The 72089-nt window shown below is 37.5% G+C and overlaps 1 protein-coding gene and 1 long non-coding RNA gene across 2 annotated transcripts; one reads left to right on the top strand and one right to left on the bottom strand.

Moving 5' to 3' along the window:
* The first annotated feature begins 9089 nt into the window (after nt 1–9089).
* On the top strand, nt 9090–9926 carry LOC121973215. The gene is made up of 2 exons (XR_006109423.1): nt 9090–9490; nt 9559–9926. It is a non-coding gene; the product is annotated as an uncharacterized LOC121973215 (long non-coding RNA).
* Nucleotides 9927–30037: 20111 nt separating this feature from the next.
* On the bottom strand, nt 30038–58099 carry LOC121969727 (la-related protein 1B-like). Its single transcript, XM_042519950.1, has 6 exons — nt 57460–58099; nt 56785–57349; nt 56540–56690; nt 56361–56451; nt 30930–31001; nt 30038–30828 (listed from the first exon to the last, which is right to left on the bottom strand). The coding sequence occupies exons 1-6, from the start codon at nt 57871–57873 to the stop codon at nt 30502–30504; spliced, it is 1620 nt and encodes a 539-aa protein (XP_042375884.1). The 5' UTR covers nt 57874–58099; the 3' UTR covers nt 30038–30501.
* Nucleotides 58100–72089: the final 13990 nt, after the last annotated feature.

Genomic DNA, 72089 nt, shown 5'->3' with positions numbered 1-72089 from the left:
ATTCTACTAGTATATTTTGTTGGGGGATTCTAGGACATGAAAATTCATGTTGGTATCCATTTATTTTACAAAATTGGGTGAACCTATGATTTTCAAATTCTCCCCCGTGATCACTTCTTATCCTTTTAATTTTAGTATCTTTTTCATTTTCCGTTAATTTGCAAAAGTTACTAAATATTTCATAGGTTTCATCTTTTGTTTTTAGGAATTTTACCCATGTGTACCTAGAGTAGTCATCAATTATTACTAAGCAATATTGATTCTTGCTTAGTGACTTGGCTCCATGTGAGTCAAATAGGTCAATATGAAGGAGCTCGAGTATGGTGTTGGTTCTTTCTAGATTGGTTGATTTGTGGATTGACTTGGTTTGTTTTCCTTTTTGACACGCATCACAGATTGAGTTTTCAATGAATTTTAATTTGGGCAAACCTCTAACTAGACCATTGTGACTCATTTTTGAAATGAGTCTGGTGTGAGTGTGACCCAGCCTTCTGTGCCACAGTTGAGCTTCCTCTTGTTGTGTCAATAGACACTTTATTGAGGATAATGATAAGTCAATTGTGTAGATGTTATTCTTCCTAAGTCCCTTAAGTCTAATTTCAGGGTTTTCGATGTTTTTAACCAGACATCCAGATTTGTCAAAATTGACTAGATATCCGCTGTCACATAATTGACTTATACTTAGTAAATTAAAGTTAAAATTTTCAACCAATAAGACATTTTGAATAATGAAATCGGAACTAAGTTCAATATTACCTTTTCTGATTACTTTAAGTTTACCGTCGTTGCCGAATGCAACTGATCCTAACTTCTTGTACTTGAGTTTAGTAAACTTCAACTTATCTCCAGTCATATGTCTAGACCATCGACTATCCAACATCCATTGTTCCAATTCCTACACATGAAGTAGTTTGAATTGGTTCTTAATGGATTTAAAGATAGCTTAATTGAAGTAGACTCCTTAGATTTTCTAAGTAATTCAGCAAATATTTAAGCCTATGATATAATTAAATTTTGATCAGAATTAATTTTGGAATAAGATAATTTTAAGGTTGAATAATTTTATAGTAATTTTTTTTTAATTTTTAAATAATTTTGAAATTTAAGTTTTTGAAATAATTTTGAAATTTAAGTTTTTAAAATAATTTTGAAATTTAAGTTTTCGAAATAATTTTGAAATTTAAGTTTTTGAAATAATTTTGAAATTTAAGTTTTTAAAATAATTTTGAAATTTAAGTTTTTGAAATAATTTTGAAATTTAAGTTTTTGAAATTTAAGTTTTTAAAATAATTTTGAAATTTAAGTTGTTGAAATAATTTTGAAATTTAAGTTTTTAAAACAATTTTGAAATTTAAGTTTTTAAAATAATTTTGACATTTAAGTTTTTGAAATAATTTTGAAATTTAAGTTTTTGAAATAATTTTGAAATTTAAGTTTTTAAAACAATTTTAAAATTTAAGTTTTTGAAATAATTTTGAAATTTAAGTTTTTGAAATAATTTTGAAATTTAAGTTTTTAAAATAATTTTGAAATTTAAGTTTTTAAAATAATTTTGAAATTTAAGTTTTTAAAATAATTTTGAAATTTAAGTTTTTAAAATAATTTTGAAATTTAAGTTTTTAAAATAATTTTGAAATTTAAGTTTTTAAAATAATTTTGAAATTTAAGTTTTTAAAATAATTTTGAAATTTAAGTTTTTGAAATAATTTTGAAATTTAAGTTTTTGAAATTTGAGTTTTTAAAACAATTTTGAAATTTAAGTTTTTAAAATAATTTTGAAATTTAAGTTTTTAAAACAATTTTGAAATTTAAGTTTTTAAAATAATTTTGAAATTTAAGTTTTTGAAATAATTATCAGTTTGATTATAATTACTTAGTCATCTCACCCGATCTAAATTTTCAATCAGGGAATCCTATAATTTTTGTGAGATGAATTATGATTGAATTTTAGGGTGAGATTTAACTTTGTGTTAGATTCAGGTTTAGCTTTGGGTTCAACAAGTAGGCATTTTTTGGATAAACTTCTGGGTTATGGTGAGTCACAAGGAACTCATTAAAGTAATCATGCCTTCGAGGTTTTCCAAATAGTCCTACCCATTGAACTTAATACTAATCCTTGGTCTAACTAGTTAGGATCCATTTAAGGGTAGCTTCGGTCAGTTCCACTTGGCCAAATGCACCAGGTCGAAGCCATATCTTCCTAGACATGCGATGTCCAAACTTCCCTAACGTACTATCATCCAAAAACTTCACCAGTACTGTGGTTCAAGTTAAACTTATTCCGTTTTAATCTAACCTTAATTATCCTGCCGGGTAATCTATTCTTGTTTTACCCATTTCGGGTAAATTAGGTTCAGTTACCTTGTCGGGTAGTTCAGTTGGAGGTGCCAGCTAGTTTGGATCCTCCATCTATTTTTCAATTTTGAATTTAATTTTGAATTTTTAATTTAATTTTGAATTTTGAATTTAATTTTGAATTTTTAATTTAATTTTGAATTTTGAATTTAGAGTTTATAATTTAATTTCGAATTTTTAATTTAATTTTGAATTTTGAATTTTGAATTTATAATTTAATTTCAAATTTTTAATTTAATTTTGAATTTAGAATTTATAATTTATAATTTAATTTCAAATTTCAAATTTTTAAGATCGTTTTTCTTTTAGCTTTCCCTGGATCACAACCTCGATATGGTCTATCGAGGTAGTATATTTGATCCTTCGGAACCCAGTATTTGCCAAGTCCAACTTGATTGATCAATTTGGACTTGGGGACCCATGCTTGGACTGATTTACTACTTTGTTTATTTATTAGGGATAAATAAGATTTATATTTCTTTTTACTTTTATATCCTAGCCCAGTTCTATTGTAGACGGCTCTTTGTGTCCCAAGAATTAGGTCCAGATTCTTGGAGCCCAAAGAAAACCGTTCTAAGGTATTTTTTAAGTCTTTTACCTGATTTTTTAAACTTGAATTTTCTTCCTCAAGTTGTTGAACTTGAGTTGAATCTTCAGTTTGAACTTGATCAGGTAAGTATTTTGAGTTAGTTACTCCTTCAAGGATAGCTACTTCCTTTAGAAGTGACTTTATTTTAAGATTTGACTTGGCTAATTTGCGAAGTAAATAATTGACTAAATTATTAAGCCTCGGAATACTTACAGCGGAGTCTGGCCCTTCGGAAACGGATGCGGATCCGTGGCTTTGTTCGGAGTCGGCCTCTGACTCGCTCTCGGATTCGATGATCTGGTCCCGGGCCATCAATGCGAGTAAACTCGTTTGGTCGAATTCGTCGTCTTCGTCCTCCGAAGAAGATTCGTCCCAAGTTGCCTTCAGGGCCTTCTTTCTTTTTTGCTTCTTGGCTTCCTTTTGGTTGGGGCAGTTGGCTTTTATATGCCCCTTCTGGTTGCACCCGTAGCAAGTGACTTCGAACTTTACCTTTGAGTTCTGTTGGGCCTCCTTGGATTGAACTGCCTTCTTTAGATCTTTCTTGTTGAAGCCCTTCTTCTTCTTGTAGAGCTTCTTCACGAGATTCACTAGTTCGCTGGTCAGTTCATCTTCTGACTCTTCTGAGTCGGGTTCGTCTTCTGATTCCGATTCAATTTTTCGCCGTACTCTTGATTCCCGTGTTCGACTCGTACCTGCAACCAAAGCAATGCCCTTCTCGGATGGCTGTGCATTAGTTTGTTCATAGAGTTCAAATTCACTAAATAATTCGTCTATTTTTAAGGAAGACAAATCCTTAGAGACTTTGTAGGCATCTACCATTGATGCCCACAATGTACTCCTAGGAAATGAGTTAAGAGCATACCTTATTATGTCTCTGTTTTCTACCTTCTGCCCGATTCCATGAAGGGAATTCAGAATATCTTGAATTCGAGCGTGTAACGAACTTGCCGTTTCGCCTTCCTGCATTTTTAAATTGTATAGTTTATTAAGTAACAAATCACGCTTACTTACCTTGGTTTCCGAGGTGCCCTCGTGAAGTTCGATCAGTTTCTCCCATAGCTCCTTTGCGGAGGAGAATGGACCGACTCTGTTGAGCTCTTCTTTGGTAAGACCGCACTGGATGGTGCAGGTGGCTTTGGTGTCGGCTTCCACTTTTTTGATAAACGCTGGCTCCCAGTTCTCACAGGATGTAGGTTTACCGTCTGTACCAGTTGGTAGTTGCAGTCCTGTTTTGACTATCATCCAGGTGTCGAACTGGATCTTCAGATATATTTCCATTCGCCCCTTCCAATATCCGAAGTCTTCTCCGGAAAATAGTGGGGGACGAACGGTGCTAAATCCTTCTTGTTGGGCCATTTAGATCTAAAAGAAACAGAAACAACAAGATATATTCCAAGACTGAGTCTTGGATTAGTAGTGCCGGAAGTGAGAGAAAAAAAAACGAGCCCAAGTGGTATGACCAACTTTGAGCAACACCGATTTGAAAAGAATTAGAATTTTTAGCTAATTAGCTCATTTCTAATTGTCTTAAAAAAAAATACCACAAAAAAAAACTGTTTTGAATGGTGGTTGCACCAATTCAAAACAACCCCGCTCTGATACCAATTGTTGGATCGAGATCGCGCTAGAGGGGGGGTGAATAGCGCTCGTGGCTAAATTTTACGTTTAAATTATCGAAATCGTTCGATTTAAAACGTACGAGTAAATGCAGCGGAAATAGAAAAGACAATCACACAAACACGGAGGATTTACTTCGTTCGGAGCCTGTGATGACTCCTACTCGAAGGCCCGCGATCCTTGATCGCTTTCCGTGGGCAACAACTATAAGCACGTAATTGTTACAAGAATGTTATAATTAGAACTATAAAGAAAAACAATACCGACAGTAAGTATATATCAAAGTCTGGAGCTCCGGGTCGTCGGTATGTCGTAGCAGCACTTCGGGATGATCTCGTTAGCAGCACGTTGAAGAAAGGAAGTGTGGAAGTCGTTGTCTTGAAGTGCTGGTCGAAACCCCCTTATAAAGGGTGTTCAAGGCGCCTCCATGCTGCCGAGTCCTCCGCGTGGATCAAGCTTGAACTGGTCAAAGTTCATCTGCTTAAGGCGCCTTAAACCTCACTCAAGGCGCCTTCTGCCTTCTTCAAGGCACCTCCAATGGTGCTTCGCAGCCAACTCAGCTTTTGCACCCGAGGCGCCTCCAAGCTCCATGGAGGCGCCTCGGACACTGTTCATCCGAGGCTTTAGGTTGCTCCTTTGCACCTGCAAGATACGTTAGTCCCAAACACTATCCTGCAACACAAAGTTAACACAATAAATATGATAAATGAAGTATAGACAGTCTCCGGACTGACTTCGGGTTTCCAACCGGAAACCCTAGGTCGACCCGACGCCTACTGTTCCCTCTACGGGGAACGCGTCCTCACCTACTCCACTCAGGAGATTTACCTGTTGCCAGTGCGATCCTCCAGATCGACTGGACTTTTGCTCAGCACTCGATACTTCCGGACTTTCTGCTGGACATCCGCTTCCCGGCTAGTCCAGACTTTCACCTGGTTCGCGACACCAGGACTTTCCACCTAGGGTTACCACCCCCTAGGACTTTTTGCCTGAAGTCATCGACCTGCCAAGACTTTCCGCATAGGATTACCACCCCCTATGACCTAGGGTTACCACCCCTAGGGTTTTATCCCTTTGCCTAACCGCAGCTAGGACTTTCCTGGAATCCTCAAGTAGACTTGTTAGACTACAATACATCTTAACTTTGAATTCTTTGTCATTATCAAAACACGAGTTTGATCGCCGGATGCTTCCCGCACCAACAGTTGGGAGGTTCTAGGTGATCGGAGTAAGGAACGAGACAATCTAGTCTGGGCGATCGAAGAAGGCTTCCAAGCAATCAGAGTTGACAAGATCCAACGATCCAAAGGAGTCAGTCAAGATCGAAATTTGACCAAGCTCCAAACGTTCGGAAGGAGTCCAGGAGACCGGAGACCGTGAAAATTGTCACAATGAGATAGAGTTTGTAGCCAAGTCAAAGAGGTTCAGGTGATCGAAGTGGTTCTGGTCGACTGAAATAGTGACATGTCAGCATCAACATGGGCTCTATAAAAGGAGGCTCGAGGCTCTTATTTCAAAGGACAATACACGCATTCCAATTCTCTGTGATCTTTGGAAAGCTCTTCTTGTGTTGTTGCTACACTCACAAACTTCAACTTCAATCAACAATAAGGGCTAGTATATTTTGTTGGTGCGATCATCGTCCGGTAAAGGTTGACCAGTTTAACTAGGCTCGAGTTGGATCAAGCTTGAGTTTCAATGTTTGACAATATATGAGAGAGAAGTCAAGCAGATAAAGGGAGGACCAGATACTTGTCCAGAAAAGTTTTAACTAGAGGTTAGGCAACGGGAAGTCCTAGCGGGGTTAGACAATCGAGACCTAGTTGGAAACTAGGTAATAGAAGCCCTAGAAGGGCTAGACAATGAAGACCTAGTTGGAAACTAAGCAATCGAAGTCCTAGCGGGGTTAGGAAGTGAAGACATAGTTGGGAACTAGACCATGAAAGTCCTAGCGGGGCTATGCAGTGAAGACCTAGTTGGGAACTAGATAGTGAAAGTCTTAATGGGACTAGGACGTGAATATCTAGTTAGGAACTAGATAATAGAAGTTCTAACGAGATGTCGAGACTAGACAATGGAAAATCTAGTAGGGAATTATGCAACGAAAGTCTAAGCGAGGCAAGGCAAGGGAAAAATCCAAGTGGATCAAAGATTGGTTGAACACTTGGTGATCGGAAGTCCTAGTGGGGCTAGACAATAAGAAAGTCCAAGGAGGTCCAAGGTTGACCGAACACTTTGTGAAGAAGCTCTAGTAGGTTAAGGTTGATCTGATGCTAGGTAATAGAAAGTCTCAATGAGTCACGGTTAACATTGGGATTGGACAAAGGAACCCTAAACTTGAGTTTAGAGTTTAGGATTAGGCAATTGATTAGGCAGAGTGCTTAATCGATTGGGAGCGACTCTAATTGATTAGGTAGAGTACCTAATCGATTGGGTAGTATCTTGTAAAAGCACAACAAGGATCGGAATCAATTGGTCAATTGATTTGTCTCAGTCCAATCAATTGGGTCAATCGATTGGATAAGGTTTTCCGTGAACAGAAGATTGGACAATCAATTGAGTCAATCGATTAACCTAAGATTCATGAGAGAACATAAGCTTGGTGAATCGATTGAGGCAATCGATTCAAGCTTCCCCAATCGATTGAGCTAATCAATTAGGATCTTTTTCATGAGAGAACAGAAAGGTTGAAAGTCGATTGAGCAATCGATTAGGCAACTTTCTCTCATGAACAAAAAGCTTATGAATTGATTGGGGCAATTGATTAGAAGCTACCAAATTAATTGATATGACTTATCAATCGATTAAATGGGCAAAAAGAGTCATTCTGTAGGTTTTTGAATAGTCGTTTGATATGACATTTGATTAGGGTAAGCATAATCGATTAGCAAGCGAAAAGCAATTCGAACGGAGTCCATATAAAGGGGAGTTCATCTAGGGTTTTCATCTCCAGTTCTTGGAGATTCTCAAGCGAAGTACTACTTCATTTCTAAGTCAATAAGAAGTATTTCCGAGCAACAAAATATCAAGCAAGTAAGGTTCTCATTGTATTGTGTATTTATTTCTTTATTCTTATTGTATTCTTATTTTGAGCTTGTATGAGGTTTCTCTATCTCCGGATTATTTCCGATAATGAGAGTGTTCATATTGGAGTTGTGTACCATGCAGATCCTTGGATTAGTCACCTCAAAACTTATATCGGTCCTAACATATTTTCTCTACCTTTAGTTGTTGTACATTTGTATTTATTTGTGCTTAACCTTGTTAGATTGTTTTTAAGGGTTTCTCCGCTTGCAGAGGTTTTCTAGAAATGAGAGATTTGAAATAAAAATCAACTTTTAGTTTAATGGTGTGTTTCAGTCTCTACTTAGTATTGTCTTGAGTTCTTGCATGCTTATTGTGCTAAGTATTCTAGAAATCTTGCTTGTTAAATTACTTATTGAATCTCGCATGTTAATTCTTTAAGTTGTATATCTCATTTAATTAATATTGGTTTTAGTTGATTAAGTTAATTATATTTATTTAGCTACGTACTTTATATTTGTTGTTTAGAATTGGCATCTATCACTTGTAAAATTTGAAAATCCTATTCATCCCTCTAGCATTCAGTTAGATATTACAGCTTTTGCCTAAGATCCAACGGCTTCCCCCTCGAGTTGAAGTGCATTCAATCAGTACCATTCACTGCCTCCAACCATCTTCAACTTGTAAGTCTCTTTTCTTGTATCTTCTTCATTTAACCCACGATGGAAACTAGCCCCTCTACTCAATTTTGGTTTGAGACCACCTGATTGAGTTAACCGAATTAGAAAACTCGACACTTAGGGCCACGTTTGGTATACTGATGACCACAAGATCCAAATTCCCTAAACTTTCCAACGTCCCTATCTTCCACCTACCGCCTACAGTAGTTTCTTCTGTAGCCACATAGTTGCCTCCGGGATTAGAGTGTAATTGTAAGAGTGTTTAATTGTCTTTCAAATATTTACGGTTGAATTTCTAACTATAATATATTTATAAAAATTTTTCTTCTAAATAAAACTTATAATTAACAAATACTGAACTTCTGGACGCCTACCACATGTGTTTCCTGATTTACCTTGATAGCTAGTGGAAAAATTTTCATGAGACAAAATCAATCACCCAAGCTCGATGTTACCAGTCTGGTTAATCATTTCATTTGTCCCTGGGGTTATAGTATCACGGTAGGACATCCAGGTTGTCACTCATACACCCGTAGTTCGATTCCCAACTATGACGTATTTATAAAAATTTTTGCTCCAAATAGAACATGCAACTAAAGAATACTAAGCTTCTGGATTACCCATCATGCACATTTTATAATTTACCTTGATGGTCAATAGAAATCTTCTATAAAATCAAATCGATAAATTTAAGAATAATCAATAAAATTAATTAGATTTATCATTTTTATTTCTATGGCCCAAATAGTTAGCGGACTTCACTTCCTCTCCCTCCTTTCTTTAAAAAGGATTCCTCTTATTTTTGCATCCCCTTAGTCAATTAACTCACAATTCTTTCTATATGGAATCGTTATCGTCTTCCGCTTCTAACATCCCCATTTCTCCTATAGTCTTCCATTCTTCTATCTAAAAAAGAGTGAGGCTGGATTTTTCTACTTCACAGCTTGACCTTCCTTATAATTTCTACAATAGTACCCAACTTCTCACAAGTACTGGAAACAATACTACTTCTTTATAAAGTTTACCTCCCCTTTCATCTAGCCAATCTCTTTACAGATTGAGATTCCGCCCCAACCAGAGTTAGGAGCATTAAGGATAACCTGACCAATCAAGAAATCATCGAGACCTTGCAAGACCTCCACTTCAACATCAACCTTCTGGTTGAGGATGATTTGCTCTTCTACTTGGGGCTAAGCCCTATGGGATCGAACTCGCCCTTTTCCATGTACTAAGTTCAAAACTTGTGTTCTTCTCTGATAACTAATTACTCATTTTTTTCTCTTCTTTCTGTAGTTGACAAGATGTGACGAGCTTCAATCAACAGGCATATGAAGTGGCCTCAGCTTCGCCCTCTGCTCTCGAGGATCTTGACCCTATCGAACCGACCTCCTGAAAATCCCCAACTCCCAAAGCAATCTCCTCTATTGAGTCTGAGGAGCCTATGTGTCCCCGCAAGAGGACTTAATGTCAAGGGCAGAGCCACGTTGATGGTTACCCGAGCTGTAGCTCGAGGCTCAACGATGATTGATTTATGATTTTCTTGAGGAGAAAGGAAAAAAAATAAGAGGTTAGTTTAGGTAATGTCGACGTCGACACCGACCGACGTCTGCACTTGTGGCCCACAGCTCAGGTAAATGACCCGAGCTGGCTCCACTAGTGCTTAATGTTTGAGATGCCCTGCTAAGTCTAGCTCCTCCCAACTCTCGCTGAACTCGATTTGGAAGTATCAGTTAATCGAACCTAGTTTTAATAATGACAAAGGATTCAAAGTTAAGCTGTGTTATTTTTTAATGAGCTTATCTGAGTGTGTTGGAATGTATACTATAAGTCTAACTTTTGTATAAATATCTGTTTTAAAATATTTTGAAATGAGAATCATTTTGGTCAAATATTTACATTTTATATTTATATATATGTTAATGCAGTTGTCCATTTAATTTATATTGTAGATAACATGGTGTGTAGTGCCACATAGAAGATCATGTTATCGGTTCTTTATAAATTATAAATAGTAGCTCACAACCAAGATGGATTGGGACAAACCATTGGAACGGTTGTAGTGTAATTTGGTATTAATCTGTCTTGACTATAAAATTACACTAGTACACTATGTGTGTATTGAGCAGGACCGTTTGAGGTTGTTTGATTTGTACTGACTACATAAAAGAACAGAACCTCTGTTATTATGGATGTGCGTCCTCTTAATCCCTATATAACAACAAGCACGTATACTTAGTATTTATTTCTTTAACTTATCAATGGGTTAGATTTATTCATTAAATCAATAGACCCAATGAATTGGGAAATAGTACTGTTTATATAGTGTGTTGTTGATTATAGAAGAAATCTGTATCCTAATTATTTAGGTTGATGATGTCCCCTTGAGGAGCTCATAAGGATTATCATGTAAACTCTGCAGGTGGACTTAGTCTGGCATGATAATAAAGTTGAGTAGTACTACTCTTGGAATCAGATGTTGATTAATTGAGTTGTCAGTAACTCATTTAAATTAACGGGCATACGATATCTTAAATACGGGGAGATTAATACACTCATGATAAGAAGGAGTCCATATTGTAATATGGGATTGGTGCGGTAGTTCAATAATAACCCTTTAGTGGTATGAGTTATTATTGATGGACTTGAGTTGGGTGTTTGGGCCGAACATAGGAAGCCCAAGCCCATCAGGAGACCAAAACCAATTCATTCTCTAGGTCTCTATTGTAGCCTCTATATAAAGTCTCGCATCCACCCCAACAGAATTCGGTTATAAAATGGAGGTTTTTTCTAAACAAAATTCAATTATAAAAGGGAGATTTTTTCTAAACAGAATTCGGTTATTTTGTTCTTTCTTTGTAACCGATGGCAAGGGTTATAAAAAGGAGAGGTGGCGCCCCCTAAACATAAGTTTTCCAGAACTCTCTTGCTTAGGGTCGGCAACACAAGGTTCTCCTTCTCTCTTGCTTAGGGCCAGGGACACAAGGTTCTCCTTCTCCACCTTAGGGTCGGCGGCACAAATAGCTTCCAACTCCACCTTAGGGCTGGCGGCATGCACAAGATTCTCCTTCTCCACCTTAGGGCCGACGACACAAATCTCTTCCAACTCCACCTTAGGGTCGGCGACTTGGAGGAGAGGAAGAAGAGGAGAGGGCGTCCATCCTAGAGCCTCCTTTTGGTGGTCGGCAGCTTGGAAACAAAAAAGAGAAGAAGGGTGGTTTTTGTCTTGGTAGATCGTCGCTCATACGACGTCCAAGAAGAGGAGAGGAATACAGCAGAAGATCAAGAGGTCTTTAGCTACAAAGGAAAGGTACAACTAGTTCTTTGATTCTACTGCGTAATTAGTTTATTTTTCTTTGTATCCATCTTGAATACCAACACAAGAGGCCAGCAATCTTGTACTTCGATCAAGGTGTGCTTTGATCCATCAAGAACTTGCTTGATTGATCAAACACATGTCTGATCGAAAATGCGGATTGCTAGGAAAGTTCTGTACTTGTACAATTTTTGTACAGGGAAATTTAAAAAAAAAACAGAATTCCAGCGCCTTCAAGTGGTATCAGAGTGAGTTTTCTAACTCTGTGTGATTGGTTTTCGGTTAAATTATGCACTGCTTATTAGAAGGAAAAATGACCAAGAGACATTTTAAGCCTAAGGGGTATAGAGCCAAAGATGTGATGGAATTGGTTCATTATGATTTGTGTGGACCTATGACTATCTAGGCAAGAGGTAGTTTCGAATATTTCGTCTCTTTTATAGACGACTATTCGAGATACAGGTACATTTATTTGATGCGCCGCAAGTCTAAGTGTTTTGATAAGTTCAAAGAGTACAAAACTAATGTGGAGAAACATCATGGTTAAAGTATCAAGACACTACGGTGTGATCGTAGTGGCGAGTACCTCTTAGGAGAGTTTGAGAGTTACTTATCAAAAGTCGGGATTCAATCCCAATTGTCTCCACGTGGTACACCCCAACAGAATGGTGTAGTAGAACGAAGGTATAGGACTCTTATGGAAATGGTTAAATCGATGATGAGTTATTCAGAATTACCAAATTTGTTTTGGAGATATACTTTGGAAACGGCAATGAACATAGTATCTTCTAAAGTCAGAACTCTCTACTCCCATAGAATTGTAGAATGAGCGTAAGCCTAGTCTGAAGCATATTCAGATTTAGGGTAGTCCAACACATGTGCTAAAGGGAGACACTGATAAGTTGGACAGGAGTTCACTTGTTTGTAGGTTATCCTAGAGAAACGAAAGGAGATTTATAGTCCTAAAAATCAGAAGGTCATTGTTAGCACCAATGCCCGATTTTTAGAAGAGGACTATATAATGAACCACAAGCCCATAAAAAAATTGTTCTTAAGAAAATTAGAGAAGACACGTCTAAACTAGTACCAACTATACAAGATGAGATACCACAAGAAACTACAACACGTGTCACAAAAGATACACAATTACAAGCAGTGTCATGTCGTAGTGGGAGGGTTGTTCGGCAACCTGGTAGATTCATATTTTTGGGAGAGTCTTGGACTTGATCCCTGGTGAACATGAACCTAATTCCTACACATATGATGAAGCACTCTAAGATAAAGATGCAGCATCTTGGCAAAGTGCAATGAACTCTGAAATAGAATCTATGTATTCTAATAAGGTCTGGGAGCTTGTAGAACCGCCAAATGGTGTAACAGCCATTGGGTACAAATAAATCTATGAAAGAAAAAGAGGGACAGATGGGAAGGTGGAAACTGTCAAAGCAAGGCTTGTTGCAAAAGGATATACTCAGAAAGAGAGAATTGATTATGAGGAACCCTTTTCACCGGTAGTTATGCTTAAGTTTGTCCGGATATTTTTATCTATTGCTGCTCATATGGATTATGAGATTTGGTAAATGGATGTCAAGACAGCTTTCCTTAATGGAAGTCTTGAAGAAACATCCATATGAAGCAACCAGAGGAGTTTATTGCAAAGGGCAAAGAGCATCTTGTATGAAAGCTCAATCGGTCTATTTATGGACTGAAGTAAGCTTTGAGATCTTGGAACATCCAGTTTAATGGAGTGATCCAGTGTTATAGATTCATTCAGTATCCGGATGAGAAAATTTTTTTAGCTAAAGCGTTCCTTTACCAAATTTTCAAAATATTAACTTTGTTAAAATTTTAAACTTTGCACTCAAATGTTCAAAATTATTTTCTTAGAATAACTATAACCTTGCTATATTTTAAGAAAATTTATATTCTTCAAATCTTTCATACTTTTACTTTATGATTATTTCAAACATTTGGTTTCATTTTCAATACCTTAAACTTATTCTCTTTCAAACTTTTACTTTCTACATATTTTTCAATTCCTTACCTTAAAATTCTAAAAGGTAAAAAATATCTTGTTTTCACAATCTATAACTTTACAAAATTTTAAAGAGTTTTTCACTCTAATATTTTTATTAAACTATTACTTTAATTCTCTTTGTTAGCTTCCCCTATTTTTGATGTGTGTCAAAGGGAGAGAGATAGTGAATTCAGGGGGAGTTATTCAACTCAGGGGGAGAGTGTAAATTAAAAATGTTTGTTTATTTCTGTACTTTTTAACTTAACTTTGAACCTTGGTTGCCAAACATCAAAATGGGGGACATTGTTGGTACAAGTTACACCAGAATCAAACCTGAGTTTTGATGTTGTCAAAGATTCAAGTTAAGTTTTATTGTGATCTAACAAGTTAACTAAGTGTGCAGGTTGTTTTCTCAACCGGGAAAGACCTAGCTAGAGACAAGGCAGGAAAAGTCTTAGCAGATCGTGAAACTTAGGTGAAAGTCTAAGTGGGTCGAGAGGACTTGATGCTTGGCAGTGTGATCGAGAGGTCTGGAGGACCGAAGGTCGAAAGAAAAGTCCTGGCGAGCCGATCAAGGCTAAGTGAAAAGTCCAAACAAGATCTGGAGGATCAATGTTTAGTAGGTAGGTTGAGGTAAACAACTGGAGAAGCGACAGAGAGATCGAGTTCCTGAAGGGAACAACCTAAGATCACTGATCCAACTAAAGAAACCGGGAAGATTTTCAAGTTGAGATCAAGACAGGTTCTACTCTCTAATATTACTCATGTATTATATATTACTGTGCTAACCTTTGTGTTGTAGGAATACTTTGTCTAACACTGTTTTGCAGGTTATGACCTGATCGGTCGACCGAACATAGGGATCGATCGACCGAACCAGGGTGACTCAGCACAGTTCAATTCAATCAGCAACGATCATAAACAGAAGGAAACTACACTGATCGGTCGACCGAACCAGGGGATCGGTCGATCGAACGATCAATCATTAATGGCACAGTAATTGCGAATCTCGGCAAATCTCGACGAACAGGGAAGGAGCCTATTCGGTTGATCGAACAAAGGGATCAGTCGACCGAACCCTTAATGGTCATTAATTACCGAAGATCGAATCAGTATCAGATCTCAGCCAGGAAGAAAGGGAGCTGGTTCGATCGACCGAACCCAGGCATCGGTCGATCGAACATTGACGATTCTTATAAAAGAGAGCTCAAGGTCCGAGGCTAAAGTTAACGCTGTTCTACTTCAAAAATCATCTCTCTGCAAGCTTCTGTTGCTGGTATATGACTCGCAAGTTGCTCCATCTAGAAGGGCCGACCAAGCTTCATCGTAAATCTTTGTCGGTATATTTTATTTTATAAAAACTTGCATTGTACTTAAAATCTTACAAGATAGTAGGGTGTTACTATCTTGCATGTTGTACGCACTGCTTCTTTCCGAGGTTTTCAGAAAGAAGAGTATTAGTGGATTGCCCATCGGTGCTGTCAAAGATCGCGGGCCTTGGAGTAGGAGTCGACCTAGGCTCCGAACCAAGTAACTGAATTGTTCTTTATTTTTCCGCTGCACAACTTTATTTTTGAGTAAAAGAAAAGTTTTAAAAACATGATATTCATCCCCCCCCCCCTCTATCACACCCATTCGATCCAACAGACTACCCAGTCGACTGATGAAACCACCAGTCGACTAGTACTTGAGTACAATCTCTCAACACTCAGACCCTCACCCTTACGATTCATTTGATTCTTCGTTGCAGCCTTAATCTCTTGCCTTTAAGCATATTCCTTTAGCTCTCGTCCCTCGGATGCATTCAAGCCCGCAGCTTGTCCCTAATGTTATCTTTCGTGTATGCTTCGAAGTCGCTTCCCTCGGCCCTTGTCCTTACTGCCTTGTCCATGGTCCCTCGGATGCTCAATCATTCATCGGACCCGAAGCCATCAGCCTGAGTCATATGTGCATCATGTAAGCCTGCACAACTCAAATACACATATCAAATACAAGAGTGAACCTAACTTAAACCCTTTTCCCAAACACCAAAACACATGGTCGCACGGACCATTAGGATTGCTCCAACATATTTTTCACATTATGTGCAATAATGTGAAGAAAAGATATTACAAGTTCACTAATTGATATATTTCTATTTCCTTTCAATTTTCCATGAGTCGTTAGCAAATAACAAAGTTTGTCTAAAGACCTTCTATCCATCCTACAGTTATCAACACATTGTCGATCACTATGAAAACCCATTTCATTTAAGTTTATAGACCTAATATTATATATAAACAATGCCTGATAAGAATATGATATGATAAGCGTATGATATGTTGCTCCTCAATCTAGCACTCTACTTGATAGCTAAGACAATTGTCAACACTAAAAGCATAAATAACTTACTTTCCATCATCTTCATTCACATAATGAGTATAGAAATCACCCTCGGGACTATAGTGCAACAGCAGGATATTCAGGTTATCATCTAGGCACCCGCGGTTCAATCCCCAACTATGGTAAATTTGTAAGAATTTTTCCTCCAAATGGGAAGCGCAACCAAAGGATGATGAGCATCTTGACCACTCACCGCAAGCGCTTCCCGATTTACCTTGGTGGCTGACGGAAAAATTTTATGGGACCGGACTGGTCACCCCAGAGCTAGTCACTGAGGCTAACTGGATTTATTATAATGAGTACAGAAATCATCTTCATCTCCTACCTTACTACTAACCGAGCCATATCAACCTATCATGTAAATTGGGCAACAAAAGCAATGTGGAAAATCTCAAATTCTAATAAAACTAAAAAAACTAATAATGCTGAATACAAACCTACAAATTCTATTTCAAACAAGAATTTTGTTTGCAAGTTGGACTTACAATGGGATATTAATCACTTTTACAGGTTGAACCAAACAGTAAATTTGCAAGGTTTCTTAAGTGATTTGATAAGGGATCATTTCTCTTATATGATTTCTAGAAGTGTGAGAAGATGAGTTAGAAAAAAATAACATTTGCAAACAAGAGAATTGGTTTATAAATCTCTAAATTGAAAAAAAATCAGAGTGAGTTGTGTTAGTTAGAGCCCTAGACCCAATCATTTGATGATTGTTATATGAACTCATTGTATCATATTCTTATATATAAAGGCATTTGGTTTTTTGGTTATTATGCTTACTTGTATTGGTATCAAATAAACTAAGTATAATAGCGTCCTTGAGTAGAGGTTCTTACCTATATCAATCGGTTAGTTGAACCGATAGTGAGATGATATAGGGAACACTACTTTTAATCATTCATAGTCGAGTATTAACATTCAGGGACAATGTTAATGCGACGAGACTAGCATGTAGGTCAACTCGATGACTTGATCTCACAAGTCATGGATATAGAGATATCAAGTTGACACATGGGTATGCATTGGAGAATGTATACTGAATGACCCGCCATGAGAAAGTATCATGGATCGTTATATGAGTGTCATATACTTTCTCATGTGGCTATTAGTATGACTACTAGTCCTTAGACCTGAAGTCACCATGGATCCCTACATAAGGAGTTACGTACTTTAGCTTCGTCAAACGTCACCCGTAAATGGGTGGACTATAAAGGCGATTACTGGGTATATAACGAATTATGCAAAGGGATGTGAGTGATGTAGATGGGATCTATCCCTCCTATATGACGGGAGCGATATCGATATTCTTGATAGAGTGAGACCACGAAGTGCATGACCATGCCCAAATGAGTCAATATGAGATATTGAGATCATTTGATTGAGTGAGTCTACTTGAAGTTCAAGATTTAGATTGATTAGAGGATGACACGGTCTATGCCTCACATTGATCAATCTAGATGTCTAGGATAGAAGGACAATGTCATATATTGTGAGGAGTCACAATTAGTGGTCACAAGGTGATGTTGGATCTCAACATTCTTATAACTTGGGTAGTAATGATGTGTTACTAGATACCGCTCATTACTTATGCTTCTAAATGGGTTTAGGAGCATTGCCAACGTTATAAGAACCTATAGGGTCACACACAAAGGACAATTAGATGGAGATTAGGTTCATATGATGAACCAAGAGGATTAGATTCATGTGATGAATCAAATTGGATTAAGAGTAATCCTAATTGAACTAATTGAGTTGGACTCAAGTTGATTCATGTGTTCAATGAGTCTAATTTAGATTATGACTCATTAAATGAATTAGATTCATTATATTAAGTTGGTTTGAATCAAATGGTTAGATTAGATCAACCATAAGAGAGATTTGGTCAAGTTTGACTTAACTTGAGAGGAAGATGAAAAATCAAGTTTGACTTGACTATTTGCCACCTCATTTGTGAGTTGGCATTAGGAGGACTAATGATGATGTGCCACATCATCATGTTTAGCACATGTGTATGCCACCTCATGGAGGTTACAAATCTCCTCTTTAATGGCTACATTAAAGAGAATGGAGGTTACAACTCCAAGATGTGGCCGGCCACTTATTGTGTGGAATGAAAATTTGATTTTTCATTCAAGGCATTCATTCCATCTTCTTCCTCTTGCTCTCAATTTTCTTCTCCCTCTCCTCCCATGGCCGAACACATCTAAGGTGCTAGCACACCTTTGTTTGGTCTTCTCCACGTAGTTTGTTCGTGTGGATACTTCTAGAGGATCGTACACTTGATGATCTCGAGATCCGGCAAGCCGTTGGACGAGCGGGATTACGAAGGGCATCACATCGAGGGTAAATTCCTTCTCCTAGTGTAGATCTAGACTTTAGTAAACTCGTACATGAAATTTTGTTTTATAAACTTCGCACGGATCCGGTGGCATGGGAGAATCGGGGTTTCCGCAACGCGAAAAAGTGGTTTTTGCGGCCCGAAAATCCCAACAGTGGTATCAGAGCCACGTGCAAAGCGTGTACGAATTTAGTTTACATTTTTATGAAAAATGTAGGTTCTGTAAATTTAGGTTTTTTATGGTTTTTATGAGTATTTTTCTCGTAGAAGCGAAGCACAAGTGTTTAGACACTTGTAGGCTTCGACTACCGAGAAGATTTTTCCAAAACGGCAAGGTTTCGCCCCAAATCTTTTTGGGACAGCGGACTAAGGTGTTGTAGGATCGCTTAGGGACACTCGTGATGGTTATATCGCGGGTAGGGGCGCTTCCCCTAACCCCGCAAGGGGATTCGTTCCGCGATTGCACCCGAAAACTGCTAATCGGGACCGCCGGGAATTTTTACTCATAAAAATTGTAAAAAATAGTATTAAAATTACATAAAATTATGGAAATTGCATAATTTAGAATTATGTATAATTTGTGATGATCATGGCCAAAAAGACCCAAATTGGATTTGAAAAATTGTGTTGTAATTCATATTACGGCCTGCGCGCCGTCATTTGTGTTGTGTGCTATATACTTGATACACGATCTGCCCGTCGTGCCTCTCTTTTATTCTTGTTGTAAATTAGTTTAGACTCGAATGTAACTCGAGTTTCAAAATTGTAATGTACAAAATTGGAGCGGTGGAAGGTCCACTCGAGACGGAGTTACGAGGAGGGCACGAGCAACACAAAGTGGTCAAAGGGAGGAGCTTGAGAAGCTGTTGACCCTAGGTTGACCATCCGATCTTCTCATTGGCTTGAGAAGATCGTAGTAGGGCCATGACTAATCACAAATAGTATAATTAATTACTTGTGTGTGTGTATTTGATGCATGCTAATAAAGTAGTTAATTAGCGCCTTAACGATTAGATTAGATCTAAATCGTGTACAAGATGCACCCTACGATTAGATTAGATCTCAATCGCTTCAACTCTAAAATGTCTACCATGTCGTGATACCTATCACTACCTCGATCACATGTGTTGTTGAATCTGCCAAAGCAGAGCAACACATATTATCTTGGTAGGGTACGGAGGGACAATCTTGGTCCCGCCTATCAACGCATGGGTGAGTAGAGACTCAATTTGATTGAGTACAACTAGTTAAATCGAGTTTAATTGTAGGCAATCTTCCAACGGTTGGAAAGATAGGACATAAATCACATTTATATAAATTCTTGGGCGTATTAACCAAAGCTAACTCAAGTTTTAATATAACTGCGGATAATGATCCTATAAACAAGAGTTGCATAGAGATGTAATTGGTAAATCATTACCTACCGATCATACTAAATCTTAGGCGTATTAGCCAAAGCTAACTCAAGGGTTAGTATGATGTGGATCTTGTCCCGCATGAGTTATAGAATTCAATGGGAGCATCATTTAATTAAAGGCATAATTAAATGATAAATAGAATATGATGTTTATTTATTTTCTGCATTTTTCTATTGTAGATAACCATGATGTCAAACACGAACACCTTCTCTCTGCGTTCTGTCCTTGACAAGGACAAGCTCAACGGAGCAAATTTCCTAGACTGGTACAGGAATCTGAGAATAGTTTTCACCCAAGAACGTAAACTATATGTTCTAGAGCAGTCCATTCCAGAGGCTCCTCCTGCCAATGCCACACGAGCAGACAAAGATGTTTACAAGAAGCATCAAGATGATGCATTAGATGTATCATGTCTAATGCTCGCGACCATGAACTCTGAGCTTCAGAAGCAACATGAGTTAATGGGTGCTTATGATATGGTTGAACATCTTCGTCAACTATATCAAGGACAAGCACGACACGAGAGATTTGAGATCTCAAGGGCACTATTTTAGTGCAAGATGTCAGATGGGGCTCCCGTAGGCCCATATGTACTCAAAATGATTGGGTAAATAGAAAACCTACAGAGGTTAGGATTCTCGCTTGGCCAAGAGCTGGCCATTGACCTAATCTTGCAATCGTTGCCGGATAGCTATAGTCAATTCGTTCTAAACTACAACATGAACGAAATTGACAAGTCACTGCCCGATCTGCTTAGCATGTTAAGAACTACTGAGCTGAACCTTAAGAAGGTTAAGCCCCACTCTGTTCTGATGGTTCAGAAACATAAGGGCAAGGGCAAGCTTAAAGGCAAGGGAAAGTCCCAAGCCAAGGGCAAAGGCAAGGCACTGAAGCCTAAAGGAGGGGTCGCCAAGGATGCTACCTGCTTCCACTGCGGTCAGACCGGGTATTGGAAGAGGAACTGCAAGGTGTACCTAGAAGATCTTAAGAAGAAGCGAAGTGAGACTTCCACTTCAGGTATATATGTTATAGAAGTCAATCTATCTATTTCTTCATCATGGGTATTAGATACCGGATGTGCTTCTCACATTTGTACTAATGTGCAGGCGCTGAAAAATAGCAGGGCATTGGCAAAGGGCAAGGTGGACCTACGCGTAGGCAATGGAGCAGGGGTTGCTGCTGTTGCTGTAGGGACTTATTTTCTATCTCTGCCCTCTGGGCTTGTACTAGAGTTGGATGATTGTTGTTATGTGCCTGCTTTAACTAAGAACATAATTTCAGTTTCTTGTTTGGACAATAAAGGTTTCTCTTTTATAATAAAGGACAAATGTTGTTCTGTTTATTTAAAAGATATGTTCTATTGTAGTGCACCTCTGATGAATGGACTCTACATTCTAGACCTTGAAAGCTCTATCTATAACATAAATACCAAGAGGTTCAAGTCAAATGACATGAACCAAACCTATCTCTGGCACTGTCGCTTAGGTCATATAAATGACAAGCGCTTACCCCAGCTCCATAAGGATGGTTTGCTGGACTCATTTGATTTTGAATCTTATGAGACGTGCGAGTCATGCCTACTATAGGCAAGATGACCAAGACTCCCTTTAGTGGGCACAACGAAAGAGCGACTGATTTGTTAGGACTTATACATAGTGATGTATGTGACCCTTTCAATATCATTGCTATAGGCGGTTATAGGTATTTCATCACATTTACTTATGACTTCAGTAGATATGGTTATATGTACTTGATGACACATAAGTTAGAATCCTTTGAAAAGTTCAAAGAATTCAAGAATGAAGTACAGAACCAACTTGGCAAGAGTATTAAGATACTTCGATCAGATCGAGGTAGAGAATACCTTAGCCATGAGTTTCGTGACTATCTAGTTGAGTGTGAGATTCTATCTCAACTCACTCCTCCTAGAACACCACAGTGGAATGGTGTATCCGAAAGGAGGAATCATACCCTATTAGATATGGTATGGTCTATGATGAGTCACACAGATCTTCCTACATTTCTTTGGGGTTATGCTCTAGACATGGCAGCTTTTATACTCAACCGAGTTCCATCCATGGTCGTGATAAAGACACCATATAGGATATGGACTGGGAGAGATGCCCAGGTGTCTTTTATGAGGATTTGGGGTTGTGAGGCTTACGTTCGACGTCAAGTCTCAGACAAATTAGGACCCAAATCTGACAAGTGCTACTTTATTGGATATCCCAAGGAAACTAAGGGATATTACTTCTACATTCCCAGTCAGCACAAGGTAGTTATGGCATTCTAGAAAGGGACTTTGTTTCTAGAAAGACTAGTGGGAGTGTGTTCGATCTTGAAGAAGTTCAAGATGCGAACAATAGCACTGAAGCCTTGATGGAAGTTGAACTGGAACCACAAAGTGTTATGGATGATGTTGTTCCACAAGGAGTTGAGGAACAACAACCAGTTCAAGTAGACATACCTCTTCGCAGGTCTGATAGGGTACGTCGTCAGCCTAAGAGATACTCATTTCTCTTGTCTGACCATGATGACGTTGTGCTCATAGAGGATGAGCCTACCACCTATCAAGAAGCTGTGATGAGACCAGATTCCGAGAAATGGCTAGAGGCCATGAGATCTGAAATGGAATCCATGTACACCAATCAAGTATGGACTTTGGTTGATGCACCTAAATGGGTAAAACCCATTGGGTGTAAGTGGGTCTTTAAGAGAAAGACTGATATGGATGGACTTATCTATAAGGGTCGCTTGGTAGATAAAGGTTTCAAGCAGATTCATGGTATTGACTATGATGAAACATTTTCTCCAGTAGCAATGTTTAAGTCCATTCGGATCATGCTTGCTATTGCAGCATACCATGACTATGAGATATAGCAGATGGATGTCAAAACCGTGTTTCTGAATGGAAACCTGCTTAGGATGTGTACATGACACAACCTGAGGGTTTTGTAGATCCACAGCATACTAGCAGAGTATGCAAGTTGCATAGGTCCATTTATTGACTATAGCAAGCTTCTCGGAGCTGGAATCTTCGATTCGATGGTGCAATCAAACAGTTTGGTTTCATCAAGAATGAAGATGAACCTTGTGTCTACAAGAAGGTTGTAGGGGACATAGTTGTCTTCCTCATATTGTATGTGGATGACATACTACTCATTGGGAAAGATATCCCTTTGCTGCAGTCTGTCAAGACTTGGCTAGGGACATATTTCTCAATGAAGGACTTAGGTGAAGCATCCCGCATTCTAGGGATACAGATCTATAGAGATAGATCTAAAAGGATGCTTGGCCTAAGTCAGAGTACATATATTGACAAGGTACTCCTTCGGTTTGCCATGCAGAACTCCAAGAAGGGATTTCTGCCGATGTCACATGGTGTGAGTCTTTCGAAGACTCAAGGTCCCTCTTCTAGAGAGGAGAGAAACCGCATGGATCAGATCTCTTATGCCTCAGCCATAGGATCTATCATGTATGTCATGCTATGTACTCGTCCTGATGTCTCGTATGCTTTGAGCATGACGAGCAGATACCAGTCAGATCCAGGTGAAAGACACTGGATAGCGATCAAGAATATTCTTAAGTACTTAAGAAAGACTAAAGAATATTTCTTGATATATAGAGGCAATGATGAGCTAGCTGTAAAGGGTTATAGTGATGCCAGCTTCCAGACCGATCAGGATGATTATCGATCGCAGTCAGGGTTCGTATTTTGCATTAATGGTGGTGCTGTGAGCTGGAAGAGTTCGATGCAGGACACAGTCGCTGATTCTACGACAGAGGCCGAGTACATTGCTGCATCAGAGGCAACAAATGAGGCAGCTTGGATCCGCAAGTTTATCACTGAACTTGAGGTGGTTCCTAATATTGCTGACCCTATTGAGCTCTATTGTGAAAACAATGGAGCTATAGCATAGGCTAAGGAACCTCGCTCACACCAGCGGACCAAACACATACTACAGCGCTTCCATCTCATTCAAGAGATTATCGAGAGAGGAGATGTGAAGATTTTCAGAGTACCCACAGAGGCTAACATCGCAAATCCCTTGACCAAGGCTTTGGCACAGAGGAAGCATGATGGTCAGACTAGGTCATTGGGGCTTAGAGCCTACACTGATTGGCACTAGTGCTAGTGGGAGATTGTTAGTTAGAGCCCTAGAGCCAATCATTTGATGATTGTTGTATGGACTCATTGTATCATATTCTTATATATAAAGGCATTTGGTTTTTTGGTTATTATGCTTACTTGTATTGGTATCAAATAAACTAAGTATAATAGCGTCCTTGAGTAGAGGGTTCTTACCTATATCAATCGGTTAGTTGAACCGATAGTGAGATGATATAGGGAACACTACTTTTAATCATTCATAGTCGAGTATTAACATTCAGGGACAATGTTAATGCGACGAGACTAGCATGTAGGTCAACTCGATGACTTGATCTCACAAGTCATGGATATAGAGATATCAAGTTGACACATGGGTATGCATTGGAGAATGTATACTGAATGACCCGCCATGAGAAAGTATCATGGATCGTTATATGAGTGTCATATACTTTCTCATGTGGCTATTAGTATGACTACTAGTCCTTAGACCTGAAGTCACCATGGATCCCTACATAAGGAGTTACGTACTTTAGCTTCGTCAAACGTCACCCGTAAATGGGTGGACTATAAAGGCGATTACTGGGTATATAACGAATTATGCAAAGGGATGTGAGTGATGTAGATGGGATCTATCCCTCCTATATGACGGGAGCGATATCGATATTCTTGATAGAGTGAGACCACGAAGTGCATGACCATGCCCAAATGAGTCAATATGAGATATTGAGATCATTTGATTGAGTGAGTCTACTTGAAGTTCAAGATTTAGATTGATTAGAGGATGACACGGTCTATGCCTCACATTGATCAATCTAGATGTCTAGGATAGAAGGACAATGTCATATATTGTGAGGAGTCACAATTAGTAGTCACAAGGTGATGTTGGATCTCAACATTCTTATAACTTGGGTAGTAATGATGTGTTACTAGATACCGCTCATTACTTATGCTTCTAAATGGGTTTAGGAGCATTGCCAACATTATAAGAACCTATAGGGTCACACACAAAGGACAATTAGATGGAGATTAGGTTCATATGATGAACCAAGAGGATTAGATTCATGTGATGAATCAAATTGGATTAAGAGTAATCCTAATTGAACTAATTGAGTTGGACTCAAGTTGATTCATGTGTTCAATGAGTCTAATTTAGATTATGACTCATTAAATGAATTAGATTCATTATATTAAGTTGGTTTGAATCAAATGGTTAGATTAGATCAACCATAAGAGAGATTTGGTCAAGTTTGACTTAACTTGAGAGGAAGATGAAAAATCAAGTTTGACTTGACTATTTGCCACCTCATTTGTGAGTTGGCATTAGGACTAATGATGATGTGGCATGTATATGCCACCTCATGGAGGTTACAAATCTCCTCTTTAATGGCCACATTAAAGAGAATGGAGGTTACAACTCCAAGAGGTGGTCGGCCACTTATTGTGTGGAATGAAAATTTGATTTTCATTCAAAGCATTCATTCCATCTTCTTCCTCTTGCTCTCAATTTTCTTCTCCCTCTCCTCCCTTGGCCGGACACATCTAAGGTGCTAGCACACCTTTGTTTGGTCTTCTCCACCTAGTTTGTTCGTGTGGATACTTCTAGAGGATCATACACTTGACGATCTCGAGATCCGGCGAACCGTTGGACGAGTGGGATTGCGAAGGGCATTGCATCGAGGGTAAATTCCTTCTCCTAGTGTAGATCTAGGCTTTAGTAAACTCATATATGAAATTTTGTTTTATAAACTTCGCACGGATCCGGTGGCATGGGAGAATCGGGGTTTTCGCAACGCGAAAAAGCGGTTTTTGCTGTCCGAAAATCCCAACAAGTTGACAATAAAAAAACTGAGAGAAGCTTAAAGGAAGGATTTGCTAGGCTTCTGTAGGATTCAATTTGATCTTTGATCTATTGAATTCTTGATGTAGATCTCTTAACATTGAAGGATTAGGAAAGAAGGATTACAATTGAGGTATCAACTATTACATGTGTGTGCCAAGTCCTATTGTAGTTCCCTGAATACATATCAGTTTCATGTGAAGCTCTTATCTATTCATTATCATTTGGTGTTCCCTCTTCCCCATGAAGCTCACCCTTTCATGACTCAAAGACCTACATATTGAGCCTGAGGTATTCAAAGATAGCTACGAGGAATACTAGAATTGCAGAAATACAAATTACTGCTAAGGAGATGGCTATAAAACTAGGGGTTGCTGAAATAAGGAAATATAGGAATGGAATTAGAAATTTCTGAACTTGAAACTGAATTGCCTAAGGATTAGTTCAAACAGAATTTGTAGGTTCAACTTACAAGTTGCAAGATTTAGCATTATCCCTAAACCAAGAGATAGTTGGTAGGAAAATATCAAATTAGCAAGAACTAAACAGAACTAAAAGCAAGAACTAAACAGAACTTAAATAAATCAAAGTTATTTTAGAGTATGAAGCAAACTAGCAAGAACTAAATATAACTTAACTAAATCAAAACCACATGATCACCGAGTCACGGAAATTACATAAAATGTATTCATTGTCATAGTTAATAGCTTTGTTGCAAGTACAAAAGGGCAAAAGGGCAACAAGACAATGTTAAAACAAACAAACCAAGACAGAAATTCATTGGAGATATCCAAGGAAGAAAATAAGTAGAAATGCACGGCTTAAAAACACGGTCTTTCATGGAAAAAAGCAACAATTCAAGGTCTAGTTTCCACGATGACTAACAAGATAAAAAAAATCTCGAAATATTACTGTTAAACAAATATATACCTGTGAAGAATGCCTCTAGGGTTCTTCGTGAGTTGGGAAAGCCACACCTTCGCGAGTGGGATGCCTTCATGAGTGGAACGCCACTAGGGTTCTTCGTGGAGTAGGAACCGGGTATTCTGAACCACATAAAATCTTGTGTCTCCTATGCGTGTGTTTATTATTCTTGTATCTATTTCCAATACATACTAATCTTTTATAAACGAGCACACAAACAAGTACAATCCAAGTAAATCACTATTGACCCCACTTAGCAACGTCAACAATCCCAACAAAGACATGTACAACTTATTAAACTTAAAAAGGGATAACTCAAGGAGCTTAGCATAGATAGCTGAAAGAGCTAAGAGTACTCAGAGCATCCACAGTGGGAGCTCCTTCGAAGCTCCCACTGTCTATGTGGCCAATGGGAAGGAATTCCCTCCCATAGTGGGAGGGAGTTCCTTGGATTAAACAAAGAAGTGACTCCATAACCATGGAGCTGCTTCTTCAAATTTTTTATTTTTTTAATATTAAAATAAACTCTTTTTTTAATATTTGTAAAAAAAAATAGCATCAAGAACAATAACTAATTTTTAGTTGTTGAACAATGACTAATTTTTAGCCATTGTTCAATGGTCAATTTTTTTAAAATTTTAAAAATCTATAAATACATCTTCAATCTTATTTTTTTATTCATCTTATTATTCTCTTCACTCTCTGCTTCTTATTTTTCTTTTTATTCTCTATTTGTATTCGAGATAGATGAAAATTTCAATATTTCTTTTACAAATTTGAATTCTTCAAATATAGAAGAAAATACATCTTCTTAAAATACTCGTATTCCTCCAAATGTCCAATATCCTCATTTTTTTTCTCTCAAACACAATACCCTCTAAATTTTTAAAACATTTCATATGTTTCACAATATCCTCTAAATTTTTCAAATTCCCAAAGTTCTCAAAATTTTTAAGAATCCAAGTAACGCCGCTCTAGCTCCATTTGGTATGTATCCACCACAAGATTAGTTAGCCATTGGTAGAAATTTTGGGATGTCTTCTCCTTATGTATTTTCTCCTACTCAACTATTAGTCATGCTTTCAAATGAATCAAGAACTACTATTGACCCATCTATCAGCGACAAAGAATCTCTAACGTCATCATCTGCTCCAACAACTCAATGGCCGCCACACTCATCACAAGAAGAGCATAAGTTGAACCTGAGAAAGATAATTCGAAATGAAGATTTTAGTCTCTCAATGAAAATGTGGTCCTTGTGAAGTTATGGACAACTATCAGCACTGATACAGTCATTGTTAATGACCAAAAGGATCAAGCTTTTTGAAAATATATAGTTGGTTACTAAAACAAGCATCATCCCACTAGATCTATGACGAGAAGCTATCAGCGACTAAAATCGCATTACTATAGTTTTGCACGGATGGTAAATGAATTTTCTACAACGTATAATAATTTTTATACTCATCGTCAAAGAGGTTGGAGTGATGAGAATGTGTTGGAGAACGTACTAAATATGTGGAAGCCAATAATAATAACAAGGACTTTAAGTATATACATATGTGGAGGGTTCTCAGAGAGTGAGAAATATGTTCCACAATCTCATTACTTTAGCAAAAAGGCAAGGACATTTGAATGAGGGGGGACACTTTAACATCAAATCCAGATACGAGTGTTAGTGTGGATGATTCTAAAGTCTGCATTTATCCAATAAAGCAAAAGGCAGCAAAGAGGAGGAGTAAATCCAAAGTCAAAAAGGACGATACAATGGAACACAACATCAACAATGAATGATAAGATATTAAAGAATATCAAATGCAAAAAAAAATGACTTTACGGGAAACCGAGATCTTTCATAAGGATTATGAAATTCTTATGAAGGATACTAGTGAGAAGACATCAAGACAATTTTATATACATAAGAAAATGGTTGAAAAAATTAAATGAAAACGTAGTCTAATGTAGATATATTTAAGTTTATTTTTATATATTATTATAATTTATATCTTTTTATTTGATGTACTATAATATTTATTATTTTTTAATTATTAATGTTATTTCATGTTAGCAATTTATGGATTTTAATTTTATAAAAATTTAATTATATATAATGTAAAATATGAAGAAGAGATGAGAAATATATATATAATAAAAAGTATGAGACCCATGAATAAGTTGTTGAAAGATTTTTTTATAATAGATAAATATATGAGATTTTTTTACTTTTGACGTGACACGGATATGGTAACGAATAAACTCTCTAAGAGCTCCAATCATTATGGATGCTCTCAGAGATGAGCTCGGGGAGCTCAAAGTAGAAAGCTTAGGGAGCTCAGAGTAGACAACTCGGCATACCTAATAGCATTTATCCATCGACCTCCCAAAGTGATGATGTGCCAACCTAGCCCAGGGTCTTAGAACACATGAAATTCTAGTGTGGAGTGAGGCCACGTAGGGATGACTTGCTAAACTAGGGTGAGACCATTACTAAGCCCCCCTTCAGGTTGAGTCAAGATGTACAAAACGGACTCGAGTGTTAAGGTTAGCAGGATATACAAAGCCTTGCTGAAGTTAGCCTTGAGCAACTGAGCTAAGCTGGGAAGTGCCTCTGAAAAAAGTCCAAATAGAATGCCTCTCTGATGGAGTTGGAAGTGAACAAGGTTGAGCTGCTCACGTTCCCAAGAGCTTTGATGAGTCTTCATCCTTAGGCTTTTGTGCTCAAGAAGATTTGTAATATGTTTGATTAAGCAACTTGTAACGAAACAATGTAATGAACTTGTTATGAATGAATAAAATGGTATGGGAAAAGCCCACTTATACTAATTGCAAGTGAACTTGACGTCAAGAGGCTGCCCCTAGAGTTGCATGGGGCTGAGGAGGTCGATCTTGAGATCGTGGAGATCTGGGAGAGATGTCCACAGGCTGACCACAGATCCATAGGGAAACGAAGGAGCTCGATCCCGAGCTCGTGAAGATTTGGGAGAGATGTCCGTAAATCAACCCTAAAGTTGTGGGGACTAAGGTATGGATATACTCCATAATGGAGTATCCATATACTAAAAGTGTGTGGATCTGGCCATATTTTAGATTAGCTCTGGGGAAATGTTTTATCCTAATAGTGTTTCTTATTCCAAATTATATACTACGTACTACTGCAGCACTTTGATGGCTTTGGGAAAGTGTTTTTATCTTTGATGCTGTTTCTTATAACCACATACCCGCTCAATAAATTGTATTAACATTTCAACTTCTCTAAATTCTCTTTCAAACAAAGAATGAGGCTAGAGTATAAGATAAAGAAGACATTTTTTTATTATTTCACACAGAATATCAAACTTTTACTGCAGAACAATCAGAAACTAGTGATGCTATAATGAAGCATAGATAATGTGCATGAATGCAAAAGCTCAGAACAACCCATCTACGATATAGTTCAAGTAAATATTTATTGAATCTCAGTCAGCAGTGATAAACGAAATCCTAGCAAAATAGTCTGACATTCCAGCGTAGCCCTTAATTTATGCAGCAAAATTCCTCAAAAGATGAGAAAGAAAACTAATCTCCTAAGGGATGTTTTGATTGCTTACAAGAGGAACTCAAAATGAGCCTAGTCCAGGCCCTTGATTAGAAAAGAAATGGTTTGATCTGAATATTAAGAGGAACAGCTACTAATGATCAAAAGATAGGCAGCAGTAACACCATCTGTCCAGAAATAGAACCTCCTCATAATTGTAGCTTGTATTTCTGTTTCCCTTTTTCTGTTCAAATTTCCTCTTTCTTAGAATTTTGGAAGATTTTATTTTTATTTTAAATTTTTCAATCTCAGAAAAGCTTCCCAGTTTTGGCATAGCAAATGTTTTACCTATGCCTTAGACATCAAAAGTGAATGCACTTCAAAATGTGTCGCTCCTGTGTAAACTTCGTCCAGACTTGATCCGATCTGAATCTGCAATAGTGACTTGACTATTCGCATCCCAATTATGATTTACAGGCACCTGAAACTGGTTACTCAAATTACCGGATGCTGATCTGCTGAGTAAAACCTCATTGGGATCTGGAAATCTCATGCTGTTCTGGTACGCAGGTCCAATTCCAAGAGACTGCAAACGAGCTGCTAGATTATTGAAGTTTAGATATGCTACAGAAGCATTAGCAGACTGACTATCAGTTGGTGGCAAAACCCAATTCATCCAATCATGACGCTTCCTTATTTTATCGCCCTGCAATATGAATAACAATAAAGGCAATCTAGCAAAAAAAAATCATGCATAACAGGACTTAGAAACTGTTTCATAAACTGAAACCAACAACATGAAGGTACCTGAACTTCCACTACAGTTGACAGCCGCAAGGTTTCTAATATGAATTCTACACTGTTTGTTAATTGCTTGACCTGGAAAACATAGATAAATTTTAAGAATGGCATGAGAACTCTCTTGTTGGCAAAATAAATGAAGATTTAAGAGGCAAAAGGAAAATATCAAGGAACCATAATTTGGTGACTACCCCCGAAGTTAAATATCATAATTTTTGTACCTAGGGGTAGAAAGTAGAAATACATGTAGTTTCAGACTTCAAAGGGTTTAGATGTCAACAAATAGGCAGTGGCAAATAGCAAAGACATTTCAAGCAAATGGCCTATTTATAGTCTCTGATTGCAAACGCATATGGTTTACAAGTCTATTTGTAGTTGTCTTGAAGCTTCCAAATAACACTTAAGAAATACTACGAAGACCTTCGTCCTGAATATCATTGTTATCAAACAGTCAGTATCGGGCCCAACTATCTATGGTCAACTACATAAAGCATATCCTTCCACTGAGCACTTTGCAAAAAAAATAATAGTAGCAATATTCAAACTAATTAAAGTCATTTTTCATTATATTAACTAATCTTTTTTTATCTACATCAAGCTTCTTGTTCTGTCAAGCAAACTCCATCAATTGCAGAGCCGTTCATGTCCAGATCCAGCAGTAAGGTTTGTTGCTTGTCCTTGTTTACTGCCTGCATCTTCCAAAACATCACAAGCTACATCCCCAGGATAATTTTCCTTGGTGTGGATTTCAAACTGGTTCTGTTTCTTAATGAGGATTCCAGAAATGATTTTTTTTTTTCTCTTTTTCATCATCAATTGAGTTCCTTGCCTCCAGTAGCCAAAGCAAGCATGCTAGAATCTCAAACAGTATATGCACCTTCCTGGTTGTGTTGCAGCGACACTGAGTATTGTAATTCTGTTAGCCAAACTGAGTATTCCTCTCTCCTATCACAACTGCATCACATAACCTAGCAGCATGTCACAGCTCAAGCAACAATGGTCTTCTTAGTAATAAACCCTCCAATGTTAGATCTACAATCGGCATATCAGTTGAGGAATACCTACACTTTCTTCAGTGGCGTACTATTAGGAATTAGCCATTTTGATCCATGACATCCTTAGTTGATGAAGGCAATTTTGTGCTCATATTCAAAAATTTAGATTCCGAACTCAAAGTGCTTCAGAGTATATATTTGATAACACATTAATACTTTAAACCAACATCTAATTCTACTAGGGTTTGCTTAGCCGCCCACTCTCTCTGAACTCAAAAATAGCCTCAGAGCATATATTTGATAACACATTAATACCTTAAACCGGCATCTAATTCTACTAATGTTACTCTAGAAAATGGTTCTCTCTCATCAACTACAGGAAAGAGCACGTGAGATATCTCCTACTTCATCTTTAACATTTTCTTTTTGTTGATATTCCTAAATTTTCTTTGATTTTATATCTATAAGAAAACTAGGTGACTAAATTGCTCAATAACTTTTCTTGTTGACTTTGTTTATATTTAGGATTTGTAGACTAAAAAGGTAATTGGTAGATGCTTGAATCACATGGATTGTATCAAGGAATAATCAAGGAATAACAGTTACATGTGCATCTACTCTAATAACTCCTCTTGAAATGAACCTGAAGCATGCGGGACTACATAATCTACGAAAAACTTTTCTCAGCCTTGTTGACTCTACAAAATATTTAGCGTGAATCTAGTTAACTAGGTAACACTTTCGGTCCTCATTCTCTAATCAAGCCAGAAAATTTTCTTTCGGCCCTATGAATTTCTGTTCCAAAATCGCCTAGTAGTTTACTAAATAATCTCTCCTAATTTGGGATTACAATAATTTCCCGAGACCGATGTAAGGGAAAGAAAGTCATTATAAAATGGCTTAATCTAATTTCAGCTAAATAGTTGAAGTTACTCTAAGTCTCTCATGGGTTCTCCTTGTTGTAAATATAATCCTGTAATTGCATCTTTGGCTGTAAATAATCTACGAATGGTATAATAGAAATTTAGGATGTTGTTTCCTTGGGAGGCTATACAAGCTATTTCTTCTGGGAAATTTGTTTTATAGGCTTCCCAAGCTATTCTAGCAACATCACCTAAGTAGTTTTCTCCTATCCTCATCATAGTTTCACCATATTCTATATCAAGCTCATGTTTTGCTTGGTAATATCTTTTGGCAGAGACTATCCATTGTGTCGTACATTTGGGGATCATCACATTCAGCTATATTTAAAAGTACTAAGTTTTTCCCAAAGTAGGTAATTTCAGGTGGCCTGCTTTTGCCCATGGTTCTAAGTAAAGGATTATTGCTAGTATATGGAGTTATTCTTGTTCTTGAGGGGTGTTCTTCTTCATAGTCCATTGTTCTCATTGTACTTTCGGGATATCGTACTTGCAATGGTTGTGGTCGAGATGTACTCATGGCACTGGATTCTGTAGGGTTCATGAGATTGACTTTTGTATATTGTTTTTTAGCAATTATATTTTGTTCTTCATCAAAATATAATTCTCAATCCTTATCTAACTTCTATATTTTGCTCTTCTGTAGTCTTCATTTTCCTCTCTTTGTGATGTGGAGGGCTTATAATTGTTAAATCTCACTATAGAACCACCATGCCTATCTTTATAGATTATTGATTCCGTCGGTTCCAGAGTTTATGGTTGAGTGTTTAAATCTAGATTAAGATTCCAGTCTAGTCCTGCTAGAGTTTCAGAAGATAAGTCTTTGGGTTTTAGGAAATAAATGGCTCTTGTAGTTAGGGCTTCAATGAGGTTATGTATTTATACCCGAAAACTATTATTAATGTGAGTCATTGTTTTTCCTAAGAAAATTATATCAATCTGTATGTTATGTTTTTGAAAATCTCTATCCTTTTGCTTGAATAGAGATTTTAATGAATGCTCGGATTAGATTAGTGTTCATATCTACCTCGATAAGTCCTATAATTGTCTTTTCATTGTCAGATAATCTAGTCATAGAGAAGTAAAAGTTCTTTAGGTCCTATACCCTTTCGTGTTAGACCTTGAAGGTCAAATGCAATTAGTCCTAGATGTATATAATTATGTCTCCTTTCCAAGTGTTCTTTCTTCGATCATAAGATTTAATTGTTTTTCTCCTCCATCAGGTGAAGGGGTTGTGTCCTGTTGAGAAGGATAAGATTCCTTTTTTGTATAGGCATCTTAGATTAAGTGAATTTAATTATTCATTTGAAAAAGCACTAAGTTTCTTTCTACATCTATCAGTTCTGCTAATTGATATGTGGATGTACTATTTCATCTCCTTGTTATAGTGTTAAACCAGGAGTTGGTTGTATTTGTTTCTGTTTGTACTCTTACTGTTTGTGAAGGGTTCAGTCTAAGTTCTTGTGAGACTCATCTGACTGTCCTCTTTATACGTAAGAAACTTATAGGTACTAGCAGTTGTCTAGGGATTATTTTTCCTAGTGAGAGTTTACTTAGGTCTTTGTTTATGTTTCCTAATGCTTCTTTTAGATCTGTAGCTTTATTAGTCTTCTATATATGGTTTTCTATTGTCAAAAGTTTGTTTTCCAATAATGTTATTATGTAGTGTAAAGAAGTAAGATGAGTATAGTATTATTTTGTTGAACTAATACTTGGTCTCCTAGTCCTGTTAGCTCAAGGCTACAATATCTGTTATCTTTTGTCTTAGAGAATTGTTTGGAGAAATCAAGGACTTCTTCGTAATGGGTATTTTTGTATGGCAGTCTGTTCATTTAAATTTGACTTCTTCTAGTGTTGTATGTAGAAGTTTTACTTCTTTTTCTGTTTGGTTCTTGGATGTTTGAATTAAGTCTCTAATTTGAAGTAATATTGTTTTGTAGTGAGTTTCAAAATCTAGTAGAATAAGGTCCTTTTTAATATGAAGACTAAGTTGGCTAACCTTCCTGTCTAAAGAATCTTGTGATTCTTTCAGAAAATCTAAGTTTTGTCTTAGGTTGCTTAGGATCTGATTTTGGTGTACTTGTGTTAAGGATATTTGTTCCAATATTTGGTTATTCTGTCTTTGTTGTAGTTCTAGGGTCGTTCCAATACTAACAAGTAGGTCTGTGATATTATTTAATTGAGGATTATTATTATGTAATTTGTGAACTAAGACATAATGATTATTTTTCCTAAAACAATCATTATAAACCACGCCATGATTACAATTCCTTATAATTTTCATGATTCCTCTTGAGAATTTAATAATAACTCTCTTGATTTTTTGCGATTCCTCCTCTCCCACTGCACCGAGATCGCATTCAATTGGTGACCACCTCTCACTTGCACTCCCTCCTTCAACCACAGCTCCTAGCTTCGATAATAGACCCATTACGTGTGCATGCACGTCACTACTCCAAAGACAAAGAGATTTTGAAACCTTCTGCCAACATTGTTTGTAGCTTCTCGACAATCAACACTTACTATCACTTGCTGATAAGATCCCAAGTCTTTTATAGTACCTCTCACGTAATCAATAGAACATTGAGTGATTTCTTCTGTCTTGTTCTATGCCAACCATGAGCATGCGAAAAAACCCATGGCTAACCGCAAGAATTGCATGCAATATGGTTGGCATGCACGTGATAACAGGTCTCAGTTAATAAACCGGGTCGACACTAATAAAGCTTATGTATAATTTAGAGGTTATATCAAATATTTCATAACAACAACAACCAAGTATTATTCCACTAAGTGAAGTCGGCTATATGGATATTTTTACACCATTGGACTCTATTCCCTACTATATCATCGTCTATACTTAAATAAATTTTATCTTATTTTATTGTCGCTAACCAAGACTCTTTAGATCTTCCTCTTTCTCATTTAATGTGCATATTTGTCATAGTTTCACATTGTCTAACTGGAGCAGTCATCTAAGTATATATTCATACCATCTAAAACGTGTCTTTCGAAGTTTTTCCTCAATAGATGCAACTCCAACTTTCTCTCTAATACTCTCATTTCTTATTCTATTCATCCTCATATGTTCACATATCCACCTTAACATCCTCATCTCTACAACTCTCATCTTCTCTCATGTGCTCAGTCATAGCCAACATTCAGCATCATATAATATAGTAGGTCTAACTACCGTTTTATAGAACTTCCTTTTAAATTTAAAGGTACTTTATAATCACATAAAACACCTGACACTCTCCTCCATTTTAATCATCCTGCTTGTATTATATATAAGATATCTCTCTCAATCTCTCCATTATTTTGTAAAAATGATCATAAATACTTAAAGTACGCTCTCAGTTCCAGATAACTCATCTCCTATCTTAACAATTGTCTCATTACGTCTAATATTACTAAACTTAAATTCAATATATTCTATTTTTACTCTACTAAGTGTAAAATTTTTCACTTCTAATGTTTCCCGAGAAAATTCTAATTTAGTATTTACTCCTTTACATCTCCCATCTACTAAAACAACATGCAGATAGGGACTTAGAGTTATCCTTGATATAATCCTATTTTTATTGGAAACGCTTCAGTTAATCCACCTGAAGTCTTCTCTAGTCATTATATCCTCATAAATATACTTAATTAGTTTAATATATGTTACACTAACACCTCTCTTTTTTTATAATTCTCCATATAATTTATTTTGGACTCTATCATAAGATTTTTCTAAGTCAATGTATACCATGTGCAAATCTTATTTTTGCTCCAGATACTTTTCAATTAGTTGTCTAAGAAGATGTATAACTTTTATTGTCGACCTTCCAAGCATGAACCCAAATTAATTTTACGTCATTGGGGTCTCTTTTCTTTTTTTCTATTACTATTTCTCAAAGTTTCATGCTATGACTTGTTAGTTTAATACTCCCATAGTTTGCACAATTATGTACGTCTCCCTTGTTCTTATATAAGAGAACTAGAGTACTTATTCGCCATTGATCGGACATTTGTTTCATTTTCAATATCATGTTAAATAATTTTGTAAGTCAATTAATACCTTATTTCTCTAAGCACTTTCATACCTTTATCGGAATATCATCTAGTCCAACGACTTTTCCATTATGCATCCTATTTAAAGTTTGTTTTACTTCTGAAGTTTGAATTCTATGATAAAAATTTAAATTTAAATTTTTATACTCATTTAACCTACTTAAATTACCTATGTTAAGATGGGTGACGCATTATGCCAACACTCGACGCCCCTTGATAATTGAGATAATATTGTTATTTTTAAAATTTGTGTTCATACAAGATAATGTCAAATTTGTACCCTTTCAGATGGAACACAAAATCCAAATTTAAGTATTTTTAAATTTGTGCCCATACAAGATAATGTCAAATTTTTTCTTCATCTCTTTCCTCCACCTCCAATTCTATAGTGGCACCATACATCGAAATGCCAACATAATAATAAAATATTATCATCCCAATTAAAGAACAAAAAATCTACATGGCTCAAACCTTGATTGATTTATTAGATATGTGAGATTAGCTATTCCCTAGAGCAAAACCAAAATTAGTATATAACTAAATTCATACACGCGAAACCAATATTGAGCTATAAATAAAACATGATATATATTTGTAAGGTTAATTAAATCAAAATATGATATTACATGGTAAAGACTGAAGTTGAATAATAAATCAAATAGAACTTTCAATCTCTGGTTGATATCTACCCCTCCCACTTGCTGCTACAAAAACAGTACTTTCGTGTATTGGAATATATATGATATAATTCCAACCTAATCATTACAATAGAAAGTTTTCTATAAGAAAAAAAAAAACTAAAGTCCAGTAACGAACGATGAAAAACATTAAGTAAAACATAGTCTGTATTTCACCTTCACTATTCTTAATGTGGTGTATTTAATGGAAGAATACATTATTCAGTGCTCATGTTGGCCATATTAAAAACGAAAAAACAATGGTATTTTAAAATAGTCATCTGGGAAGTATCTACATATTAACTGGAAGAGTATGATACCAAATTTCTCAGAAATCATTCATCAACTCATATAAGGATGATTAAATACTGACTCAAAGACTATTCTTATTTTTTTCATTATATAGGTGAGTCTGCTGAGGCCCTATAAGTTCATTGAAACAAACTACCAGCCCACTTAGTTGAGAGCAATAGCCCATAAATTTGTAAGATCCACATTAACTTGTCAGATCCAAGTACTGACCAAAATGCTTAAGCTCAAATTCATAGCAGCTTACTCATCTAAAACCCATTATTAGCTCCAAGGTTTAAAATTTCGACCCGTGCCGAGGTTTCGGTCTCAGACCAGAACGATACGGTTTCGGTATCGTATCATGCCGTGCCGATACAGTTTCGATATTTTTTTATTAATATATAGTAATTATTAGATAGATATATTTATTGTATATAATTTTAAAATAAATTGTATATTGATTTTATATAAGTTGCTTGAACAACTTAATATGGTTAAAAAAAAATAATTAAATATAATTTTCTTTAAAGATGTATTAATTACTCGAATTAAAATTGATACATCATAATTATATAGATTAATTGTTTATTCATTTAATTAATTATTAATTTAAATCTTATATATTTAAAATGGTAAAAAAAATTAAAATATAAATTAAACAGCAAAAAAATAATAATAATAATAAATTATTAGAATATAAATATGATTTATTAGATTTTTTTATTTTTTTAAAAACAATTTAAAAAAATTTAAAACAGTAAAAAAAAATTTAATATCAATTAAGTTTTTTTTAATTTTTTTTTAAATTTTAAATATATTTTATAGGGATAATTTAATTAGGGTTTATAAAAATCTATTCAAAATATCCCACTTAGGAATTGTTTAATTAATTAAAAAAATTTCTTTTGTAACAGTCCGCCCGAGCGCCCGATCCCGCGATCCACGATTGCGATCGCGATCGCCCGCTGCGGAGCGCGACGCCTCCGCCGGCGGTGGAGGCATCGCGCGACGCTTCCGCCGCCGGCGGAGGCGTCGAGCGACGCTTCCGGTGGCAGCGAAATTTGTTCTCCTCATGTGCCGGTTTCGGTTCGTCACCGGAACGGTAAATTTTGACTGTTTCGGGCGGCACGGCTCGGCACTTCAAACCTTGATTAGCTCACAACTCACAGTGTATAACTAAATTGAGACATCACATTAAAGTTTGATATCCCAAAGAGCCAAACTCATCGAGCTGAAGCATGCCTAACTGGCAGCATGTGAGACTTAATGGTGTCTATAACGTCATACATACATCGTTTTCAAATACATAAAATGGTTTACTATGACACCAATTGTCATAAGCCACGTAGATAAGAGATTTGACCAATTAACTTGAGGCTCAACAACTAGCCCAAAATGTTGAAGTCCAAATTCATAGTAACTAGCTCATCTAAACTTATAAAACTACTTTATTATTAATGCACAAATTCAAATGTGAAACTAAATTTGAGTGTCACTGAAGAAAAAAATGATTTTGTTAAATTTGTCCATTACAAAAGAAAAAACAAATACCTAGATAGGCATATTATGTGCATCATCCATTCGTTTTTTTAATAAATACCACTATATATAAGAGTAGAGGGGAGTACTTAAAAGATGAAATCAAAATATTTATCCAAAATTTTAATATCCACAAAAGCAAGAAAAGGAAGCATCAAATGCCAATGTGTCTCTCTATTTATGAATACCAAATTGTAGATTATAAGCTGAATTTGCTTTAAGCTAGCATTCTTTTGCTCATTAAATCTCTGTTCCATCTTACTAAAGTGCAACTGCATCATCGATTTTTCATTCCTATACCATCAACGATGGTAGTAAAGTTGCAACAAAGGTAAATCACAATTGCAAAACTAAGAATCTATGAGATTTCATTTGCAGCTATTCATTATCTACACTTGGAGTCAATGAAATTTAATCTAGTTATGGATCTATTATTTGAAAGTTGGATTATGTAAAGATTAGCTAATGCCTATAACATAACAGCATTCAGTGTCACTAAATTCCTACTCGCCCCTTATTTTCATTGTCATCAAAAGGCACCCTATGTTGAAAATGTTGGAAAGTTAACAACAATTTTAGGAAAGTTGATTATGGAAAATCTCTTGATACGGGGAATCCTTTATCAAGGTTTAAAATCTCGACCCGTGCCGAGGTTTCAGTCCTAAATCAGAACGATATAGTTTTGGTATCGTATTGTGTTGTGCCGATACAGTTTCGATACAATATATATATATAGCTCCCGCCATGCGAGGTCCTAGGGAAGGATCCATTGTACGTAGCCTTACCCTGCTTTTTGCAAGAGACTGTTTCCAGGATTCGAACCCGTGACCTTTTGGTCACATGGCAATAACTTTACCATTGCGCCAAGGCTCCCCTTCATATATATATAATTTAAAAATAAGTTGTTATATTAACTTTATGTAATTTGATAGCACACATTTATCAAAACTTTCAAAATAAAGGATAGGTAATTTAAAGTATTCTCTTTAATATTTATAATTCTAAATCTCTTTATTCTAAGATAAAAAAATATACATTATCTATAATAATTATATAAATTAATAGAAAAAGCCTAATTTATATATAATAATTTATAATTATATAAAATTTTAATTTACATAATTATTGATTTATATAATATATATTTATATAATTATAGTTTATAGATATTCTAAATAATCTATATTAAATATTTTATATATAAAGAGAGAATTATTAACTTGGCTGCATTCTAAAATCAAATTTATTTTAAAAAATTATATTTTTTTAACTTTTTAAAAATTTAAATTTTAGAATTATTTATAAACTTTTAAACTTATTTATCAATTTTTAAAATTATTTTAAATATTTTTATAACATTTTAATCTATTTTTAATTTATAAAAATAATTTAAAGTTTGGTTTTAAAATTATTTTAAATTATATAACTGTATATTATATAAATTATCTAATTTTTTTCCTTTAATTTTTTTATATTTTTAATAAAAAACAAAATAAAATAAAATTATATATTATAATTATATTAATTAATTAACCATTTATTTAATTAATTAATAATTTATATAATATATATAATAATTAATTTGAAATTATATATATAATAATGACTTTAAATTTTAATTATAAGTTTTTTAAAACCCTACTTTTTCTTCTCATCGCGATGTGTGATTCGCCGCCTCCTTTCGCATGGCAGTCGCCGCCGCCGTCGCCTCACCACCGCCGACGCTACTACTCTCTCATTGGTGGCCTCGCCGAGGCAGATGTTCCAGGTAAGTGATTCGTAAACTATCCCAAAGATTCATTCTTCCTTCTTCCTCCTCCTTCCTTCTGTCGCGCGAGCACGCACGATTCCTTCTGTCGCGCGACGACGAGCGCACACGATTCCTTCTATTGCTTGACGCATGCCGAATCATTGCTCTTCCGATCCTGATTTTGGTGCATGGGTAGAATGGTAAATTTCCCCCATTCCACCCGGCACAGAATGAAACCCTAAACTCTGTCCTTTATCCAGTGGCGGGGCCGAGGTGACCGTCAAAGCAGGAGGCAGACATCAACCGCATTGCCTTGCCTTAGACGGTGTTTTAGGCGGTTAAAGATAAGGCGAGGCTGGTGAGGCGGACAAGGCGGCGTACAAGGCAAACGAGGCAGTGGGTGAGGCGGTCAAGAGAGCAGGTGAGGCGGTCAAAGTCAATAAAATTTAGAAAAACCTTAGATATATGAATACTCTTTATCTCCCTTTCAAAATATAAATAACTCCACCAACCCACTAAGTCACCAACAACCCACCTCCATCCGTCTAGAACCGCCCCCACCACTACTGCCTGTTGTCGCCACCAGCACACTAGGTTAACTTTTATATATTTCTAGTAAGATTTTGTTCTAGCTTTTGATCTTTTATTTAGTTATTGAAGATTAATGATGGAAAATGAGAAACAACCGGAGGCGAAATTGAAGCAAAAGTCCAATGATATTATTTGAGATTATAGGGTGTTGTATTGTAAAGAAAAAAAGAGATCGGATCACATGCAAATTGTGTGAAAAGCTTATTAAAGGAGGAGTTTATTGAATGAAACATTATATTGCGGATATTTTAGGACAAATTGTAACATGTCCAAAAGCATCCGATAAAGACAAAAAAAGAGTAAGAGTTTATCTTGAAAATAGCAAGAATAAGAAGCGAGAAGAGAGGGCAGAAGTAACTATAGAGGATGATGATTATCAAGTGGAGGGAGATTCTTCTAAAAAGAAGTCAAAGCACCTCGAGCCTATTGATAAGTGGAGATCCACAATCGATCTAACAAAGCAAGACAACAAAACACAAATGATGTATTGAAGTTAAAGTGTAAGATCCAGCAATTTAATAATAAGTGTTATTGGAGAAATAACCTTATTAGATTATTTAGAAATTTTTCGGGATTTAAACGGAATCTATGTGACACGTTTAAGGGGATGAATTTGTAGGTTCAAAGAAGGCCTGTTTGGAATATCATTTAAGCTGGGAATTGAATGAGGAATTAACTTAGGTTTTGGTTGATTAAACCCTAAGGATAAACTAAGTATAAAGGTGGCATTAGTGACCAAAATCTAAATGCACCGATTTCTCTCCATCTCTCTCGATCTCATCTTCACCGCCCCTCTTCCTCGCGCATCCCTGCCCGACACCATCATAGCTGCCTCTTTCACCGGCGGAGCATAGAGGAACAGCCACGGTAGCGAGTACTATCGTCCATTTCCCCTCTCGTCACCTCTTTCCCGATCTCGTTGTCACCTTGCAATCATTCGTCGGAGCACCTCAACCGACCTTTCTTAGCTCGACGTCAGCAGCAGCAGCTAGCGTTGCATCTACCCAAGGTCGGCAGCTACCACTCTTCTCCCTGATTCATTGTTGCCACCGCTTGATTGCCATCGCCGATCGTCGCCCATAGCTTGCCTAATCCTTGCTTCGGCCACGAGCAAGAGGTTGGTCTTCGTCAAAGAGAAATCTATCGATACATAACTGAGGTAAGGATGCTTAGTGTCAGATTGGTAGCAATCTGTATTTGTAGTGATCTAATTTCCATTTTTTGTATTGGGAGATTGTGATTTGTAGTTTGGCCAACCACTGTAACTCCGGCCATTGATTTTTCGACAACGACTTCATCTAGTTTCGGCCACTATTTCCGACAATAAGCCTCTCCGGCTACGAGTCAACAGCGATGCATTTGGATTAGGTATAATTAGTTCGCTCATTTTTCCTATCATGTTTGGTACTTGATACAATGGATTAAAGAATGGGTTAATTGACTATAGGAGTGATTCCATTTCTGAAAAGAATAGGAATTGTTGTTAAGAGATGATGTTGTTAATTAACCTTTGATTAGTAGCAATGAGTTGTTGAGTTGTGATCGGTTGTGGTTTGATGAATTAGTTGGTGATGGGATTAATACAGAATTAATTTCATTTTCTGTATTGGAATTGTTAATTAAATTGATGTTGTGACTAATGGAATTATTAAATTGATGTTGTGAATTAATTAGTGATTAGTGGATTTAGAAGGATTTATGATGGGTTTTGATTAGTGATTGATTGGTGATAATTAAGGAATTGATTGGTAGATTAAGGATGGACTTATCATCTAATTGGATTTAGATCATTAGGTGGAATTAAACATGGTTACCTAATCGAATTAGGATTGGGTTTTGAGTTTAGTTAGTTGTTGTATATGTGATTAGCTAAATTGTACATTACGTGATTGCAAAACTTTGATACGAGACGAGCGTCTTGACGTGGGATTGTTTAGCACGATTGACAGATAAAGGCGGGTAGCCGGGTAGTTCTTACCTTGATGCTTTAGTTCTTTGACCTTAGTGCATAAGCTGTATTTGGATGGTAACTGTATTGACCTTGACTCCACTCGTATTTTTTCCTGAGTTTAATACTTATTCACTCGATCTTTGAGATAATCGATTTGATGTCAATATACAGTCTCTCGTTGACATCTATGATACTTAGCAGATACTAGATACTATGTTTATTTGGTTTGATTGCTGTTTATTCACATATCTTATTGAGTATGTTGGCTTACTATAGCATACTTGATTTCTGTTTATATATCTATAACGACTGCTGCATCTTGCACATCATATCATTATATGTATGTCGGCGACCATGTCTTCCTTGTGGTTGAGTCGTTGGCCAGAGTCGCGCACTTGGCCACTCATAGGTAGTGTTAGCTAGAGTATGTGCCGCTTGTCCTATCGTGCCCCACTTGGCTACTCATGGGTAGTGGTAACTAGAGTTGCGAACAGCAGGGACCCCATTGTTACGTAGCTAGTTAGCTACTCAGCACCTGTCCACTCGACCACTTGAGAGTAGTGGTAGCTAGAATGTGTACAGTTGTCATTATCTCGACCTCTCAACCATACAGGGGGCGTGGTGTAGAGGGGTCGACGAGAGTGACCATCCGTTCATAAGCTTTTATTATTATATTTGCTTATGTTGTTGTTTGCTTACTTATGTTGTTGCTTTATTGTATTCATATGATATGCTTACATATGTTGAGTTATATACCTATTGCATGTCTTTTAGGGTAGTATGTATATACCTCACATGTTACCCTTGTAATATGAGTAGTACTATTGCAGATCCTCACTACCCCTGACTTTCTATTACTAGTTTAGTATATGGGTTCAGGTATGGATATTTATTATGATTTGACTGTAGTTCATGTTATGTTTCCCTATGAGCCTGTATACCTTTGAATTCTAAATATATATATTATGCTCGTGCACTATCTGTCTATTACCCGCTGGGTCCTAGCACTCACCACCCCATGAATTGGTTTTCTTTCGCCAAGTAGCAGGTAAAGGATTTATGGAGTCGCCTGGAGATCCTGTCCGCCAGTCTCATGTCACATCGAGCGATTTCTTCTGTTATTGCTTCCGTTCGCATTATTGACTTTGGACTTGTTCGTGTATATGTATCTTTTGTATAGAGTTTAGCTTTGTGGATTTTTTGTATTTGGTTTAATGTTGTGGTGTCAAGCCGAGCCGGCTCGCAATCGGTTGTTTTATGGTTTTGTGATCGTTATTTTGTGACTTCCACTGTGTTTTGCTACAACCGTGTGGGTTGCTTATTATACAACTGCGTGGTTATCCTTTTTTTGTTCCAACCGTGTGGGTTGCTTATTATACAACTACGTGATTATCCTTTTTTGTTCCAACCGTATGGGTTGTTGTTAATAGCTTGTGAGTAGTATTGTGCATTATATACTGATTTCATTTGTCACTGCTACAGGGGAGGTGCTGCCCGATTTTCTTTGGACAACCTTACCCTCGGGGTGTGACATAAAGTTTACAAATGATGTGCATGAGTGCCTTGCAAGATGGATTTATGAGGCGGAGATTCCTTTTCCTGCAATTGACTATTAAAATTTTAGATAGTTTGTAGAGGCAGTTGGTCAATTCAACCCAGGCTGTAAACCTCGGTTAATATCTTCTAAGAGAGCCACTTTTGAAGCAAGAAGTTGAGAGGACCAAATTATCTCTAAAAAAGCATGAAGAAGAGTCAATGAAAAATGGATGTTCAATTATGATCTATGCATGGACAGACCGGAAGAGAAGCATTATGAATTTATGTAGTAATTGCAAACTAGGCACTACATTCCTAGGTTCTATTGATGAATCCATGGAGGCACACACTAGGGCTTACATATTCGAGTTTCTGGAAAAATACATCAATGAAATTGACCCCAACATAATGTTCAAGTAGTGATGAACAATGTGACAAACAATATAGCGGCGACGGAGTTGTTGAAGGTTACACAACCCCAAATTTTTTGAACCTCTCGTGTGACTCATATAATCAACCTCATACTTGAAGCAATTGGAAAGTTACCCAAGTTTAGTAAAATCCTTGAGAAAGCAAAATCCTTAACAATATTCATCTATGCATATCATGGAACTTTGACTATTATAAAGAAATATACCAAGAAGAGGGGTATTGTGAGGCCCGGGATGATTAGATTTGCTACTTCATTTTTTACTTTGGGAAGTAACAAAGGCAAGAAAGATCAATTGAGACTTATGTTTACAACCGAGGAGTGAAACAAAATGAAATTAAGTAGTGTGAAGCAGTAGTATGAAGGGGAAAGTAGTGAAGGTGATAGAGGAAAAGTATTTGGAATGGTGTTTCTTTGATTTTGAATATTTTCACCCTTAGCGAAAGGTGACAAAAAGCTCTCCATGGTCTTTTTATTTGGTGCACTTAAACAAGCCAAGAAAGAGATTAGAAAGGGTTTCAAAATGGCATCCCTATTTTGAAGATTATTAATGAGAAGTATAAGGTTAGACTTGATAGTTCTTTGCATCATGTCGCTTACTTGTTAAATCTGATTTTTTTACTTCAAAAATCCAACCGTACAAAATAATATCAATGTTATGAATGAGTTCTTGAATTGCATTGAGAGAATTTTTTCCACCGACGAGGACATCTAATCTATCATTTCTAATGATGAATTGTTGAAGTATAAAAGTAAATCCAGAAACTTTGGAAGAAAAATAGCGATCGCAGCATATGAGAAGGTGGATGTATATCATGACTTTGATCGGATACATCTCTTTCCTTTTATTTTATTCACTAACATACATGTCTCTTTTACCTTTTTCTTGGTTTATTCTTTTTTTGTCTCATTACTTTTTTAAGTTGGATGGTGATCAAATTATGGTGGTGACACTCCAAACTTACAAAAAAATGGCAATGAGATTTCTATCTTTGACAAGTGGTTCATCGGGTGTGAAAGAAATTGGAACCAATTTGAAAGGGTAAATAGTAATTCATAAATTATGTTATTTATCCTTTTTTTTATTAGCTTTTAATAATTTTCTAATTGTTTAGATACATACAAAGAAGAGGAATAGGCTAAAGATATCAAGATTGAATGCTCTTGCATATGTCAAATTCAACGTCAATCTTATGAAGAAGAAGAGTAAAAGAGAAATAGACGAAGATTTGTTTCTATCCTCTCAAGCTAGTGAAGTTCAAGATTGACTTATTGATGGTGGTGATGAAGATGAGGTTGAGTCGGGTTCGGTACTTAATTGGAGAATGGTGGCAGAGGCCTCGGGAGCAGATGAAGTGCTACAAACCAAGGAGTGCAAGGAGCATCCCCATTAGAGAACTTGATAAGGATTTAGATACGTCGAGGAAGAGAATGAAGATGTTGATTTTGAGTTCGATAATGAGAGGATTATGGATGCAATTGATGGTGCATGTGTGGATGATTTAGAAGATTAGTTATGTTTAGTCTAATTCTTGTTGGCTTGTTGTCATGTTGGATTGAAACTTTGAATTTTAAACATAGGCTTTTGACAAAAGTAATGATACTACTTTTTTAGTATTTATATGGTGATGAATCTTTATTAATTATCTTGTTAGTTATATTTATATATTTATTTGTACCTTATATAAATTGTATTGTATTATCTGAAGCTTGTTTATGAATGAACATCATTTAATTAAATATATCATAAAGAATGATGACTATTCATAATATTATGTATAAAAATAGTATATAAAAAATTCAACCACCTATGTTGCTAAGGCGGTAGGTGGTCACCACCTTGCTGTCGTCTACCATCATTTACAATACTGCTCTTATCATGGAAATCCATTGATACATGGAACCCTTGATATGGGGACTCATTAGGAATAAAATACTTTAATTTATACGATTTTATTTTTCTAGTTTCTATAAATCATCAATGTACAATGTATATATATACTCATTATTATGCATAATGGAAAAAATAAGAGATCATTTCATTCCACGTTTCTTGACATGGTATCAGAGTTCTAGGGTCCTGTGCCTCTAAATAGGATAAGAGTTCGTATTTTTTCATAATTTTCTTCTTCACATATAAGTTTCTTAGCAAATTTAGATATCATCCCAATTCCTAATGCCTTATCTAAGGCTTTATCTAATGAGAAATGTTGAGAAGCTATGAGAATAGAAATAGAGGCACTTGAGAAGAACAAAATGTGGGAATTCATAGAGTTGAGACAAAATAAAAGAGTAGTGGAATACAAATGGATGTTTATGGTGAAGTAAAGATCAGGTAGGTCTCTAGAGAGATATAAGGTGAGGTTGGTTCCTAAGGGATACACACAAACCTATGGAGTGAACTATCAAAAAACATTTACACCGGTAGCTAAAAGATGAATACAGTGAGGCTTCTATATCCTTGCCACAAATTTCAATTGAGATTTATAATAGTTTGATGCAAGGTTTAAAATTTCGACCCGTATTGAGGTTTTGATCCCAGATCATAACAATACGGTTACGGTATCGTATTGTGCCGTACCGATATGGTTTAGGTATTTTTTTTATTTATAGATAGTAATTATTAAATAAATATATTTATTGTGTATAATTTAAAAATAAGTTGTATATTGATTTTATATAAGTTCTCCATTATTAAACAACTTAATATTGTTAGAAAAAATAATTAAATATAGTTTTTAAAAAAAAATGATCTATCAATAATTTGAATTAAAATTAATAGATCATAATATGTTACCTTGCTAATACTAAAATGAGTGGCATGAATCAGATGGAAACATTGGTTCTTGTAACATTTTGCTTAGATAACCTTTATAGTTTTCCAATGCTCGGATTAAATAATTATAATTATATAAATTAATACAAATATGCTATTTTATATATAATAATTAACTATTTATTCATTTAATTGATTATTAATTTAAATAATATATATTTAAAATATTAAAATATCAATTAAATATTAAAATAGTAAAAATATACAAAATAATTAAAAATTATATCAAAATATAAATTTAATTTATTAAAATTTTTATAAAAAAATTGAATTTTTAAATAAAATTTAAAACAGTAAAAATAATTTTAGAATGTTATTTAATAAAATTTATTATTTTTTTAAATTTTAAATATATTTTTTATATTTTATTAAGATAATTTAATTAGGATTTATGAAAGTCTCTTCAAAATATCACATTTATGTGGGAATTTTTTGAATTATTTAAATTACAATATTAATTTTGCACAGGACATGCCCTTTTCGTGATGCGCGCCTGCGACGCCTCGGGTGATGCCTGAGGCGTCTGGCGACACCTCCGGCAGCATCGAAAGCGTCCGGCGGCGCCAAAAGCATCCCACTACGCTTCCGGCTCCGCCAGAAGCGTTGCGAAGCCTCCAGCGCTCGTGACGCTTCAGGCGCCCCACGACGCCTCCAACAGCACCGAAAGCATCTGACAACGCATTCTGGATGCCCTACTCATGATGCGTGCTTGAAACGTGTAGGATGTCGGTTTCGCTTCCCCAGCGAAATAATAAAAACCGTCCATGTCGCATGGCACATAAAGGTAAAAAACATCCGTGTTACCCGGCACGGAACGACATTTCAATCGCTGGTTTAATGTAAAGAATGTCTTCCTTAGTGGTGACTTAGAGGAAGAGATATATATGGTGATTCCATCATACTTTAGAGGAGAGATCAAAGGGAGAAAGGTTATTATATGGACTCTCAAAGAGCTTAGTTCAGTAGATCTACAAACGTGAACAAAGTTAAAGTGATCATAGATTATTCATTAAACACAACTTTCAAAATGACATAATTGTTACCGGGACCGATGAGAAAAAAAAATGAAGGTCTTGAAAAACTGCTTGGCAAAGTAATTTGAGATCAAAGACTTGGACAGCTTGAAATACTTCCTTAGGATAGAAATAGATCGATCTCGGCAAAGTATCTTCATTTCCCAACATAGTATGTGGTTGACCACTTGAAGGAAACTAATAAATTAGCATGTAAATATGCATCAATTCTGATTGATCCCAATCACAAACTTGGAAAGGTGAATGATGATCAAGCAATAGACAAGGAAGGGTTCTCGAAATTGAGTGGGAAGCTAATATATTTGCCACACACTCGGTCGAATATTGTCTATGTTGTGAGTGTGGTAAGTGAGTTCATGCATAACCCTAAAGAAGTCCATCTACAAGCTGCAAATCAAATAGTCCACTATCTCAAAGTTAATCTAGGAAAAGGAATTTTATTTAAGGTGAGAGGTTGATTCTTCAAACTTACACTTATGCAGACTACGTAGAATATCATAGACGTTCTACAACAGATTGTTGCATGTTCCTAGGTGATAATTTGGTCATGTGGAGGAGAAAGAAATAAAATGTGGTAGCTCGGTCAAGTACAGAAGCAGAGTTTAGGGCTATTATGGCTCAAAGTGTGTGTGAACTACTATGGTTGAAGATCCTGAAAAATCTCAAAATAAAGTGGGAGGCACCTATGAAACTATATTGCGACTATAAGTTAGCTATCAATATTGCTTATAATCCAATACAATATGACAAGACAAATTACATCGAGATCAATAGGCACTTTATAAAGGAGAAGTTAGACAACAAGTTAATTTGTACTCCCTATTGTATCTATAAAGGAACAACTTGCAGATGCGTTTGCAAGGGAACTTAATAGACATGATTTGTCAATGATTATATCCAGCTGGAAATGGATTGATATCAATTCACCATCTTGAGAGGGAGTATTGAAAAGTTGACAATTAATATGAGGATCCAGTTTAGGAATAAAATATTTTAATTATTCTTTTCTATTTTTCTGATTTATATACATAATTAATGTGCAACATATATATATATATATATAGACACTCATTATGGTGCATAATGAAAAAAGTAAGAATTTCATTCCATATTTCTTGACAAAAAAATATCAAAACAATGTCCCATCTTATTTTTCATCTTAACACTGTTGTAGCAACTTTAGCCTACTATAATAGTGTTGCAACAAGGTGGAATGGAAAATAGGATGGAGTGCCCTTTTGATATTTTTTTTCAAGATAGGGCACCCTTTTGATAATAATGAAAATAAGGGGCACCGTTTTATCTTTTGCCCAAATAGAAGTCAAGTTGGTATGTAGCCCTCCCACTTCCTTGTATTGATACAGTGGCACTTCCATGTATAATTGGTAAAATCACATGACAATGATGCAGTTCATTTATCAGTAAGGTTCAATCCAATTTATTTTTCAAAGAAATCGATTTCTCACAAAGATTCAAGAGAAATTTAAATAAATTTTAGATTAAAAAAATATATACAGTCAAATTATATAAGAGAACTAGTGAAATCCATTTAAATTTGTTTAATTCAAATTGAGAATGAAAATGGATAAAATTGTGGTAAGCTTTGGACAAATTGAGATGATTTTTAAAAATAAAGTGACCGGTCTAACCTTTTCTTTAATCCTAGCTTGATTCTTAGAGAATCCTAACATGGGAATGAGAGAGTTATCACTCTCTTAAATTTCTTAACCTCGCTATAGCTCAAGATTCACCATGAGATAAAGATCAAGGATCATTACTTCAACCTTAATATCATTCATTAGAATCGACAACTCATAAATTTCTCTCCCTTATTGTCCTTCGAGGGAGGTTATCGTGGATCAACAGTCATTATCATGGTTCAATAGAGAATACAAAAATCTAGCTTGTTCAACAATAATCTTGAAACTAACACCAACTAAAAATTAATTTGAATATTAGAAGAGACTTGATTAAACATTATAACATTGAATATGAAATAATAACACTTATATTTTTTTAAATGCAATCTAGTGTTATTATGTATAATAAAAAAATGTGATTTTATATTTTTATTTATTAATTTTATATTAATAAATATGGCAATATTTGCTTGATGCATTACTAAAAATTAGAGGTGCAATGACATATAATAAAAATTTGGTAATTTGTTGGATACAATAATTTTATTATATCTTTCTCCTTTTTTTTTTTTTGTAATGTTTTCTATTGATTCCAATTTCATTAATCCTACTCATTTGTTGCAGCAATACTTGCACTATTTGGCTATACGATCCCAACCCCAATATTGTTTTTAATGACTATACATTCAATTGTTGGAATATAAATGATACAATCGCAATTTTTTATTTTTTATTACAAAGGAATATTTTTCTGGAAGGAAAACCCTAAAGGCAGTGACAAACAACAAAATTGGTTAGCAAATATAGTCTATGTTTCACCATCAGTAACCTTAATGTGATATAGCTGATGTTTGCAAATCAATACAAAATAATATACTAGTCGCCATTGTCTTGTCTATCAGAAAGAAGAAAAAACAATAGTTGTTTTAAAGTCTCCTGTGAAGTATCTACATATTATCCTAATATGCATGCCACCTAATTTTCTCATAAATAATTCATTAACTCAGGTAAGTAAGATAAAATACCTAGGACATAAGTCTACTCTATCATTTATATTTTAAATTTTCAGTTATGGAGATCATTGTAGCTAAAGACAATGGTTTTGCATCTTCTCTAACCATGTTAAAATTTAGTTATCAACAATTACAAAAGGGAAAAAAAGAAATGCAAAAATATGCATATACATGCATTACAAAACAGTTAATGTCAGTCTCAAATCTGAATAGCAAAATCAAGGGCAATGCTAGGTCCCAGAGTAAACCAGTGTCAAAGGCTTTTCCTTAAGAATATGAGCTTTAAAATGGATTATAATTATCATTGATAAGTAACAGAAAATGCCTTCACCATCTAAGTACCTCAATATGCTCAATATGCAAATGATGAATTTAATTTGCAATAAAATAATACTTTGAAGCATAAGTATAGAAGAGTAAATATAATATAGAAAAAAATCAAAAAGAAATACATAATTCTAATTTTCAAATTCAATCTACTGAAAAGTTCAATATAAAAGTTGTATAATTGATATTAAAAAAGGATAATGCCATCAAAGGTATATTTACAGAATTATAGCAATTAGGTAGTAAATTAAATTAAAATTTTGTTATCTTAAATTATGCCAACACAGAATTTCAAAATTAATTCAGAAGAGTCTTACACCTTTCAATTCTCTTCCACTTAGCTTTTCTACTTCTAGAAGCAAAACCATAATAATTAGATAATCAATTAAATTAAATTTTTACCATACCATATTATATCAACACTCGGTACACTTCAAAATGCATTAGATAAATTAAGATGAATTTAAGACTATTAATCACCTTCCACTTAACTTATTTACTTCAACAAAATAAGATTATAAGAATCGGATAGTCAATTAGATTAAAATAAAAAATAAATGACAAAATCACAATACCTTAATCAACAAAATAGTGAAGGTATAATTGTCGAGGTTTGCCTATTAAGGAAAAATTCTAAGAGAAGCATTTAAGATGGTTCAGGCACTTATTTAGACGTCCAATAAATATCCCAATTAGGAAATATGAGACCATGACAAATAGAGGAATAGGATGACTAAAGAAGACTTGGTTAGCAACAACAAATCAGGATGAGGATATAGTAAGGGATTGAGCCCAATATAACTGACTTTACTTAGTGAAATAAAGATTTTGAGTGTTGTGGTTGTGGTTGTGGTTGTAGTTGTATGCTTTGATGTGTATGAAAGTCTGTTGAGTGTAATATAATATGATCTTCATTGGGACAGGAAACATGGGAGAGATTACTCAATCATGTCTCTAAGCACAACACAATTTCCAAACAGGCTTTAGTATCAATGTTAATAATGAAAGTGGCATCACGGTGTAAAACCTCATATCATGTCAAGAGGCACAATCAAAAAATTATCAAAATTTGATACTACTAGGCACATCTTATCTATTCTATATCATTGTGTCAATTATGTCGATGAACTCTAGATTTTAAGTAGCACCAAAATTAAATAAAAATGTAATTTCAACAATACTAAAAGAAGTGAGAAATAATTAAAATGAATGGCCAAGAAATTTCAACAAGTAAAAAATAATAATATATTGGATCTATTTGATATTGATAAAGATATCATTATAATATAAAGAATGAATGGTTGGAATAAAAGAAGTTTTGGAATCTTGTGTGATTGTCGTGTCTCTTAGCAAAACAAATCTTATGCGATAATGGTAAGGCAAGACAGTTTTTTTGGTCAAAACATTAGGTAGTTGGAAACAACAAGAACAAAGTGTCAAATATGAGAATGCTAATTTGTGCATGTTAGTGTGAGATTACAAGATAATAAAGAATATTACTAATCCAAAAGTTGACCAATCAAAAAAATATAGATTCATTTAAAAATAAAATGAGAAAAGAATGGACTAAAATGATATTAACATGTTCAAAGATGACCAGTAAAAACTATAATGACACAAGTTGAATCCATTAGATTTGAATGCATGATAGGTAGCGAAGAACAAATAAAACTATATTATTATTAGATTACATATGACTAGTGATATAATCTTGCATGGAGTTTAATTGAGATAAAAGATCCATAAAATCGCTCTTCAATACTAAGGACTAACAATTTGTTGTTAGTACTACAAGTAGGATTGCATCATCAAATCAGATAGAATTCCAGAAACCATGAATGAACTATTCATCGCATATTATGATCAAAAACATTTACTAGAAAGAAATTTAAATGGAAAGAAATAAAGTAGTAGGAATTTGGATTTTGATATATCTTATTGTTGCTCATTTTAAAAATGGGCATTCAACTCCTATTTAAGAATAAAAGACATCAGTTCAATAGGATTTTAACTGACCACAAAGGTAAACCTATAAGAACATATTTGGGGAATGCTTAACTAATCAAAACCAATTAATGGTGCCAGATGTAGACCTTAGAAACTGTACGAAAATAATCATTTCTAGTTATCCAGGAGTAAAAGATGCAATTTTAAGGAATTAATGTAAGGCTTTTCAAAAGTATGAAGAGGATATTTGGAAGAAGAGATTGAAAAAATTGATGTCATCTGGATTTTCAAGATACAAAAGATTAGGAATATGTCAATTCTTTGCCAAAAGTAGACGTGTAATATATCTACAGTAGGAGGTGGTACAAGAAAGTGCATTAGACTATTAGACAAAGGGAGAGGTTGGGATGTTTTCCAAATTTGAAAGAGTTTAGAATATTAAGGTATAATTTGACTAAGTCATTTGTCAAAATTTTGAGACATAGTGCTTTTAGTTAAATAAACTGATGAGTCATTATGAAACTTTAGGAAATAGTGCTTCAGATAAAAATAAGAGATGGAATACAGAATCTAAATTAAATTGATCCTGTGCTTGGAAGATTGATTACATTATTAATTATTTAATAAGATAACTAATGAAAAGAAAAGAGAAAAAGGAATTATTTGCCTATGATTTTTATTAATTAAGAAAAATGTATTAATTAAGATAACTATAGTGAGTGTTTAAAAAAAATTAGTAACCATACTGATGTGATAAACATGTCTATGTACTAGTAGTTTTAAAACTATTGTTAAGATGTCATAAGGCAATTCAAAGATTTTATACTTAGATAAGTTGAATTGATTATACTTGATCTTGCAAGGGATGGCATGAGACCAAACAACTCCAGTTACTCTAAGTATCTAACTAAAAGTAATCTTAAGAGATATATGTATTGCTAATGATGTAGTCTCACACAGTGTTCAATGGATGGAGATATCCATATAATTGAATCTGAGCATTTAAAACTATTAAATTTTGCTGAGAATGAATAAATAAATTAATAATCATATTAAATCTTCTTGATGTATGTTAGATTTATTGATGATGTTGTAATAATATACATTTTAAACATGATTTTCAGAGAGAAACTAAATATAGTAAAGATTTCACTTACCAAACAAGACGTAAGATAAATATTTAAGCTTGTTAGAAGAGGTAAATTTACTATTATTCAATAGCAATTAGGTGCATCAATAACAGGTGATAAATTGAGAGACAAAAGAAACAATTAAGTTATGTAAAATGTAATACATTTTGTAGCCAGACAAGTTGAATGTGTTCGAGATGAAAGGAGTAAAGAATCACTACTTAACATAATTAAAATGATTCAAAAATTTTGGATATTTCTAACAATATAGTTTTATATAGTTCAATAATAGAATATAGATATAATTAGGCAACCCCAAATAGTAGACTCATAATTTTTAGTTGTTATATCAATACTTCCTCTAAAAATTTTAAAGATAAATATACAATAGAGAATGATTCTACATTATTTATTTTAAACATATGCATTGATTTTATAATAACAAATTATGTAAAATACAACTGATGAAACATAGTACAGTTCAAAATTCCAAACGAGAGAAGAAACAAAAATGCACTGAATTAATTGATAACTAAGGAAATAGAACTGCACCCTATTAAATAGGAGATTTATGACATTTATGCAGAAAAAAAATTACCTGCTCTTCAATAATTGAGAGGGAAAGTGTAGAATAAGTTTATGTTAAACATGCAGATAACAGTTCATGTAGCACCATACACAACAAAGGTGACATATAGCTAGAGTTAGGATACATGGCATGAACATGAACTGATTACAGGAAAACTAAAAGGTAGGCAGTTATAGGTTACTCACTCTATTAAAACCAGCGATCAAAAACACTGGAACCCATCCTTGTTCATCCATGTTCTGCCTCAGATAAACATCTCTGCACAAGTTTTCTGCACTGGAGGATAGCAAAGCAATTGCTATGAATTCAAACACACCTTAAATTATTTCAAAAACCAGAATCAAATAGAAAAAGGGATGTTCACCTGAAATAGTAATCTATCTGCTTCAATAAATTGGCACGTTGTGGATCAATAGCAGGAATAAACATTTGATGAGGCACTGCTGGATGAGGTACGAAGGGCACACCTCCAGGAGGTGTCTGAGTAGCAATATAAAAGATAGGAGAAGGTACATCTGAAGGCAGATTAAAGTCATCGCCATGATAGGTGAACCATACCGGAACTATCAAGGAGAACAGCATATCAAAGATTCAGATCAGATAACTTACCAGGAAAGACCATTGGATTCCCAAAAGGCCCCGGCTGAGGAGGATGATGGCCAAGGAAAGGAGGTGACACGGGTGTAGGCGGCCTGATGAGCCTGGTATTCCGCGGCTGCATGCGAACGTCTGAGGCGCCTGCATTGCGACGATATCCATCATAGGCTCCACGCTCAACATCACGGTGGTTACTATAGTTGTTGTGAGAACCAGCACCCCCACCATTGTTCCACCTCCGGTTACCACCATAGCTTCTACGGTCGCCACCATCATCGGCATGTGATCCAGACCCGCCCGTGGTGTTTCCACGGTCCCAATTAGTGGTTTTTCTAGGAATTTGATCTCGAGGTGAGAGTGTGACTTCTGAAGGTTGATGCTTCTCCGAATTTGCCATAGGTGACGAAGTAGGTGGTGGTGAAGACAGTAACATCCCGCCATCAGCAGCTGTGCCACTGCTACTAATATGACTGCCTCCGCCACGTTTCATTGATTTCTGACGGGCAGGAGTCGCATGGTTCCGGAGTAGAGAAGGATTAGAGTTGGGATTTGGCGAAGAAGTAGACGTCGCAGAGCCCTAAGCAGAATAGAGAACCATAAAATAGATTACCAGAGTAGCACGCACAGGTGCTCAGATCGATGCCATTAGAAACCTATGCAATTCGACCAAAATCAGGAAAATCTCACCGCCGGCGCAGAAAGCGGTGCATCAGGAAGGGATTTCAGGGCATCGGACGAGGATGATTTGGGGGAGGGTTTAGCGGACTCCGAGAGAGCGGGCCAAGACGCGGCTCCCCCAATCACGGCGGCGCCCCCCTTCGCCGACACATTGGGCGGTCGCATCCAAGCCTGCTTCTTACCTTGGGCGGCGTCCGATGGAGTCCTAGACGCATCTTCTGGAGGCGCCTCATGAGGGGATCGATCTGAGATCTCCAGGTCGGGGATCGCGACGACCGGCGACGGGGAGGAAGGGGAAGGCGGGACACCGGAGGGAGGAGCCCCGGTCTCCGCCCCGTTGACTTGAGGCCCGGGGTGGAGGGTGGCCTGTGAGGAACGGGGGGAGGTGGAGGGGGAAGAGGGATCGGCGGCGCCTGCGGCCATGAGATAAGCCAGAGGAGAGGTTGTTAAGGAAAGCGTCACGGATGGGGGAGCTGCGCCGGCGATGGGATGAGAAGGGAAATGGAAGGGAATAAAATTGGTGGTTCAAGACTCCGGCGAGGGTACAAAAAAAGTCACTACGACCTACGGGCTACGGGAGGAAGAGCAATGAGAGCGAGGGTGTCTCTCGTGCATCTCTAGCTTCGGTCGCCTCGTTTTATTCCCATTAAAAGCCTCGTTATAATAGGGACTGCATGTACAACAGCGTCAATGAGACAATATTCCAAATAATATCGGCAAAAATTAAAAGGACCCTGCTCATTAAAGGAGCACTGTATTTTTGTTTTCTTTTAGGGTTATTTTTTATAATTCATCCTTAAATTATATAAAAGAAGTAAAGCATAGGCTTAACTTTTAATTGATTAGTTTTTTTAAGTAAAATACTATTTCTTTTATAATCTAAGGTGAACTTCATTCGAATAATTTTAAAGTTAGCCGGTCTTCCCTGAGCTTATCCACAACAAATAGTCATTCATTTGGAATTTAAACCCTCTTATTACTCTTATTTTATCACTACATCTCACACTTTATAAGGTCGCTATATTTTTTAAAAAATATATTATTTAGATTGATTGACTAATCCAATAGTTGAGTGTAATTAGTTAGTTCGATCATGTGGTAAAAGGTGATTCGTTCATCCTCAGCGCCCCCGCTAACCTGTCCTTAGGCTAACACGGAGGAGATAAATCACGGGTGGCTACTAGCCATTAGTGCAAATGACCAAGACATGGGGGAAGTTATGCTCGGTCACGCCGAGTTTCGACCCCAAGACCTCATGTGATAACACCCCATGTCTTAACCATCGCACCGCCTCGAGGGGACAACTCGACCATGAATCAACAAATAATCGATGATGAATTGACGATTCAAATCGATAGAGCTTTATGATAACATGATCATTGTCTTATTTAAACTCTCTACACACCCCGGTTGATTATCAAGATACTCCTTTAGATAATAGATGTATATTTCTTAGTATCATCATTTTCGATTAAGGTGAAGGTCAGTACTTCTTTTATTAAAATGATATTACTCTACTCAAGTGATTATGAATTATCGACAATCACTCTAAAGATATAATAACCTAGATTCCTTTTATTGAGATGAAAGATTACCTTTTATCCTGTCCAAAAATTATAGAGATAATAAATTAGGGATGTGGCTACTGTATTGACTAGATGTAAACTTCACTTCGCTCTGCCATATAAGAAACGTGAGTGTCGAGTTAGGGAAGGGATCCCAGCGTTGGTCCTCCGATGCTCAAGTCGGTCACCGGTAAGAGGAAAAAAGACGAAGCAACAATAGGCATAGGCATAAATAGTGACTAACGCATACTTCTACCAGTATATAGACCCCCTTTATATAGTGTCCTGGTAGACGGCGTGCATACTCCTCAAGGCATAAGCGCGTTCTCCATGTGGTTGTGGGCACGTTCTCCAATTTGTTCTATGAAAGGACCTATCAGGAGAGTGCTTTTAACATCATACCTTAACAGGGCATACATATCTCTGATAAGATAGTAGAAGCTTCTGTCGTGCGATCCGTCTATTGGCCATGTCATGTGTCAGTGGCACTATCTCCCAAAAGGGCATCGAGAAATATGGCAATGATCCTACTATTCGGCTGAGCGAGTGATCGATCGGCTAGGACTTTGCCGATCGGTCGGCTTCTACTGTTCTTCCTTTTGGTGGTTGGATATAGTAGCTTGTTATTGCCCAACCGGACTAACGCTCAGATCGTCCCAATGGTCCTCTGCTCCATGACAAGCGCCTCATGATCTTAGATGTATGGGCATTCTGCTTGGACTAGTACTTTACTGGTCGGAAGCTTTACGACCAATCGACCATTGTCGTAGAGCTCCGCTCAACCCCCTTTTGAAGGGTGAGCCCGTTTGATCCTTTGGCATCGACCTCCTTGACTTTGACCTCTATGTCAGCTGCTATCTCCATCCTTTGACCCACACTTAATGGACCCCTCTTTATCACCGCATCACAAGCCCTCCCCTCAAGTCTAGTCGAAGGATGCTGCAAGTATGACTAACTAGACGAGCACTGCATCGGGTGTCCTCCCTCAATTGGACATTGTCTGTGCTTTGGATGTCGGTCAACTCATATCTTCTAATCGTTGTTCAACGTTAGTTTATTAACTTGAGCCCAAGTGCCATTCGGATATACTGAGCATCGAAGTTATATCGTCGACTTATAAATCTAATTCGTCAACCAATCATTCCTCTTTCTATCCCGAGCTCCTCATAAGCCTGGTCGTAGATCAGCCACTCAGCTATACCATAGTAAGATATTTGTGCCAATCGAGATTATTGATGCCAGCACTTAGTGAATTTTTCCATTTCTCTACACTTTCTCGGACGAGCGCTCGTTCATAGTGGCTGACATCATCTAAATTTCTGGAAAACTGTGCAAATCTTTGATCATTATGGTCGAGCACGCGACCATTGTTGGGATCGTTCGTACTCGGCTAGAGAGGGGGGGTGTGAATAGCCGCCCCAAATCGTTCGTTTCTTTCTACAAATCAGGTTAGCGCAGCGGAAAATAAACCAATAGAAACGAAAATAAGGAAAAGCAAACCTCAAACTCGAACTCGACGATGTAATGAGGTTCGGAGATGAAACTCCTACTCCTCGGCGTGTCCGTAAGGTGGACGAGCCCTATCAATCCGTCGGTGGATGAGTCCCCGGAAAACCGGCTAAAACAAACTCTTTCTGGGTGGAGAAACCTCGCCACAATACTTTCTTGCAACAGCAAGATCAGAGTGTACAAGAAATACAAGAAGAAGCAACAATATGAATGTAAAAACAAACACGCTTGCCTTCGACTGGTTTCTGTTGATGAAGCAGCAACTTCACAGGAGAACAGCAGCAGCTGACCAGCCGAGAAGCTCACTCGAAGCTTCAGTGGAGTAGGGAGCTCAGCAGAGCTCAAACACAGCACTAAAGCTCAGCAAGACGAAGATGAAGCAGAAGCTTCGGAGAGGAAGAAGAGTTGTTTCCTCCTTCGTCTACTGTAGAGGTCTTATACCTGCACCTGCGAAGAAGACAAAGAAGACACAAAATCTAGCCGTTGTGTCGCAACGGTTAGGCCTGGTCAATCTGATCGGTCTTGGGGACCGATCGGGACTGTCTGATCGGTCCCCGGACCGATCGGCCTCTTCTGAAGAACTTCGCCAAGTTCTCGATGCGTCTCTGATCGGCGTGGACCGATCAGTGATGGATCGGTCCGGCCGATCCTCCTTCTCTTTGCATTGCGCTTTACGATCGGTGCGGACCGATCGAGATAATCTGATAGACATCTTGTTTGATTCTTGATCGGTCACCGGACCGATCAGATAACCCATGATCTGGATCCACTGATCGATCCAGAGCTCGGTTTTTGCCCAAACCAAGTCCAAACCAATACCCGGTCAACCTTGACCTGTTGGTACATCATGCTTAGCATCTGGTCACTCCCTTGACCTGCTAAGACTCCCCACCAAGTGTCCGGTCAATCCCTTTGACCCACTTGGACTTTTCTCTTCGTGAAAGTATCCGGTCACTCTCTTGACCTACTTGACCTTCTCAACACCAGATGTCCGATCACCCTTGATCCATCTGGATTTTCCCTTGCCCGACTTCACTCACCAGGACTTTCACCTAGCTTCACTCACTAGGGTTTTTCACCTGGCTTCACTCACCAGGATTTTCAATCTGCCCGGCTTCACTCACCAGGACTTCCAAACTGCCTAGCTTCACTTACTAGGACTTTTACGTCTGCCTGGCTTCACTCACCAGGACTTTCCACATCCGGTCCAGAGAACGAGCTACCGAGCCCTCTCTGACCACAGTTCGGAGAACGAGCTACCGAGCCCTCTCCGACTTCCACTTGCCAAGTTCCCATACTTGGACTTCTCCGTGCCAAGTCTCCATACTTGGACTTTTCCCGTGCCAAGCTCCCTGCTTGGACTTTTCCGAGTCAGGTCAACTCACCTCGGGTCAACCAGGTCAACCTTGACCAAGGGTTGCACCCACAACCTCCCAAGTTTCTGTTCTTGTCAAACATCAAGATATAACTTGAGTCAGGTCAACCAGGTCAACCTTGACCTAAGGTTGCACCAACAATCTCCCATCAAAATACAACTCTTCTGTTCTTGTCAAACATCAAAATACAACTCGAGTCAGGTCAATTCGAGTCGGGTCAACCAGGTCAACCTTGACCTAAGGTTGCACCAACAATCTCCCCCTTTTTGATGTTTGACAATACCTTTAAGTTAGGCTAATCCAATAGCCTCAACTTTTCTCATGTCATTAGGTAATGAAACATAAGTTACAACCTTACATTCTCCTTCTAAGAAGGCAACCTCCTTCTTAGATAATGAAGGCCTAACTTAAACCCTTCATTCTCCCCCTATTGGCACACATCAACAAACTCTCCCCCTGAAGAGTAAGTTATCGTTGTTGACAACTTCACTCGTTGTGATCAACAAACTTCCCACTAACTCCAATGTTCTTCTTTGAACATTCTCTAGACATCCTCCATTCTCCTTTTTGACACACATCAAAAGGAGTGAATTAAGGTCAAGAGTTTCTTCCTAATGAAAGTCTCATACCTTTCATTGAAACTCTTAATTTCCCCCTTGACACTAGAGTCAACAATTAACTTAGTGATAATCTCATATCACCTAAGTCTTTTAGGAGTAAAAACTCCCCCTAAAAGTCAACTCCCCCTTGACCATTGCACCAACAATGTCTTGGAGAGTTTCAAACCTTTAGAAATCCAAAACACCAACTTCATTGCTGAAATTTCAGAAATTTCAGACAGCACAGTCGAAACTGGCACGCCTTGATCGGTCACCGGACCGATCAGGCTCCTTCTGGATCGGTCCAGTGACCGATCCACAGAATCCAAACCTCTGATCGGTCCACAACTCTGATTTCTGATTTCTTCTCCCGAAATTCAGAAACCTCTAGAAAATCACAGAAAATTCCAAAAATTGTGAAATTTTGAGGATACATTCCTCATAACATATACTATCATGGAAAAATAGTTTTCTATGAAAATAAGTTCCATTTTCAAATCTTGATACAAAGTTCAAAAACTTTGAAATAGTTCAAGTTTACCTCAACTTTGTATCAATTTGCTCAAAGATGAATGCTATCACTAGAAAAGCTTCATCAAGGTTTTTCAAATAAATTTTGAAATGATTTTAAACCCTTTAATTTGGGACCACAATCTTTGGGCTATATGTACATGACTTGTACATAAGCTTTCCCTATGATCCCCAATTTCGAATTAGGTTCATCTAGGTACAATATCTATGCACCTTGATCCTAACTCATCATCCTAATATCTCACACACATCTAAGGTGTATCAAACACATTCAAGTCAATTTTTGATGTGAGATATGAGCTTAGGTTAGCTTAGACTAAGGTCTCATGCATTTTCTAAACAACAATTTGATCTCCATATCATATTGTGTTTTTGTCCTTAAACCAAATTAATTGATTATAAATGCAAAAGATGATGACATGGCATATAATGATATCATAAATGAAAACATGTGCCAATGTCATGATGTCATGGCATAAAGTATGAAACTTAAATAGAGCATGACATTTAAATAACCTAAGCATTATCATGACATTTCAAATGATAATAAATTAAGTATGATGTCATGACATGGCATATGACAAACAATAACATGTAAAGGTATAGAAAATACCTAATTCAAGCCTTAGTTGCCATTTTTGATAGTTTTGATCATTTTGCCATAGGTTTTATATTCCTAAGTATACTAGACCTAAAATCATATACCAAAGATTTTTAGATCACTATGTGCCAATTAAATTGACTCTAGGAAAATTCCTCAAATTTGATTGGCACGTTCTTATCACCTTAGGAATAATTCTCCATCTCATTTCTAAGGCTTGATCACACCTTGAAAATTCCTAAAGTGCCACCTTTTGCCATGATTAGGTTAACTACCTATTCAAGTAAGGTTGGCACACCCTAACTCATCTAGCGTGATGAAATCACGCTCCTAGGAACCCAATACCTATTTGAGCTCATTGGGTTCACTAAATATTCACTAGGGATGACTTCCCTAGCAACCCTCCTAATGACCCTCCTAGGCTTTGAAGCCTTGGTCATTTGGGACTCATCAAGATCAACTCTAGGGGTGACTCCCCTTGTGACCTTGGTGATGGTCTTCCTAGCCCTAGATTTTGTTCCATAATCGAATGGAACATTGTGATAAGTGGGCTTGACCATTTGGGACTTAGGTTTGTGACCCAAACCTTTCTTGTCCTTGGACTTTGGTTTTTGACCCTTAAACCCTAGAGATGACTTCTCCAAGTTCTTAAGAGCCTTTTCCAAAGTATCAAGTCTTGACCTCAAGACTTGATTCTCCTTCTCTAATACCTCAATTTTTAATTTTCCATTTTTCCTTGAGGTATTCCTAGGCATATGTCCAGAAGTTTTGGGATTCCTATCTAGGTTTCCCTTAACCTTAGATGGGTTAATTCTAGGGTTGTCATTTCTAGAATTATCCTTATCTAGGTTAACATGTTTGGCTCCTAAGCTCATGTATTGATTTCTATTGTTATCATGCCTATCTTTATTGACAATTGCAACAAAACTACTATTAACATGTGTCCTATTGCAAGAATGAGACTTAAATGTTACCTTAGGGTTTGCCTTAGCTCCCCCTATTGACGTGCTCGGTCTCTTGTCCTTTTGAGGTTGCCTCCCCCTTGGACATTGACTCCTATAGTGTCCCTTTCGCTTGCATTGGAAGCACACCACGTGCTCCTTGCCCTTGCGTGTTGGGACTCCGGCTTCCTTGACCTTTGGCGCTGGTGGAGTCTTTCTAACCCTCTTTGGACATTTACTCTTGTAATGTCCAAATTCCCTACACTCAAAGCACATTATGTGTAATTTGCTAGAAATTAAATGGCTTGAGTTACCTAGAGTTGAGGATGGATGAACGCTCTCTCCTTCATCCCTTCCGGAGGTAGAAGCTTCTTCTTCTTGCTCTGAACTTGAAGAAGAACTCTCCTCCTCTTCTTCTTTAGATGTTGAGTGACCCTCAACTTCTAAATCCATTCCTCCATAAAGTGAGCTAATTGGCTCACTTGACTCCTCTTCATGACTTGAAGTGGAGTTCTCCTCATGGAACTTTGCCAAGTTGTTCCACAACTCCTTGGCATCGTTATATCCACCTATCCTACACAAAACATCATTAGGTAAAGAGAATTCAATGATTTTCGTTACCTCATCATTGATGGTTGATTGGTGGATTTGCTCCTTCGTCCACTTCTTCTTCTCCAAAAGTTCTCCTTCTTTATCCAATGGAGGAGTAAAACCTAATTGCACACACCTCCAATTTTCAATGTTAGTCATAAGGAAATACATCATCCTTACCTTCCAATACGCGAAGTCGTCAAGATCGTAGAAGGGTGGAATTGTGATGTCTTCTCCGAGTTGATCCATTCTTTAGCTCGTGCTCCCCCGGGTGTTGATCCAACGAAGAGCGACCTCGCTCTGATACCACTTGTTGGGATCGTTCGTACTCGGCTAGAGAGGGGGGGTGTGAATAGCCGCCCCAAATCGTTCGTTTCTTTCTACAAATCAGGTTAGCGCAGCGGAAAATAAACCAATAGAAACGAAAATAAGGAAAAGCAAACCTCAAACTCGAACTCGACGATGTAACGAGGTTCGGAGATGAAAATCCTACTCCTCGGCGTGTCCGTAAGGTGGACGAGCCCTATCAATCCGTCGGTGGATGAGTCCCCGGAAAACCGGCTGGGTGGAGAAACCTTGCAACAGTAAGATCAGAGTGTACAAGAAATACAAGAAGAAGCAACAATATGAATGTAAAAACAAACACGCTTGCCTTCGACTGGTTTCTGTTGATGAAGCAGCAACTTCACAGGAGAACAGCAGCAGCTGACCAGCCGAGAAGCTCACTCGAAGCTTCAGTGGAGTAGGGAGCTCAGCAGAGCTCAAACACAGCACTAAAGCTCAGCAAGACGAAGATGAAGCAGAAGCTTCGGAGAGGAAGAAGAGTTGTTTCCTCCTTCGTCTACTGTAGAGGTCTTATACCTGCACCTGCGAAGAAGACAAAGAAGACACAAAATCTAGCCGTTGTGTCGCAACGGCTAGTGCGTGGACCGATCAGGCTGAAGCCTGATCGGTCCAGATCCTCTTTGATCGGTCTTGGGGACCGATCAGGACTTGTGCTGATTGGTCCCCAGACCGATCAGCACTCTTCACAGAGAACTCGCCCAAGTTCTCTGATCGTCTCCTGATCGGTCTGTGGACCGATCAGGGTGCATGTGGATCGGTCCACAGACTGATCCCCTCCTTTTCTCTTTGCCTTCTGTTCGCTTTCTGATCGGTCTGCAGACTGTTTGGTTACTGATCGGTCACCAGACCGATCCAGATACCCAATGTATCACTGGATCGATCCAGAGCTTGGTTTTTGCCCAAACCAAGTCCCAAGCCTTCCAAACCAACATCCGGTCAACCTTGACCTGTTGGTACATCATGCTTAGCATCCGGTCACTCCCTTGACCTGCTAAGACTCCCCACCAAGTGTCCGGTCAATCCCTTTGACCCACTTGGACTTTTCTCTTCGTGTCAAGTATCCGGTCACTCTCTTGACCTACTTGACCTTCTCAACACCAGATGTCCGATCACCCTTGATACATCTGGATTTCCCGGCTTCACTCACGGGACTTTCACCTAGCTTCACTCACTAGGGTTTTCACCGGCTTCACTCACCAAACTGCCCGGCTTCACTCACCAGGACTTCCAAACTGCCTAGCTTCACTTACTAGGACTTTTACGTCTGCCTGGCTTCACTCACCAGGACTTTCCACATCCGGTCCAGAGAACGAGCTACCGAGCCCTCTCCGACTTCCATCCGGTCCAGAGAACGAGCTACCGAGCCCTCTCTGACCTAGTCCGGAGAACGAGCTACCGAGCCCTCTCCGACTTCCACTTGCCAAGTTCCCATACTTGGACTTCTCCGTGCCAAGTCTCCATACTTGGACTTTTCCCGTGCCAAGCTCCCTGCTTGGACTTTTCCGAGTCAGGTCAACTCACCTCGGGTCAACCAGGTCAACCTTGACCAAGGGTTGCACCCACAACCTCCTAAGCTTCTGTTCTTGTCAAACATCAAGATATAACTTGAGTCAGGTCAACCAGGTCAACCTTGACCTAAGGTTGCACCAACAATCTCCCATCAAAATACAACTCTTCTGTTCTTGTCAAACATCAAAATACAACTCGAGTCAGGTCAATTCAAGTCGGGTCAACCAGGTCAACCTTGACCTAAGGTTGCACCAACAACCATGTCTTTTAATTAAGTCTCATTAATGCTCTCTCATGGTCGACTATCATGTGTCCTACCTTCTGTCATCGCACGTTTGACGTGACAGGAAGATATCCGCTAATGATGTGACAGACGCCTTTTCAAATTTCACGAACATATTTCATCATAGTTTTATACAACCCTTGATTGGATGGTTTTGGGCAATCGACCGTGAGGTTTATAAACCTTCATTTGCTTGTCATCGTCATTGCCTTGCGCTTTTGTCTTTGAGCACTCTCGCGACACTTCTTCTCCTAATCTTCGCCGGCAGCCTTTCTCAGTAAGGTTCTTCTTCCTTCCTTTAGTTGAATCCATGCTTTACCCCTTCTCGCTTTCCTTGTTTTCGATGGTTGGTTCTCCGCAACTGCCCGTGCCTGTTCCCGGGCTTTGGTACACTACCACCAAATCCAAGTTTAACGGGGAGGAGATGGACTAGCTGAAATCCACATACCATTTTTTCTATGATTATCAAATTGTCATTCATTTTGCCTACGACCGACCACATCAACCTCCCGCCGACTTGCTTCCCTTTTTTAAGGACTAATTTTCCACCAGTCTTCAATTTCTGATTCATCCTTCCTTTTCCGCCATTAGTAAATATTTCCACATCTCTCTACATTAACTAGTGTCGAACTTGTTTAGGTTGTTGTGTGGGGTTATCGTGTTATTTCGTCTGTACGGCATCCCTTAGTGCCTCGAGTCTTCCATTACTTTTATTATCCTAAGTTATCCGAGTCTGACACCTTTTTATTCCAAGCCCGAGTAGGCTCAGTATTCTTTGATAAAATATCGACCTCCAATAAGCATTGAAGGGAATATTATTTCTTCGTCCGTTTTCCCGTTCGGCTAGACTTCTTGACCAGCTGGCAGATGGAAGTGATGACACCTCCATCGCTCAGGAGATACTAAAGCTGCTTGGACTATCTCCAATTAGCTTCCGCCTTGCCCGGTCAGAAGTATCATATCCACCAGTTACTGTTGGAAAGCGTCTTATATATTTTCGAATTAAGCCTGATTCGAATGCGGCTTCTGTCCAGCCTAAGTATGTTCTTTCTTCTCTTCATCTTTGAATTAAATTGATTTTTCTTCCTTTTTTGCAGCCCAAATCATATTAAGAGCACGTCTGGCCGGCAAGAGCAGGCTTTTGGATGTCGAGATCATGCTACGAGCGTGGCCGAGCTAGAGAGTCATGGCCTAGCATCGGTCAACCATTCGGACAATCCGCTCGGTGATGCTGGAGAGACAAATGCGCTGGCCAGCGACGATGGAGTGAGTCAGATAGCGGCTAGCGAAGCCGCGACTGCTACAGCAGACCTGCCTCCCGAACAACCTTCCATGTTGTCGATCGCGGTGCCCTCAGAGTCGGCCACATCAAGCGAGACTCTAATATGACGCAAGAGGCATCGTAGGGAATCTTCTTCCCAATCAGCCACTTTCGCCTTGCAGACCCCTGCACATACCGATTCACGCCTCTCCTCCGAGCGGGGTGAAACTTCATCACTCGCCTTTCCCGAGCTGGCGGGCATCCCAATCCCTACATTCATGTTATCTGACCGAATGTCTTCTCTATCTGGGCTACCGTTGGGGACTATCTGTGCACCGCCCATCGCGTTCATGCCACCACACTCCTCACTAGCAGCACAAGTATCCATCATTCAGTTGTCCCCGGTGTTCAAGTCCACTGGCAAAGCGACTTCTGAGCCGTTCGGTCCAAGTGGCCAACGGCAAATAACCGCCATTATCCACTTGTCGACTGATGAATGGCACCTTCCGAACTACGTCGCGTCCCATACCCTAAGTACCATATTTGGATTCAAGGATCTCTTGTATAGGTATGGGCCGATGCTAGAGCCCGCGCGACAGTCATCTCATAAGTGGAGCTTGCGAACAATCATACCCAAATGGCTACTGGGGGTATGTATATTGCCTTTATAGTTACTTGCTTATTATCCACTCCACACGTACTAACTTATTGCCACTGTAATATTGGGTCGAGAGCTTGGTCATATGCCAAAGGCTAACCTTTCTGGAGCATAAAGTCCAATAGTTGCACGCTCTGACCGAGCAATCAAAGGCTACTCAGGCACATTTAGAACGACTGACTACCGAGGCGGACCAACTTAAGGCTGATCTGTAGAAGAGCTCCGAGCTACTGCAAGCGGAGAGGAGCAAGAGTGTCGAGTAGGCTTTACAACTGGTAAGGCTCAATAAGCAGGCCAGCTCTTTTGAGTCAAAGATCAACTCTACTAACGCCTGGAAGCTCCAAACCATTGAGGACCTAGATATCAAAAATAAGGAGGCCTAGGTCTTGGCTCAGAATTTAAAGGAGGCTGAGACTGCGCTAAGTACTGAGCGAGAAAGTCGATCAGCAAAGCAAGCCGCAGTGAAGGTCCAACTCGCCACCAAGGATGCTAACTTGGCCTCGCTAAAAGCTGAATTGGAGGTGTCCCGATCGGCCTTACAAATTTATCAAGATGTAGAGCCCAGTCACTTTGAAGTCTGCAAGCAGGATTATCTCCTCTTGAATGCCTTCAATGACTGGTTCACGAACCGCGTGCTCTGCCTCTTCAACTTCAGCATTGATAGGACCCTCGACCAACTGAAGGATGGCGGCTATCTCCCTTCCATAGTGATCAACAAGATCATCAATCAAGAGAAGCTGACCGAGTCACTGCCAGATGACATGTTGGATTAACTTGAGTGATCCCCCTCTCTGCTTTGCAGGCCTTCTTTTTGTACTATCTTCTGATGTCTTTTAAAAAATTCCTAAGTGTCAATGCATAACTGCTCGTTCGACGCATCTTTCTTCAGTTTTTCGCAAGTGTTCCCTTATGCATCGTTGTTCGGCGTCTCCTCACTTCGCTAGATTTAAAAACACTCCTTTATGCTCTGCTATTCGACGTTCCTTTACTTTGTTAAATTTTTGCAAACGTCCCTTCATGCCTTGTCATTCGGCTCAAGTGGGTCGTATACTACTTAACGTTTTGTGAAATTTCTCCAAGTATAATTCACTGCTTCCCTGATCGTCAGTGTAACTAGTCTGAGAGATGCCCGAATGCTCATTCCAGCATAAGTTAGACGGCTATATCTTAGCGATGTGTCTCTGCTTTGGTCACTACTCGACCTATAAACTTTACTTTCGGGCTTTATGGAAGCCGCTAGGCTTTTTTCATCACTGACTCAGTTTTAGAGCTGCCGCTCAGTTATTATTTATAGTAAACTTGAGTTTATAGGCACTACTTGGCTATTGATGCGTAGACTTGAGCTTATAGTCGTCGTTCGACTATTAACAAAGAATAGGGTTTATAATTACCGCTCGATTGTTGATAAAAACTAGGGTTTATAGTCGTCACTTGACTATTGATGAAGACTAGGGTTTATAGTCGTCGCTCGACTGTTGAAGAAGACTAGGATTTATAGTCGTCGTTCGGCTGTTGAAGAAGACTAGGGTTTATAGTCGCCACTCAACTGTTAACGAAGACTATAGTTTATAATCGTCGCTGGACTGTTGACGAAGACTAATGTTGCAGTCACCGCTCGACTTTTAACTTGGTTGATCGATGTAAGAGTCTAAAACACTTGGGATTTTTATTCATTGTCTTCCTGCATCACAAGACACACACTTATATAAGTACATCTGGATTCAACCACACACCTCTCACTTGACCGATAGGGCCGGAGATGGTTTACGCTCAAGGGTCGCTCGAGCCTTCTGCTGTCTTCATCCTGTAGGTAGTAGGCTCCCAAGCAGAGCTTTTAAATGATTTTGAAAGGTCCTCCCCAGGGGGCTTTCAGCCTGGTGACGTTGCTAACCAACTTTATTTTTTTCCATACTAGGTCGTCGACCTGGAATGATCTTGGGATCACCCTCTGATTATAATTTTACTTCAGTCGTTGCCTATATGCCATCAACCGAATGATGACCTTATCCTGAGCTTCGTCCACCAAGTCGAGCTCCATGAGTTTCTACTCGGCGTTCCCCTCGTCGTAGAGCTACACCCGATCAGACTCTATTCAAACCTCCATTGGGACCAATGCTTCTCCTCCGTAGACCATATGAAACGGTGTGACATCGGTCTCCTCTCTTAATGTGGTGTGATGGTTGGTGGTTGGTCATCGTTCCGCGGGAGCAGCATGCTCGGCAGGTGCTTCCTTCCTTCATACCGCTTGGGCCTCTTCCACATTTATGTACTCCGTGACCCTCTTGAGCATGTGGTCAAAGTCCTTCGACGACTTCCAGATAAGTGAACGGAAGAACTCTCCTTCGGTAAGCCCTTGGGCGAAGGCGTTCTCCAATATTTTAGAGGAGACCGATGGAATATCCGTGGTCACCTGGTTGAAGCATTTGATGTAGGCCCTCAATGCCTCTTTGAACCCTTACTTCAACATGAACAGATTAATGCTTGTCTTCTTGTAGCGACAGCTGCTGGCGAAGTGGTGCAAGAACGTCGCTCGAAAATCCTTAAACCTGTGAATTGATCCGACCGGTATGCGTCTGAACTAGCATTATGTCGATCTGGAAAGGGTGGTGAGAAAGACCCGACACTTTACTCTATCAGTGTACTGATGGAGCGTGGTCGCATTGTTGAACTTAGCTAGGTGGTCATCTATATTGGTCGTTCCGTTGTATTCCCCAATCGTCAATGGGGTGTAGTGTTTTGGCAGTAAGTCGTCCAAGATCCCCTGAGAGAACTATTGATTGATCCGCTCAGGTAAATCATCATTTCTTGGTGTTTTTCCTTTACGCGCATCCCGAACGAGCGCGTCGTCCGAGGAGGATCCTCATTCCTTA

This window comes from Zingiber officinale, chromosome 4A (genome assembly GCF_018446385.1).
Source record: "Zingiber officinale cultivar Zhangliang chromosome 4A, Zo_v1.1, whole genome shotgun sequence".
NCBI classification, from domain to species: domain Eukaryota; kingdom Viridiplantae; phylum Streptophyta; class Magnoliopsida; order Zingiberales; family Zingiberaceae; genus Zingiber; species Zingiber officinale.
Note: the sequence above shows the minus strand (reverse complement) of the source record. Positions and strands in the feature narration are given on the sequence as shown.

What these genes read in the sequence shown, in the direction of transcription:
- LOC121969727 (XM_042519950.1), bottom strand. Translation starts at nt 57,873, where the DNA reads ATGGCCGCAGGCGCCGCCGATCCCTCTTCCCCCTCCACCTCCCCCCGT. An exon ending in CACCGCTTTCTGCGCCGGCG is followed by an intron (nt 57,350 to 57,459) that starts GTGAGATTTTCC and finishes TATTCTGCTTAG; the next exon opens with GGCTCTGCGACGTCTACTTC. An exon ending in GAATCCAATGGTCTTTCCTG is followed by an intron (nt 56,691 to 56,784) that starts GTAAGTTATCTG and finishes ATCTGCCTTCAG; the next exon opens with ATGTACCTTCTCCTATCTTT.